The sequence below is a fragment of the Lampetra fluviatilis genome, chromosome 12, assembly GCF_964198595.1.
Source record: "Lampetra fluviatilis chromosome 12, kcLamFluv1.1, whole genome shotgun sequence".
Lineage (NCBI taxonomy): Eukaryota > Metazoa > Chordata > Hyperoartia > Petromyzontiformes > Petromyzontidae > Lampetra > Lampetra fluviatilis.
In genome coordinates this window covers 7,683,324-7,755,412 of record NC_136286.1, presented here as the reverse complement: position 1 = coordinate 7,755,412, position 72,089 = coordinate 7,683,324, and positions in this window count along the sequence as shown.

Here is a 72,089-nt window from a genome sequence, read left to right as displayed (position 1 = left end):
TAAGCGGCCTGTGAAGGGGAGTGGGGGACTCTGTGCGGGTGGCGTGCCGGAAACCGCTCTCCGTGATGGCTTGTTGATGTGGAGGGAAGGGATGCAGGAACGCTGGCGTCTTGTTTTACCGGCATCATTGCGGTATGAATTGATTAGGACTCTGCATTGTGACGCGCTTTTACATCTGGGGGTGCAGAAGACGCTATTGACGCTGCAGCGAGACTACTATTGGCACGGCATGATGACGGATGTCGTCGGGCACGTTCGCGCGTGTCCCGATTGTGCCCGCTGTAAGCCACCTAAACATCCATATGTGCCGCCGATACAATCTATTCAGGTGTCTCGAGTTAATGAGTTGGTGGCGTTAGATATTTTGGGACCCTTTCCGCCATCCGCTAGGGGAAATACATATTTGCTGGTAGGGGTGGAGTACCTCTCCCGCTGGCCGATGGCCTGGCCTTTGCCTGACCAGTCAGCGCGTCTATCACAGACACCTTTCTATTTGGGTATGTTATGGACAAAGGGGCGCCGGAGAGGCTCCTTACAGACCAAGGCCGGAATTTTTCGTCTAAATTGTTGGGGGAGGTATGTGCGGCTCTGGGAACAAAAAAAATACGGACATCTCCCTACCACCCACAAACGGATGGTATGGTGGAACGGCTTAATCGGACCCTGTCCGCCATGTTGTGCCACACGGTTAGTGAAAAACAATCGGATTGGGATTTGCATATCCCTGAGGTGCTTTCAGCATACCGGATGACGCCGCACGCGGCTACAGGATATTCGCCGTTTTTTCTAATGTACGGTCGTGAAAACGTGCCGCCGATCAATGAACAGTTGGGAACCGGAGCGAGGGGACCTGCTAAGCCTCTTTCTGATTATATTCAGGACACCGTTTGCCGAGTCACTGAGGCGCGGGAAGGGGCCCACATGGCTACGGCCAGAGCCCAGGCTCGGAATGAGCGGTGTGCGCGACGTTCAAAGGGGGAATGCCCCTGGAAAACGGGGACCTGGCCTGGCTCCATTGCCTACAGGTGCGGCCAGGTACCTTTCCTAAGTTACATAAACCATGGCACGGGCCGGTTCGCCTCATCGATGTTCCCAACCCACAGTCGGCGCGTGTTCGGTTTGGTTCTCGGCGTTGGTTCGTCCACACATCTCGGTTGAAACCATACGTGGCCCCTCGACCGGATGCGTCATCTCCTGAGGTTGCCTTGCCGCGGTCTGTTGCTGCCGACTCGCCCTTGCCTGTGCCTGCTGACCTTGCAAGAGCGCCTGTCGTGCCTTTCACAGACGAGCCGGCCGTGACGCGGCAAGGGGAAGAAGAAGGCTCAGCTCGGGGGTGCGCCTGCCACGGCTGCGGAACCTTTGAGGCCCGCAGCCCTCCCAACCCCGCCGCGGATGCGATTGCGGGACGCCTCTGATGCTGCGCCTTCGAGAGTAGGGGACCGGGACGTTGCCAGGCCTCCATTTGCGACAGACGAACTTCAGCCTGTCGCTCTTAAAACCCTGCCACGTTCCCGCTCGGCGGGAGGGCCACCGACCGTCCGGGACGGCTCGGCGACCCGCACCCGCTCGAAATCCCTCACATTTCGTTAATTATTGTGTTGTGTTCTTGTTCTTTCGGTATATTATCGTGTGTTCTGTGTCCTTTTTCGTATTCGGTCATGTTCGCTCGCATTGCTTGTTGGAGTTGTGTTCAGCCGAGGTCGGCTGGATTTTCTCTACGGGGGAGGGTGGTGTAATGCGGGCGTAAACGACCTCCTGGAAGTGACGTCATGGGGGGAGGAGTTACGTCACGTGGGGGAGAGGGTTCAGGTCTATAAAGGGGGGAACCGGAAGCAGTAGGGGAGTGATCGGAGACTGGGAAAGTGTGAGGCCACGCAGGGCGAAGGGTGAGAGAGGGAGTGGCGAGATCGCCACACACACGGGCCACGAGGATCGGCACCGTCGGCCAACGGTGACCGACCCCGGGGCAGCAGGAGCAGCGAGGAGGCTGCAGAGAGAGCAGCGGGTCTGCAAGAGAGGAGTTGGGCAGCGGGGGTCTGCGCGACGAGACAGCAGCGGTTCTGCTAGGAGGGAGTTGGGCTACGTGAGCGACAGCAGCCTGGGGCTGCAGAGCGAAGAGTATATAGGGGAGTGCCGTGAGGGAAAAGAGATCGAACCCAAATAAGGGACACAGGACAGAGAGAAGCGTCCGAGTCTTTTATTACATTATAAATACGGCCATTTGTCAATCCAGTTATGAATTTGATGAAGGCCTCTCCCATGTTGTGGGGTTCTTTATCCATTCTTAACCATGCCGGACTCTGTGGAAGAGTGGGCATGGGGGAGGGGGGGCTCAGGCAGGAGCAGGTCATGTGTCACTAACCACTGATGTTAGATATGACTGGGAATTGAACTCAAGTGACCGGCTGAAGAGCACAGTACGATAACCACTGCACCTCAACTCCACTCCTCTATCACGTAACGCAACTGATGATGAAGAATGGTGAATGTTAGCCCCATGACCAGGATGTGACTCAGGAAGGCCACACACAGGCTGATGATTTCAAACAGCCACAGCATCCCTTGGCGGTAGATAGAATGATTGCAACCAGATGAGATCTACTTATTGGGACATCAATAAGGCTGTGCTGTGGAAAGACCGACTCAGCCAATTTAAATCCAACACTTTCCATAAGTTATGAGAAAATTCATAAAACAGGAAAATGTGTGCGGGCTAGAAACAAATAGAAATGCACACAAGACATAATGTGAGCTATGCCCTCCTGCTGTTTGTGAGCATCTCTTTGCGTGGCGTTGTTATTCCTACCGACTCAGCCATAGGAATGCGGAATATCCACCACTGGCTCCGAATCATTAGTGAAGACAATGATTTACTAACACTCATGAGCAACGTGGAGAGATCAACCAGAACATTGCGTGTGTAGAGGCCTTCGTTGATTTATTTTAACCCAGACGTGTTACCGTCTACAGTGGGTATGGAAAACCCACGTCCTTCAGGTCAAACGAGGCCTACCACTTCATCATTGATCTATCACTGCAAGCGTCTAATTTCGATTTAAAGATTTCGTGACTGCAGGGATTCATCTTCTTGGTTCTTTCGGTAAAGTCACGTAAAAGGGAAGTAATAAAATAATAAAAATAAAACATAATAAAATAATTCTCACGACGTTTCGGCCACAACGCAAGCAGCCGTCCTCAGGTGAAAACCAGGTCTGTCGAGGCGACAGCGTCTGAAAAAAAAAACGCTGTTGCCTCGACAGACCTGGTTTTCACCTGAGGACGGCTGCTTGCGTTGTGGCCGAAACGTCGTGAGAATTATATTATTATGTTTTATTTTTATTATTTCATTACTTCCCTTCTACGTGACTTTACCGATAGAACCAAGAAGAAGCGTCTAATTGTCTACTAGAGGGGAATATTTGTCCGATCTGGCACCACTGTTTATAATTTCATAGTGTGCCAGGCCACACGTTGCCTTTCCGCTGGTTCTGTGCACACAGTCATTGCGAGCAGTCCTCGCGTGATCGTAGTTTAGTAACAACGAATGTGTGGCTCGCCAAAATTAATGCGACTGTCTGATTTAACACGTAGGCTTTCGCGACCAATATCATCGATAATAGAGTGTGTTGGGTTAGATCGCGATCTAACCCAACAACCTCTATTATAGATCAATGTCTTATATTGCCTTTAGAGAGGAAAAGGGTGCCCCACTGATTGGCCCTACAGACGAGATGGGCTGTCGATGTCGGGCTTCCACTTGCCAATCAGGATGTCCTCTTTTTTGAGATACCTGTTCTGATAAATCTTTCAGTCATCCTGGGACGTTAACATTACCAGTTTTTGTGAGTTGTGCAATAATAATACATCACTTAAGACAATGCATTTACGTGTAGTCATCTCCTCTTATGGTATTGTGAGATATTCTTCTGCCCAGGATATGTGCCAATTTTTTAATCCTTTATATTAAGTTCACTTGCTTGTTTGCTTGTGCGCTTACGACCGTGCAAATCTTTCGGTCGTTTTTTAACCCACTTCCCGTGATCCAATCGAGCTGACATTTTGCACACAGACTCGTTGTGCGTGACAATTTATTTTCGTGAAAATGTTTCCCAAATGTTTACACTTTTTAGGAAAAACAAATTATATTTAATTACCAATTGCTTAATGGTGGCAGGCAATCATCTGACCCATAGGTGGCAGCCATCTCAAGCCAGAGGACGAGAGGACTCTAGCCGCCACGCATATAAAGGATTTATAGTGAAAAACTTTGTTTTTACGGGTTAATTATTTTTGCATTCATATCGGAGGTGGCAACCCCCGCTGTAGATGTACACGCAGCATTTCCTGGTAAAGGAAACGAGATAAGCCTTGCTTGAATATCGAGAAAAATATGTGCTTGAGTATGTCGCCAATTCAAAGTCTGCCCTCACCGTGGGATAAGGAAGCCACGTGCCACACAAGCGAGGAGGCGTGGGTCATGAGCAACGCCGCTCGGCACAGGCTGCTGGCACGATGGACGCGGCACATCAGGGGTGGCGTGAGTACGCGCAGCTAAACATAGCGACGTGCAAGTGCGGTGCGCAAGACCGACTGTTGCTACCCCACGTTAAGACTCCAGATAGTTTTTTTTTTAACACGAACTTTAACCTTCTTGGTTCTTGCGGTAAAGTCATGTAGAATGGAAATTCTACGGCCACAACGCAAGCAGCTGTCCTCAGGTTCTCCACCTGAGGACGGCTGCTTGAGTTGTGGCCGAAACGTCGTGAGAATTATTTCATTATGTTTTATTTTTATTATTTTATTATTTCCATTCTACGTGACTTTACCGAAAGAACCGAGAAGACGGCTGCTTGCGTTGTGGCCGAAACGTCGTGAGAATTATTTAATTACGTTTTATTTTTATTATTTTATTATTTCCATTCTACGTGACTTTACCGAAAGAACCAAGAAGATGAATCCCTGCAGTCACAAAAGCTTTAAATCGAAACGAACTTTAATATTGCACAGGTGTTGAGAATAAGCTATGAAATAAGGAATTGGGTTACAAAGCCGTGACGAATACGGGTAGTTCATACTCATCAATGTTTAAATTCCATTCAATTCATGTACATGAAGTGATATATAAACTCATCCTGCACATTCTATCTCACCAACTCATACTGACCATCGTGGTGAAGTATGGTTAAACAATTCCCATGATAACTAAATATTGCATGTGGAGGTGCTTCTTTCATCCGGCAGTAGGATTTTTATTGAAACAAACATTTAATAACTAGACTGAGAAGCTTTTAAACACTTTAAAACCTGGAAAATATAAGGCATGCATTTTCGCAAGTTGAGTTTATGCATATTGTACTGTCATGTCAAGCAGTCATAAAGGGAAGTTAGAGTACCATTTGTAGCAGCCCGTAATGTCAGTTACTAAATTATTAAAGTCGGTGTCATTGCCGTGAGCTTGCAAGCAATTGTGAGCAACGTTGGATTCATTGCCCTGGGAGGCATACTAAGAAAACACTCCATATCAACGTGACTTAGTCGAGTATTAAAAAATGCTTCTTCCTCGAGCTCGGATATACACAGATGATTTAATGTGGATGTATGCTAGCAACGTGCTCGTAAGAGCCGTCTTTTTTTTCTACCAAAAGGTACCTGCACAAACCTGATGCACACGTGCTGAATTTCCCTGCCAGCTGGCCAAGAGGGGCTGAAAAACCAGTTTTGGGAGTTATCTGGAACAAAGGGTATTTTACCTACAAGCGATTGGCCCAAGTGCAGTGGGGTGTGGTGGCAGTGAAAACGTTTTGCAATTGTTCACTTTGCTTTTGTATTTCTATTTGCCTTCGTCTATCATCATCATCATCGGCAGCAGCCGTAGCATCGTCTTCCGTCAACATCACGTTGCTTTTGTAATTGCCGTTAGCCTTTGTGACGCTGCGAAAATAAAATTTCCAGCTTCACTGTCAACATGAACACGGTGCGTTTGGGACTATTTATTTAACAAGCCTGACTTCTTCAAAGCCGCTCATGAATTCCCAGAAGGTGGACACCGCCCCAGAGGTTCTTCTTTAAACAAATGCTGCCGGATAACATTTGTCTGGGAAGCCAATAGGCTGGTGGACTGAACCATATTTCAAATCGTATTTGTGAAGTCACGACGGAATTCTGCCTGCACGTGCTTTCACTGCAACGGATCTCACTCCTCATCCCAAGTGACCCATGCTGGCATTTCCGCGAGCGAGCCGCAGACGCCCCGAAGAAGCGGCACTCTCACTTCGAACCGTTCAACTCCCACTCGTTGCTCTCCGCTGGGTCCAGAATGCCTCCACTGTTTTCAGACTCTGCGGGTCCAGAATGGGACCGACCACACAGTCACGTGAGAACCAACATTACAAGAAAAGAAACAAGCCCCCCCGCATGGACTACATCTGGCTCTTACACCCTCAACACAACAAGATCTCGATGCAGAGGGAGCACGTGGAGGCCTGACATTGTCCATTACGATGAACTGTCATCACCGTCATCAGCAGCACTTCTGTGAATTATGCTATTAAATCGCTCACGTAGTATTGTGTTGTATAGTATAGTGTTGTACTGCATTGTACCATGTAGTATTACATGGTATTGTGTAGTATTGCATCATATTGTGAAGTATTGCATCATATTGTGAAGTATTGTGTGGTATTGTGTTGTATTATGCAGTATTATTGTATTGTGTAGTATTGTGTTGTTGTATTGTGTAGTGGTTTTTTTATGGTCAATGGCGAATTTAGCTACAGCCAGGACCATCGGTGCTGCCAAAATGCACATTTCCTTCTTTACCCACGTGAGGCTAATTTTAAGAAGTTTAAGTGATGTGATCTGTGGACTGCCAACACGGCCCCCTCCCTTGTGTTCGTGAGAAAATGCAGACATTGTCAATGATCCAAAGGAACCTTGCCGGCAGCTGGGGGCTAAAATACTTCATTTCCCAGCGTCGTTACGGCGTCTTGCTGTCTCGATGGAATTTGTCCGTGCCGTCTTGCGTCAATATCACACGTTTGACAAAGGGAAAATAACATAGGTTCAGGAATGAAATCCATCAAGATATCAATTTATTCACGATCTAAAGGAAATATGTTTTGCAAACTACAGCAATCCTTTCATGTACAGCTGCACGTACTTTGTGTTTCACATCTGTAATTACTTAGCTGCAAATTTGAGCGGCTTGACAAAATGACAGCCCACTTTGATGAAAGTTAATTATTTAAAACTTGTATCTGCATGACCTATATTTTGGGAGTATTTTATTCATTGAAACTCTAAAGTAATTTTTTTTCACGTCATCTAACCTCTATAATCATTTACATTCAGAAGGAAGATGTCAACTGCAATGTAATTTGTGTTGTAAAGAAATCGTTACCCTATTACAACAAAAGATATACTGCATCAAATGTAAATAACATAGAGCACACGCTACTGCGATGGGTCAGGACACTGGCATTGCAATGCAGAAGTGGCCGTTTTGAGCTCCCAGTGTGGCCGATGAAACAATACTGCTGGTTTCTTAAATGCCTCCCCCACCCCCACCGTTGTCCACCAGCAGGATAAATGAGTTAGTCCATCGGCAGGTCGTGTGTGGAGGGGTAAAGCGTGCTTACTCCCACCTCTTGCAAAGGCGTCTGGCCAGCGTGAAAATTAGGCCAAAAAGCCCTCTAGAGCTCCTTCGAGTGGAGGCCCCTTCCCTCAGCAGTGGCGTGAGCAAGCAGTTGCAGGGCTGCCCCTCTACCTATTGCATAACGCCAAAGTGTGTGCGAATGCGTGGTCGACCAGGGGCATCAGAAAGCCCTATTCGACTCTCAGAAAGGAAATAAGGTCACCCGACCCTTGCGTAAAAGACAATAACGCAAAACAGAAGATAAACTATAATTGTACGGCCAGATTTTATTTAGCACACGAGTGCACAAAATGTGTGCTGGCCTGCATTGGTTCACACCCACCATGAAACAAAACCCATTGCGAGGCCGCGTGTATTTTCGCTCGCTAAAAATTATCCCGTAAAAACAAAGTTTTTCACTATAAATCCTTTATATGCGTGGCGGCTAGAGTCCTCTCGTCCTCTGGCTTGAGATGGCTGCCACCTATGGGTCAGATGATTGCCTGCCACCATTAAGCAATTGGTAATTAAATAAAAACAAAAAATTCCTAAAAAGTGTAAAGTTATGGAAAAAAAATTTCACGAAAATAAATTGTCACGCACAACGAGTCTGTGTGCAAAATGTCAGCTCGATTGGATCACGGGAAGTGGGTTAAAAAACGACCGAAGGATTTGCACGGTCGTAAGCGCGCAAGCAAGCAAGCAAGTGCACTTAATATAAAGGATTTAAAAAGGTCACCCGCCCTTGCGTAAAAGACAATAACGCAAAACAGAAGATAAACTATACTTGTACGGCAAAGATTTTATTTAGCACATGAGTGCACAAAATGTGTGCTGACCGCATTGGTTCACACCCACCATGAAACAAACCCATTGCGAGGCCACGTGTATTTTCGCTCGCAAAATCTCGCGGCTCGGCGCTGAGGCAACGGCGACTTGAGCCACGCCGCGTGCGCTTACACATCTCCCACAGGCCGACCTCTCGAATTTTCAATTTGTTTTCCTCCTCGACCAACCACAACCTAACCTTATTAGACGGCGGCCACGAATCGCCTACACAGCTAAATTGCCTGCATTCGGGATATGGGTTCCGGCTGAATGCGCCTCATGGAATATCTAATGTTGCCTCGATATTTTTCAATGGACACAACATCCTTGACGTGTTTATTATACTCCATGCGTTTCTATATGGATTCTGGTTAAATTATTTGTTTATTCGCAACACAGCGCCGGTTGACGAGCTGTGCCGCGTATATTGCACGGGCAGCATTGGCGTCAGCGACGCTGTTATTGCGATTCCTATGAATTTTTGAAACATTTCACGTGGTTTTACGTCATCGCACACACAGGCATGGTTCAGTACCCTGTATTGTACTGTCGTAGAACAACATCTGTGAGCAGCCTGTTTACTGCAGGGCTTAGTAAACAGGGGGACATTATTTTGTTCATGCTTTGGTGAAATTCTGTACAAGTCATTTTAATGAGCATGTTTAAGTGCGCCACGACACTGACACACAATGTCCCGTCATTGTAAATGTAATTTCAACACAAACAACCTGAGAATGTAAGAACGTGGGAATGCATTGTGATTCGTTATGAGGCATCTCTGAAGTGTGTGATGTGGTTAGATAACATTTAAACCATTATAGATGTATCTGCATCAAATTAATTAGCAGCAAGTGTTTTTTTACAAGTTTGCAACACATACAAAAAACTAATTACCCAAAATACACCTCATTGCAAGATTTTTAGAGGCAAAGCATATTTAAGCATCTGTTGTTGTAACTTGCTTATCCGTCCCTACTGGACATGTGTGGAAAAGAGCTTCACAGCTGATGGGATTCCTCCAGGCTAAATAAACGGATTCTGATTCTGGATGGGAGACTGACTGGGGAAACAGATGTTGTAGGCTTGGGCTGAGAATTTAATCGGTGGAAGAACAGAAATGCATTTCTGAATTTATCTGTGTGGAACTTTGAGTGCTACCCACCAATAGCTGTATTTTTTTTGCTGGGAAGAGTACTCCAATTTTCTCCTATATGAAGTCAAACAATCATCAGTGAAAACGGTCAAACATCCCAAAACAGGAACCTCCTGAAAATAGTTTTACGAGTCTGTGAGGCTTCCCTGGGTAAATAAAAGGTCCCGTTACTCTTGTCTTTCCTATTTTAAGTGGTTTATTTATGTATTTTGTACACACAATCATATTGGGTTAATTTATTTGTCCAATTTGCTTTTAATTACGTTCCCATGTATTTTAATTACGCATTATATATCAAATTATTTTTTGGCGTATAAATTATGCATAATCTTTTAAAGGGGCATTTTCAATTTGCTGCATGTCAACAACAAGGTTCTGTTTGCTTCAGAGGTAGCTTTTGCTATCACGTTTGTTTTCATCTGTCACATTTACACACGCTGTCTTAAGAACCACTCCGGTTTTGTAAAGCACTATTGAACCAATTCCGCTGGTAATCTGAATGCAGCAGTGGCAGGATGCTACAGAAGTAAAACACATTCCTACGGAGGGAGCTGGTAGGAACGTTGGGTTGCTCGGTCAATGGCCAGGGTCAACGGCGGCGTGGTCTATTCCGCAAATATGGCCGACTGTGATGGCGGGCACAAGCCGGCGTGAGTAGGTTAAACGTTGAGTTTTATAAGGGCACCACGGGGTGACCAGCCCCTCCCCACCCAGCCCCACCCAGCCCCACCCAGCCCCACCCCTCCCATTTTTGGATGCACGATGGACTTACGGACGGACACAATAATCCCCTGTGGGCTGGTGTAACCAGGAGGTTCCTACCAGTATAACACGTGTGTATCACAGCAAGCAGGTTACAAAGATCGGCGCTTGACTTGATCACCTTTCTTTGTACGGAATGTGTGTTCTCCCCCTGTCCTGAATGGGGTTCCTTTCCACAGCTCAAACATTGTAAAATCGTGATGGCTAAACATTCCAATACTTGTGGACCCTTCTAAAAGAGTTTTCAGACTTAGTGTGGGTAAATAAGAGTACTTCTCCAATGTAAACAAAAAACACTTTGTATAGCGTCATCATCATCATCATCACCCATCGTGTATCCGCTGCCGGATGGTCACTGCTGCGCATGAATGCATCTCCATCATATATGGCGCTTCATATAAAATGTAACTTTATTTGTAATTGGGCCGGGGGGTGGTGGTTAGCGCATTGTGCTACAAATCAGGTTACTCCAATTTGATGCCCAGCCACGGCTGACATCAGTGGTGATGAGCTATATCTGAACAGGGGCTGGAGCTCCCAACCCGTACTGCACATCTTGGTGAAGTATGGTCAAACAATTCTCGTGACAGACATGGCAAGGGGAGGCTTTCATCCAGCAGTGGATTGAGGGGGCACTAAATATTTTATACCATGCCTCCGATGCAATGCATTACATCTCTGGGGGGTTCGAACGTAAGGGGAATTCGAGATAACACGAGATTCATGCAGAATGGAAGCAATCTCAGGCCAAATGCGATGTGGGCAGACAATGTAGTGCAAACTTAATATTTAAAAAAATTAACCACGAAATTAAAAAGCTAAACGGTGCTGGAGACTACGTTCTTTTATGCCCACTTAATTGGAGTTATTTATATATTATTGAAAATAATGTCCTTTAATTCAGTCCAAAATGTATTAATTGTGGGTGCATACATAATAATTCAGGGTCAGCTACCCATTTGGTAGGTTTCAATTTCGGCTGCTGTTCTTTTAATAGATACACTCTATCGATGGAGCGTAATTCGCAATAATTCTGCCGAATATCGCGAGTGACCCTGTGTTGTTGTAGCAGCGTAAAAGCGGCGATCATCGAAATTAAAATCTGTTCTTCTCATAACCAGCAGCGGCAAATGCAGGTCACATAGTAGTAGAGGAGTTACACGATCCAATTTGTTTTTAAACATCGCAAGAACAGTCTTGGTGTAAGAAATTGGAACACATTGTGACCACTCTTAGTCCCTACTTTGGAATGCCGGCACACAAGACAGAGTACAGTCTTGATACTTAACAGACTGAACAAGTCTATTCATAATAAAGGTTTTTGGGTTAGATGGCGTTATTTATAAATGTGTCGTAACCCTCCACCACCCGACACGGCCAATCAGCAAAAAAGTGTCACGTTAACAAAAGACAAATAGTTCACTACTTTAGCCCACCGGTGTGTTGAAGAGTGAAACCACAACATTTAACTCTTCAACACACAACGGGACACTTTTTTGCTGATTGGCCGTGTCGGGTGGTGGAGGGTTACGACACATTTATAAATAACGCCATCTAACCCAAACACGTTTATTATGAATAATATTGGTCGCGAAAGCCTGCCACGTGTTAACGTGAACAAGTCTATGCAGAAGCAAATGAGTAAGCAGCTTGAAAACCTTAGCTATTCCAGGGAGGTGAAAAGATGTCCGACCTTATGACCCTACCTACGTGTGTTTCACATCGTAAGACTCGAGTCAAACCATACTCCGCGCGTTTTGAAAACCAAGGAAATTGGAAAGAGTAGGATGCAGCAATCTCCCTCGTCTCAACATTTACTTCTGCTAACCTCATACCTGTGTGCAAACAGAGAACGTCTACACTGACATGCTCAGATATCGATTCTGAGACTAAAACCGGGTCATGATTTGAGATAAACAGTTTTGAAGAATGAGCCTCTGTGTTGACTTCTGGAACCTGATAGATATGATTATGATCTATAAACATTCGAAATTTAACCCCAGGTACCATTATAGATCACTGGACGGGATCATATGAATATAAATAAATACTGGCCCAAGAACAGAGCGTTCAGTTATCACCAGAAATTATATAACCAAGTATCAAATTGTTAGTAAAAAAATGCACAAAATTAGGATGCCAATTGCTGACGTATTTCTCAAACCAACTTTACAGTTGGTCCAGAGAGCCCCACCTGGGAACTTGATGTTTCTCGCGGTATGGCATGATCAACGGCGTCAAAATCAGATGAAAGTAATGCTTTCCCGTACCTCCGATTGGTGCGGTTTTTCTACGTACGGTGCGAAAGAAGTTCAACATACATACGCATATACAGTGCTGGAGCAAGAGCAAGGGCAAGGGTGGGTGGGTGGGTGGGAGCGAATGCACCGGGCACCTCTCCCGAGAGAAGGTTGTCGTGTGAATGTGTGGCCGTTCTGTCGGTGGGGCCACTGGCGGCTCAAATTGGTTGTGGGGAGGTGGGAAGGGTGGGCGGTGGTAGGTGATGGTGGGAAGGGTGGGCGGTGGTGGGTGATGGTGGGAAGGGTGGGCGGTGGTGGGTGATGATGGGAAGGGTGGGCGGTGGTGGGTGATGGTGGAGGAGGGTGGGGGTGGCACAAGGATGGCATCTTGCAACGGGCACCGAAATGCCTACCTCACGGCTCTGGCTGAAAGAGCTAAAAATAAGAATGGAGTTATTTTCCCCTTCATCCATGGTGAGTCGGAGAGAATTTGCACACGTTCAGCAGCGCTAATCTCTGCAAGGGGTATTTTCTCAAATTCTTGATAGAAACGTAATAAATTATGCGAGTGCGAAGTGATGAGTTAATATGACTTTGACCAATACATTATGAGCATTTTTTTTAAAGAATAATTCAATTTCGTATTTTATAACGAAAGAGTTGATACACCTGGGGCTAAACGTTGAATACGTGCTTCTTCTTATTATTTTCAGGAAATTTTCAATTACATCCACTCATTACTTGCGGCTCTTGGTCAAATTAGGATAAATAAAAAAACGTTCTAAAAACAAAACAATGCAGTATATACACACCTCCAACAACAACAAACATTTCATCCTCTGAATAAGTAAAGGTGAAATGTGCATCCCTTAAATTACTGGTTCATGCCACTGCTTGCTGGAGGGCCTTCCATCAAAACGAGCTCGAGAGAGCCCCTCGAGAGCATTGGTTCTTAACCTTTACTGCAGCCTTGCACCCCTTTGGTTCTCAATCATTAAAATTGCATGTTTATAAATGCATAGGGGTTTGATGAAACTAAGTAGTTGTCCATACGTGCCCGTGCTTAATTTGTGTTTCGATTATTTATCTTCTAAAAAAATAATCTGTCCATGTTTCGCACCTCCCAAAAAGGGCATCTCGCATCCCCAGAGGGTGCGTGCAGCTCAGGTTAAGCACCACAGCTCTAGAGGGTATTTGGCCTACTCTTCCACGCCGGCCAGACGTCTTGGAAGAGGTGGGAGTGCCAAGGATTTACCCTCCCACGTGTGAGTTTATGATCGACAAATTGTGGTGTACACATTTACACTGCTGGTGTACATGGTGGGATTTAAAAGCTTGCCCAATGTTTCAAACTTCCATGGTGGGAGAATGAATCTGCGACTTCTGGATTTGCAAGTCCAGTCAGACTTAACACACTCCGAGCAATTAACTCGGTGTGTGTTAATCCAGTGTGAAACCAGGACCTTTAGAATGGCAGCATTCCACCAACTCACTGAATGCTTGCTACCATACAAAGCAACACATTAATTGAACAAATTACGTGTAATTAAACAAAACATTGATCTTCCTCAGGCCGAGAACACAAACGTGAATGACGCTATAAACGTCAGATACTCATCGTTGCATTGAGCAGAAGTGATCGTATTAAATGCTGCATAAAGACACCACATTTGAATTCTGGGCCATATGGCCTGGATATGACCGTGGTTGGGGGTGGGGGGTGTAATTGTAGGGAGATGGAAATTTGTTATTGTGCTTCAAAGCGTGAAATACATTCGCACTCCATTTTTTCATCGTATGTTTAGTGCCGGGAGTGTACGGAAACAAGTGAAATAATATATCGGCAATTTATGTTTTGTTTCTAAATGTGATGTTAACAAATAACGCAATCAGAGAGGATAGTAACACTTATGCTATTTTCTTCATAACAACGACTAATAACACTCCCGCCCCCTCTCTTTACAGATACTCTACACACGATCGCCAGCCCCGCGATGGCGGGGTGATGGATCCAACTTTCCCTTATAGGTCGCATGTCCGAAAAACGTGATACTTTAGTTCGCCGTGTGTTTACTTTTCATGCCTGCCTCGCGAAGGACCGTACGGTTGGGTTCTTAAGAAATAACATGAAAAATAAAAACAAAATCAATGGTATTTTGACGGTGCCTTTCTTACAACGCCACCGAGCTGGTAAGTGCATTTGGTGAAGTGGAGGCAGTGGGGTTTGTGGGTAGCAAAGTGCACTGATCATTGCACTGCTACACCACTTATCCTCTCCATTATCACAATCACATTTTTGTTTATCTTGGAGAAATCTGATGAGCTATGAACCTCTTTTGCACAGATGTTACGCTGCCATAGCAACTGTTCACACACGTGACTGCCATCTCCCCGAGTGGCAGTTGAAATGACGGTGCAATTTTCTTCAATTCTTACATCGTCCGCCGAGCAGCATCGATGAGTAACGCCACAACAGTGAGTCGCTCAGCAGGTCGTGTGTGGTGGGGTAAATTGTGAGTACTCCCACTTCTGACAAGACGTCTGGCCGGCATGAAAAAATAGCCCTAAAAAAGCCCTCTAGAGGGGATCTCTAGACCTCCCGCGAGTGGAAGCCCCTTCCCTCAGCAGTGGCGCGAGCAATCAATTGCAGAGCTGCACCTATACCTCTTGCGTAACGCCAAAGTGCGTATTGAAGCGTGATCCAACCAAAGGCATCATAAAGCCCAGTTCGGCTCTCGGCAAAGAAAAAGTTTACCACCCCTGCCTAAAAAGACAATAACGAAATATAATCTACAAATACACTGTCATTGTACGACCAGACGTATTTATTCAGAGCATAAGTGGACAAGACTGTGCTGAGCTGGAAGAGTTTGCCAGACGCCATATGAGAGGGGGGTGGGGTGGCTCTCTCGATCTGCCTCGAGTGGAGGCCCTTCATCTGCAGTGACGGCAGCAGGCGACTGCGGGGCTACGCCATTACCACTTGAACATTCTAGCAATTTATGACAATTACATCCACCGCACACATTTGCATTCGATGTTGCACAAACAGCAACATCTGTGAGTCATGGTACTTCAACAAAAAGAGCACGTAAAAATATATTCATGATGATAATCAATTTCCGAAAACTTTTACGCATTTCCTCTTCGGCTGTCTGCTGGACAGGATACTAATTGGCTTGAATTCAGTGTTTGTAGCTTTGACACTTCTATTTAATAGATTAATTGCAATGGTGCATGTGGGCAATGCAAATGAATGCTGAAACATTGTAAATCATGCCTTCGTTATCAGTATACACATGATCCAATTAAAGATTGTACCTAGCTGCAGACATATACCGGCATAATTCTCGACACAATGTTAATGCAAAGCAGTCCCGTATGTTGAACTTCGTTCGCACAGCACGTAGCCAACTGTGCTAATCGGAGGTGCAGGGGAAAGACAACAAACTAAACACACAAAGCAGTTCTAAAGAAACGAGGTTATGCTTTATACACCTGGGGTACGTGAACGGAAATTATCAAAGCAAAATAAATCCATGAGCGAGAGTGCAATTTACCCTGACTGACAAGGGGCACCCAAACAAAACTGTTCAATTATTATATCCAGATGAGATCTGAACGGAAGATTGTTTTCTCAGACAATAAAGCGAAAGGGAAACTAAACAAAAATTATTCCAGCTGCACGCGCTAGACTATATACAGTGAACTTGGACGTGTTTGGTTTCTTGCACGAGCGTGCAGAGGTCAAATTATAGGGTAAATGTTCTCGCTGCAACCATCTGTTATTTTTATTTACCCAATCTAAATGCAATGCACCTGGCCTATTTGGTATCACTATTCTTAAAACATTGCTCTGAATTTAGAATGGGGAATTGTATCTATGCCTTCCATAATTTTTACCCTTTGGCAGGCATGCTTAATAGGCTACAGAGTAACATGTGTAGAAAGGATGATATATATATATTTTTGTTTTACTCACATCCCTTCATAAATCAACTCCTGGATGAATGAATTCCCACGCCGCGTTGGTCACGACCATACTTCACCGAACTGGTAAGTGCAGGTTAGCGAACGGGAGGCCCAAGACCGGTTTTAATTTTACTCGCCACTGACTTTACCTCTGGCCGGAAGTTGAACTCAGGTGGTGGCACAGTGCGCTAATCACTGTGCCACCACTCCAATTACTTTTTACACCACGACTTGCAGAAGGGCCTCCACTAGAGATGAGCCCTCGTATTTCAGGTTAATAAAAGTTCACGACTATACGTTCACACATTTTTTTTTATCAATGGGTAACACATGTGCAGGCAATGAGTCGTAACTTTTAATGTTCAATTTAATGTCAGTGTAATGGTGTATGGTAGACCAGTACGGCATTCCAACGTATGGCCCATTTGTCAGTTTATATATAAAACTGTGGCTAATTCCAGTTTACACTAGGATCCCTGCCAAAACCATGTGTTCTCAATCAAGATGAGTTAATGGCTAGATTTGTAAAAGATAAAGATAGCCCACCCAAATCCAATGCATTCCAATAACTATTTGCTTACATAAAGAAAACAGATATTTGTGGGTTCTTATACCTAAAATAAATAATGCATTTAAATGTTCTAAATAAAGGTTGAAAATCATAATCAACATTACCCCACAAACAACGGCATTTAAAGTTAATGTGAATCGTTGTTAAATGGAACTGTTCCAATAAATACAATTACAAAAGTAATTGTTTCAGGGGACGCTTGTTATAATCATCGTGATAAACAGACTCCACAACGCCGCTCTCTACTAAAGAACACTTCTCCCAACTGCCCGCAAATATCCTAACGCTGATGGGCACAGGAACCCTGTGGTCGGTCCTGAAGCCATGACTTCACCGCCGTCTTCACAGCCTTGTTCCTGTCAAATCGCATTTCTGCATGGAGCTTCTCTCAGAGGTCCAAACTCTGGGGTGATTCCAAATGGGCTCGGTCTAGGCTGTTCCAGATTATCCAGTCGTGGATCCTCAAGGGCTTTACTGGGCCTCGAGACCGGCTCACGGACATTCCTGAAGCTCTCATCATCGCCACGGTGGCCAGATGTTAACTACCTCGCCCGCTATACAGGAGGTCGCGGGGTTGATCCCGAGCCTGACGCCTGTATGTTTGGAGTTTGCATGCTCTCCCCGTGGATTTTTCTCCGTATCCTCCGGGGTTCCTCTCCACGTTTAGCAACATACGTTTAGAGTAGTTTGCTGCTATACACTTCCACATGATAAGCCATATCGTTGAGCTATCGTTTGTGGCCATGTCACTTTTGAAAAAGAGCTATATAGTTCATTGGGCCTTACCTGGTAAAATAAAAAATAAAATGTTTATAGTTTGTAACTGGTATCTTTGTCACAGGACTTGCTTAGAGGCACCAGCCTTGTCGCTGGCCTTAGCCCAGAGGAACCCGCCTTGATTGACCACTGACCTCAACCGAACAAGCTCCTGGCCTCGGCCATAGCCTTTGCTTCATGGGTCCCGGCCCTAAAATCACGACCGAGAGCATCATATCCAAAGTTTCCCGCCAGTTCTGTCGCTGCACGAGCAGGAATGTGAGAGTGCTGTATCGTGCCGCAACAGAAACCATTTCTGACAAATGTCGTGCTTCGATTTGCTCTCTTACAAAAGCCGCAATATGCGAAGCGCCGGCAACAGTCTGTCAAATTTTTGTCCCCTGGAAGGGGAACGTTATCGGATGTTGCATGTTCCACAAAAAAAAAAAACATTAATTTGCCGGTAGCAGGTTGAGCGTACCCTCGCGCAAGTCTTCGCTGTTCTGCTGTGCGAGCCCCTCTGGTTTGTGTTTTATTTGCGCCGTGGCGCTATTCGGGCACCATGTCCCAGATTTTGCTCGCATGCTGGGAACAATACGCCGGCTTCAATCCCCGAAAATACATCGGAGAGAGGTTGGGACCAGAGTTTCTCTTTGTCGCGATGTACGTGCTGAGGATCTTGGCGTTTCCATTCAGTGCGCTGACCCTCACTCTGTGGCTTGTAATGATGGATCTAAACCTCATTTGTGGCGATGATGTGTGACAACAACACGCATTGCCTTCACGTAGACATCTGGCCACAAAGGTATAATAAACTCAAACCCGTTGGTTTTATGGTGGCTTGTAATGATGGATCTAAACCTCATTTGTGGCGATGATGTGTGACAACAACACGCATTGCCTTCACGTAGACATCTGGTCACAAAGGTATAATAAACTCAAACCCGTTGGTTTTATGGTTTTTTTGTGTCTGTTTCTTGCGTGCAACAGGCACATTTTTTTCAAAAATGCAACCTGTTATATATGTATGAATTGTTTCCAGGCTTACCCCAGTCACCCATAATCCAGAATCAAACTTTCAACAGGAGTGAGGTTAGCTGGAGTTGAAGCATCAACTGACCTAATAACTTTTGTCATCATTGACGATAGACTGACGTCCTCAATGAAGACATCATTCTTATTATCATTTCATGTGGAAGATTAGGCCAATATATACTCTACAGGGGGCTCTCCAAAGCTCCTGCTTATCATGATTATTCCGCTTCTTTAAACGAAAAAGTCTCGCCGAGTCTCAAAATTATTTTTTCACGAGGCGCCTGTCAAGTTTTTGCATTAGAGCGGCGATGTTGCTCTATGTAATCCCAATCGAGCAATTTTCCGGTAACATTTCCAGCATTGGGATATTGGGGCAGTATCGGCTACATTGTAAGAGGTGTTTTTTTTGGTTGTTAGCGAAGAGATGAAACCGGAGAGCCCGGAGAAAACCCATGCAGAACAGGCGGGCTGGGGGGGGGGATATGGAACGTACACACTCCACACGCAGATAGGCCCCTGCATCTGGAACCGAAAGCAGTCCCTTGTTGCTGTGAGGCGCAAGCATCATTATTATTAACCATCTTCTTGGTTCTTTCGGTAAAGTCACGTAGAAGGGAAATAATAAAATCCCATATCTGCATTTCCCATAAATATGCTAAATTCCTCTTGATATGCAAATTATTTTGTCAAGGCGCTCTTCCCCCTCCAACCCAGCTTAAATAGACGCTCCAAGCCTGGGGCTGCTTGCGTTGTGGCCGAAATGTCGTGAGAATTATTTTATTATGTTTTATTTGTATTACTTTCTTATTTTCCTTCTACGTGACTTTACCGAAAGAACCAAGAAGATGAATCCCTGCAGTCACGAAAGCTATAAATCGAAATTTTATTAACCACTCGCACCAGCCTGCCGCCCTCGCCGTGCCTTTAAACGTCAACAGAAAGGCGCACGAACGTACAAATCAGAACACGAGGAATCGCACTTGACGCCACGTGCATTGAAATGTTTTATGTCCAGTAATTCCCGCACCCCCCTCCACCCCCTCATAGCGAAACACTGACTCACGGCTGTGGTCAAATGCAGCTTTACTCATCTTGTCAAGGCCGTACATTAACCATAACACAGATCCCTAAATTGTAAAAAAAAAAACACTTTAACCGATAACAAATATATCTATATATTAACACTACCTGATGCATGTGGCACACGCTTTAAACGAAGAAAGGTACTCGTCCTCGACGGAAGACGCAACAGAAACAACAACAAAGATAATCAAAATCAGTCATAAGCCATCGTCTGCCGGATGAGGGCCTTCCCAAGCCATTTGCTACCTCGCACAAGACTCCGATGCAACAACCAATCTGGCTCCTGCACGGCAGTTGATAACCTCGCTCCATCTCCACACCAAGCCCGTTCCCTCGCTTGGCTGCCATTTCGTTGTCACCCCCAGCACCACCCCACCAGCATCACCCCCCCCCCAGCACCACCACCCCCCCAGCACCGCTCCCCCCCCAGCACCACCCCCCAGCACCACCCCCCAGCACCACCCCCCCAGCACCACCCCCCCAGCACCACCCCCCAGCACCACCCCCCCAGCACCACCCCCCCAGCACCACTCCCCCCCCCAGCACCACCCCCCCAGCACCTCCCCCCAGCACCACCCCCCCAGCACCACCCCCCCAGCACCACCCCCCCAGCACCACCCCCCCAGCACCACTCCCCCCCCAGCACCACCCCCCCAGCACCACCCCCCCAGCACCACCCCCCAGCACCACCCCCCCAGCACCACCCCCCCAGCACCACCCCCCCAGCACCACCCCCCCAGCACCACCCCCCCAGCACCACCACCCAGCACCACCCCCCAGCACCACCCCCACAGCACCACCCCCCAGCACCACCCCCCAGCACCACCCCCCAGCACCCCCCCCCAGCACCACCCCCCCAGCACCCCCCCCCCCAGCACCCCCCCCCAGCACCACCCCCCCCCCAGCACCACCCCCCCAGCACCACCCCCCCAGCACCACCCCCCAGCACCACCCCCCCAGCACCACCCCCCAGTACCACCCCCCCAGCACCACCCCCCAGCACCACCCCCCCAGCACCCCCCCCCCAGCACCACCCCCCCAGCACCACCCCCCAGCACCACCCCCCCAGCACCACCCCCCCAGCACCACCCCCCCAGCACCCCCCCCCAGCACCACCACCCCAGCACCACCCCCCCAGCACCACCCCCCAGCACCACCCCCCCAGCACCCCCCCCCCAGCACCACCACCCCAGCACCACCCCCCCAGCACCACCCCCCAGCACCACCCCCCAGCACCACCCCCCCAGCACCCCCCCCCCAGCACCACCCCCCCAGCACCCCCCCCCCCAGCACCCCCCCCAGCACCACCTCCCCCAGCACCACCCCCCCAGCACCCCCCCCCAGCACCACCCCCCCCAGCACCACCCCCCCAGCACCCCCCCCCAGCACCACCCCCCCAGCACCCCCCCCCCAGCACCACCCCCCCAGCACCCCCCCCCCCAGCACCACCCCCCCAGCACCACCCCCCCAGCACCACCCCCCCAGCACCCCCCCCCCCAGCACCACCCCCCCAGCACCCCCCCAGCACCACCCCCCCAGCACCACCCCCCCAGCACCACCCCCCCAGCACCACCCCCCCCAGCACCACCCCCCCAGCACCACCCCCCCAGCACCACCCCCCAGCACCACCCCCCAGCACCACCCCCCCAGCACCCCCCCCCAGCACCACCCCCCCAGCACCACCCCCCCAGCACCACCCCCCCAGCACCACCCCCCAGCACCACCCCCCAGCACCACCCGCCCAGCACCACCCCCCAGCACCACCCCCCAGCACCACCCCCCCAGCACCCCCCCCCAGCACCACCCCCCCAGCACCCCCCCCCCCAGCACCCCCCCCAGCACCACCCCCCCCCAGCACCACCCCCCCAGCACCACCCCCCAGCACCACCCCCCCAGCACCACCCCCCAGCACCACCCCCCCAGCACCACCCCCCCAGCACCCCCCCCCAGCACCCCCCCCCCCAGCACCACCCCCCCCAGCACCCCCCCCCGAGCACCACCCCCCCAGCACCCCCCCCCCAGCACCACCCCCCCAGCACCCCCCCCCCCAGCACCACCCCCCCAGCACCCCCCCCCCAGCACCACCCCCCCAGCACCACCCCCCCAGCACCACCCCCCCAGCACCCCCCCAGCACCACCCCCCCAGCACCACCCCCCCAGCACCACCCCCCCCAGCACCACCCCCCCAGCACCACCCCCCCAGCACCACCCCCCAGCACCACCCCCCAGCACCACCCCCCAAGCACCCCCCCCCAGCACCACCCCCCCCAGCACCACCCCCCCAGCACCACCCCCCCAGCACCACCCCCCAGCACCACCCCCCAGCACCACCCGCCCAGCACCACCCCCCCAGCACCACCCCCCCAGCACCACCCCCCCAGCACCCCCCCCCCAGCACCACCCCCCCAGCACCCCCCCCCAGCACCACCCCCCCAGCACCACCCCCCCAGCACCACCCCCCCCAGCACCACCCCCCCAGCACCACCCCCCCCCAGCACCACCCCCCCAGCACCCCCCCCAGCACCCCCCCCCCAGCACCCCCCCCCCAGCACCCCCCCCCCCAGCACCCCCCCCCCAGCACCACCCCCCCCCCAGCACGCCCCCCCCAGCACCACCCCCCCCAGCACCACCCCCCAGCACCCCCCCCCCAGCACCACCCCCCCAGCACCCCCCCCCAGCACCACCCCCCCAGCACCACCCCCCCAGCACCACCCCCCAGCACCACCCCCCCCAGCACCCCCCCTCCCAGCACCCCTTTCCCCAGCACCACCCCCCCAGCACCACCCCCCAGCACCACCCCCCCAGCACGGTTTTAGTGGAGGCTTTCGCGCCAAACTGCTGTACAACTGCTCCACCATCACCGCGGTCATCTTCATTGCATTGAAATTCAAGGACACGCTTGTCCGCATGCCTCTTGCCTTAGATCCAAGTTATAATCCGGCGCCAATTAAAATATTTCCCGCTAAATGGCTCCCGTTCGGCAGATGATGGCGGCATTATTAAGTCATTAAGAGCGCTTTCCCCAGAGTTCTGGCATGGAAAGGGTTTCAAGTGCAATAGATCAAAGCCGTGCATGCGCCTCTTTTCGGCATATCGTGCTCCGTAAGTCAAATGAACACGCCTGGCTAACAACTGGGAGAAGAGAAATTGTTTATTCCGTTAAGAGCATCGAACTGGTGCTCAATTTGGCATTTAGCCTCCGTGTATAACTCCAGTCACTTTCATATCATCCCATTCGCTGCGTGATTGCATTTGCTCCTGACAATGGCTTAAAACCAAATAGAATTCAATTTTGCAGCAGCAAAAATAAATTTGTACGTCTTCCTCTAAATGTTAATTTAGTTCATTGATGAATAAATCATTGTTTCCCGGTAGTCAGGTCAATGCATAGACATCACTCAAATAGAGGTCAACATGATTCAACAATGCACATACATTGAGGCCGATTAAAAGGCAAATATTCCCCACCTTCGACCGAGCAGCGTTTCAATGGTTACCTTGGTCACTGCCGCGCACTTTCTAGAACTTTGATATAATGTCACATGCAATATTCACCGGTTCTATAATATGTGCTGTACTGAGGGAATTCCTTTTGAACTAATTGGCTAAAACATCCCAATGCTGAAATAGCACCTACATATTACTTAATCTGGATTGCATAAACCAGCAGCATTGCCTTATACGATGAAAACGTTGCAGCACCCTCGTGAAAAAGGCGTTGAGACTCAGTGAGGCTTTCCTGTGTAAACAAGCATCATCGTAAACAATAACACAATAATACACGATAAGCAGAAGGACAACAACACTTGTGTGCATAAATACGAAGCGCAAACAGAAGTATGCCAGACCATTGGGAGCCATAAAAAAAAACGAATTGGGTGCGTTACATAACTAAAAATAATGTATACGCTGCACAACCTACATATCTTAATGACATCACAATTATCATAAATACTTAATGTAATTTACTAATTACGAAAAATAATAATTTTAAGTAGTGATATTAGAATAATTAGCATTTTTTAACTTTTTATAAGGATCTGAACTCGAGCTGATATTTGCTGTGCCCTAATTGAGTTTTTTTTTATGTGAATCCGGGGAAACCCTGTACGACTTGGGACACTAAGCTGTTGCTCAGTTTGCTTATGCTTCGTACCACCAACAATGAGCATAGGCCTGGACAAACAGGCGAATATATTGTTTTGACATTTCGTTCGCTTTGCGCACTTATCCTCCGTCGCTTTATCCTCGATTTCCCCGGGGGGGGGGGGTTGGGGGGGCACTGCAAAGGTAGCACTGTGAAGCAAGGAGGTTGCGTGCAAAAAATATTTTCGACTTGGAATTTGTTCAACGCAAATGTCACCAGCGACTCGCCACTGGCAAGAGACACATCGCCATTTAAAGTGCGGGGTTACAAAAGAGAAAAAAGGACAAATATTCAAATGGCAAGGAAAATGAATGCGTTGCGCTCATATACGCATCGATTTGGTTTAGCAAAACGCACCACGGAATTTAATACGCTAAGTAGCGACATTCTACATTTAAACGCCTGACATTTGTCCATGTCTTCTTGGTTCTTTCGGTGACTTTACCGAAAGAACCAAGAAGATGAATCCCTGCAGTCACGAAAACTTTAAATCGAAAAATTGTCCATGTCCTGCCCAGTCCGACTGGATGTCTTAAGTTTACACCATATCGTTAACTTGCATATGTTCTCTAATCCATGGTGCGGAATAACGAGAGAATGACATACAAGGGATGAAACGCGTCCGCCCCGAAGGAAATGTTCGTGATGAAATCATCTCCTGTGCAGGAAAGAACCAAGAAGTAACGAAAGCTTTAAATCGAAATCGGACATCACGCCGAAGAACAACACCGTGACACCCAGAGACACGAGGCACGGACCAAGAATGTTGTGGCTTGGCTCTCCAACACACCGGCGTGCTGTACTAGTGACGAATTGGCCACGTCTTGTTTACGTGACAACCCTTACTAGTTGGCTGTGTCGGGTGGTGGCGGATTTTAACGATACATTTATATATTTACGCGATGTAACACAAAAATTACACCTCTATTATGAATAATCTCCTGGCGAGATGACAGAAGAGATATAGACGATATCTAGAAAATACACCTTCGATGAGCACGGTTGGCTACTTACAGTATGGTGCGAAAGAAGTTCACCATACACACATACATGAGAAGTGTCGGCAAACATAGACGACATATATTGAGATGAGAAAAGATAGACGCGTACAAGAGAAAGGTACATTGCATTTTATGTTAATTAGCTAGCTGTGTTTAATACGATGTGAATTTAAGCTGATATCTTTCGTGAATCCGGTGCCCCTTGAGCTGCTATCCATCCCCAAGCTGTTGCTTGGTGTGACTGTGCCTCACATCGTTGCTGCATTACTAGGAGCTGGTTTTGCTCGTGGCTTTAGACCAGTGATTCTCAACCGTTATGTTATGGCAGTTCGCCCATTCAAGACCACTGCTATCCCCCCCCTCCCGAACCCTGCACCGTACGTGCCCCCCTCCCTTGCTAAGTCTATGATACAGAGCGATTACGTGTCCATGCCTCGAGTCACCGTGGTGCGCTTTTTTTGCCGCAACGCGACGCTGAAGTTTATAGTGGACAATTGAAATTCATCCTGCACGGTATCCGTGCGGCAGCCTGCCCCTCCCTCCCACCGAAAGGCTTCTCAACTGAACTCACCGCTGCTTCAGAGGAAGTGTTGGCAAGTGCCTGAAGACAAAAACTCACAAGCAATGGAGTTTTTCATAGGAAGTGGCAATCCAACACAGGCCACGGGTTTGTTTTGATGTTGCTTCCCTCGGAACCCTGTGGGAAAGGAAAGAGCGAGTGAATGCTACAGTTCGGATATTTCACAATAATTTTTGTTTTTGTTTAACAATAACAGAAAGAAGTGGGGCTTACATTGCAACAGCAACATACATTCGGGTCAGTGACATGGCCGAGTGCCAGAACATTTTCTACTTCCTCACTAATACTTGCTAAATATTTTTATTTCACCAAGTAAGGCCCACTGAGATAGTTAGCTCTTTATCGGAAGCGACCTGGTCATACAAATGATAGCTCGACGAAGTGGCTTGCCATGTGGGAATTTATAGCAGCCAAATACTTTAAACGCGTGTTTCTAAATGTGGAGGGGAAAACTGAAGAACCCTGAGAAAAATCCATGCGACCACGAGGAGAACATGCAAACTTCAAATATACAGGCGTCTGGGTCGGGATCGAACTCGTGACCTTTTGTATACCAGGCGAGGTAAATAACATCACGCTACTGCGTCATCCTTATTTTAGTGGCCATCCTGGTTAATACTGCAGGCGTAATTAATCCTCAATAGGCACCGTCTGCTTCACAGGCGATGTTAAAGATCCGGTGACATTATTTTAAGCAGAGTAGGCCATGTGTGCCAGTGTCACGGTCCAATATTTCCAGATTAAAAATATTTCCTGAAAATTGCTAAAAGGGCGTAAAACCACAAAGCAACGTTGCCCCCATTGGCAGACTATATCTGTCTATGACACGGCCCCCTCGGTGGTAGCTTTGGCTGATAAGAATGGCATGTGGATACTAACACTGTAATTATTCAATGCGTAAATGCTCCAATTATTCAGTTTAATAAGTGTCAGTCTTTGTCAATCCACTGCCAGATGAAGGGCTCCATGTGTCATATTGGTCCTAGGAGTTGTGTAACCATAAATCACCTCGATGGTCGTCGTGGTTCAACCAAGCAGGGACAGGAGGCCTGGACTAGTTCAGAAATCACTCACCATTGCTATCAGCTGTGCCCAGGAATCGAACTCAGGTTTCCTGAGTTCACAGTGCAATGAACTGTGCAATACTGTCCATCGTGACAAAAAGGCACTGACTGAAATAAACTGTGAGAAAGTCGAAAAAAAAGCACTGAAAAAAAACGATAATCGTGGACACGAACTGGAAATGTCGCGGTTTATGACTCCGTAAACACCACGAGAAACTGTGGGAAGATGGCGTCCATGAGTCTATTCCGAGGACACGTCAGGCCCTTTTTTTTTTACTGAGGATCGCTTTTATGCTCCGGCCATGTAGCCAAAAGCATTGCCAGATGCACACAGTAGACACGACTCGGTACTCACGTGTTTCTCATCACAGGGCCCATAGATAGATAGATAAGATAATAGGAACAGAGTTAAAGATCAAAAAGCAAAGCTTGATATCTTTTGACTTGTTACCAAATGTATTCCGACTAAGACATCGTGTGGTGTCACGATGCTCTTGCAGAGCGGTGCAATCCCTTGTGTTTCAGAATGGCCCGCAGAATGAGACATTATAGAACTACTGTGCGAAGATGTTCATGGTTGCACTGTATAACTGTCCGATGTGTTTTCGGGTTGTACAATCCACCGTTCCGGAAGAAGCTCCTGGCACGTGGAGCAAAACGTTGGACATGGTGCTGAACGACACGCGGTGCAACTCCCTCCAAGTGACCTATTTTGTTTCCACACACTCGGGGACACACTTTCGTACACGCCCAGCTATAGAGAAATGTTCATAGCTTGATAGTCAAACCAACGTACTGTATTTGTTATTATCAGAAGATGGGATTTCGCCAAATGAAGTCGTGGGGGGCAGTGGTGTAGCGGTTAGCACGCTTCTCTACGAACACGGCGATTCGAGTTAAATTCCCGCTCATGGCCAACACCAGTGACGATTATCTGCACCGGTCCTGGGCCTCCCGTAGGTCGACTCAGCCTCAAATGAGTACACGGTGTGGTATATAAACATTTCCACTGGGGAGACAAAAGCGGCTGGGCGTGGTGTTGGCCATCTACCTTATCGTGTGCCGTGCCCGGCCCTTATAGGTGTTCGTTAACAGCACTTGCCTCAACAGTCTGTTAAGGCTATACGGAGGATCTTTGTCTTTGCAGTCAATGGTGAATGACCCAAAAACATGAACTCTTGGCACTTGAGAACCTGGTTTTTAATCACTGAAAACCGAAACCCAGATTCAAATCTAATTCTCAGCAGTGGCAGCTCATTTCCCTGATCTCTGAGTCATCTGGAGACCTGTAAGATTTTGTATTATATTTACGATTACCGTGACCTTTAATTTTTCTAATATATAGTGTTAGAAAAAGAAAATAACGGTACTAGATTTGTAATTCAATCGAGTGAATATTCATGCTTGAAAACTGCTATCAATAATGATGTCTTACAACACAATGGGATCTACTGTACTGCAACTGAAGGACGAGACGTTTGCAGGGGTTTTGAAACGTGAGATACTTACATTCTCCTAACTGTTTTTAAGCAAATGTATGCATGTATGTTGAACGTCTTTCACACCGTTTGTTGCCAACCGCGCTATTCGGAGGTGCAAATGTCTTCACAATGACGTGCTGAGCGTTGAGCCACGAAGTAGAACAATTAATTAAACCTAACATAGTGAAATATCCTCTGTGTTACAAGTTCAAAATATTACGTGCCCAACTGTGTATTTTTTAGTTCATGGTTTTCTGCTGTTTCACATTGATACGATTTCGGGATTTACCCAGGATTGTAAGGATTTGAACAGTAATGTCGTTTCCATTGTCTGTTAGGTTAACGTTAATAAAGATGGGGATATAGAAGACAAAAGGCTTATGCAAGCTCCAGTGGGTTTTTTCATTTCATCGTGTTTCATGTATTTGGTTCAAAGGCCCCAAAAGAGAGGTTTTGCTTAGCACAAGTGTGCCTTGAAAGCAATGAATAAGTTTCGAATCCATGTCTCACACACCGTGCATATACTATGAGAACACACATCGGAAATGTAAACACTTCAATTCTCACAGCTGTTATATATAACGTTTTAATTACTGCTTACACAAATCATATACATAACCCTGAATAACAAAAACAACCGTGATATTCGAAAGTTTTAGATGCAACCTTTTCAAGCGAATATCGTTGGCAGCTCCTCGGACACGTTAAAAGGGCATTTTGAGAAATTATAAGATTACCTCTAATCCAACCCGTTGGTCTGAATATATAATTGCCAGCATTTATTACATAGAATGTTTATTTATAGCAAAAGAAAGGCAATCATTTAAAAAAAAATCACAAAAAAGTGTATTATAAATGATCACAGCTGGTAGCCAGAGAATATTCAAAGCAAACAGTTTGATGACTCCCTGGGGCATTAAGGGAAAAAGTGAAGTCTCCCAACATCTGCACTGTGTCACGGGAGTCACGGGGCGCAGAATCCCACCCGTGACACGTGTACCAAATGCGGCGTGACCTCTGACACGCAAGCCCTGCCCACTAAACGCGGGCAAACATTGAGAATAATAGCTCTCACGCAGAACCAATATTCCCATTTAAGGGCAAATTAGGCTCTAGTCCAGCACACGCGTCACCACTTCAAATAAAGAAACTATTGCTGGTAAGTAAGGCTGCTAAATAACAACGCAGCAATGTTATACAAGTGTATACACCAACTGATTGCCGTGTGTAGAGAATACCCAGCAGTTAAAACAAAAAAATGACTGCATGAGAATCCCCAGAATTATATATTTTTAAGGACACATTAAACGCGAACCCTAATTAAAAAATGCCACTTGCGTTGTCATGGAAGTGTGCAAACAATGCACAACACTGAACTCTACAGGCCAAACACGAGCGTGTAAAATCGAATTCGTTGTGGGGCAGAGGCTCGTGAAGTCCTTGTTGTGGTTGCGTGGGCACCACTGGCCCAGCGAGACTGGCATGGGCCCTGCTGCCCTAGTTCAGAGAATGAATGGTGCCCTGCCGCCGTCCAATTTCCCCCCCCCCACCCTCTTTGTAGCTCAGTGCCTGGGTCCCTCCGGCTCATGGACTCCGGCAGTTGCACCACCTATGCCACTGGTAGCACGATGAGCACGATTGGCTACGTACGGTGCGAAAGAGGTTCAAAATACATGCACGGTGGGCACAATCTCTCTACAACCTTACGCGTTACACCTAATATATCTGCTGATTGATCTGCACTCATTGTCCCGATGGCACGCATGCACATAGGAACGGATGACACCATGGATGCGTGCAATGCAGACATTGAGACAGATTATACTGGTAAGAACCTCCTGGTTACACCAGCCCACAGGGAATATTGTGTCCGTCCGTCCGTCGTGCATCCGACAATGGGAGGGGTGGGGCTGGGTGGAGAGGGGAGGGTGGGGAGGGGCTGGGTGGGGAGAGTGGAGCAGGGTAGGGGGTGGGAGGGGTGGGGCTGGGTGTGGAGGGGCTGGTCACCCCGTGGTGCCCTTATAAAACTCAACGTTTAACCTACTCACGCCGGCTTGTGCCCGCCCTCACAGTCGGCCATATTTGCGGAATACACCACGCCGCCGTTGACCCTGGCAATTGACCGAGCAACCCAACATTCCTACCAGCTCCCTCCGCAGGAATGTGTTATTACAGCTGGTGAGGCCCCATTGAGCTCACCAGCCCCTTTACAAGGACGGACACAGCACAAGACCGTCGACAGTGGTGGCAGTCACAGGTCATTGCAAGGTGGTGGGGTGTGTACATTAACAAGGGCAAAATGAAAGTTACAACCAAATGAATGGATTAATAATAATTCGCAGCCCTTTGTCAATCCACCACCTTATAAAGGCTTACCCTATGCCTTGCCAGTCATCATGGTTGTTTGACTGTACCTCGAAATTGGTTCTAGATATCACTAGCCACTGATGTTTGCCGGGGCTGGACATCGAACTCAACTTGTCAGCGATATAATGCAATGAATGAACCATTATGCCACTGGTCTCCCAGCAGCTACTATATAGGCCAATTTAAAAAGAGTACACTTGGAAATTGTGGAGAGCTGTAGCATTATGGAAAGTCTCCATGAACGAAAATAATAATTATTATTTTTGTAATAATGTAATATACAAAGCTGACACGATGAAGCTGCACTTATTTAAACCACAATACTCCAACCATTTTTGCCACTGCGGGTTTAAACCAGAGTTCATTTCGCAGCCACGGCTAACATCACTGGCGAGTGATTTATCCGAACACATTTCTAAAAGCACTGTACAACAGCTTAGAGTGAATGGTAAATCCAATTCGCCCAGTAAACATGTTTATAGAGTCTAGCCATTACCTATCCGTCCTCAGGTGATGTTCGCACGATGATAATTAATCCCCTCTATACACAAGCAGCACTCGTCCTTCCTCTCGAAGCCCAGGCGATCGCTTAGGGTAAATCGAATGCGCTCCGTGTGTATTCGGTCAACAACTCTTGGCTGCATTTGCGGTGAAAGAGAAACATCCGGTTTATGTAGGCTTCCTGTGGGACAGGTGCAGCACGGAGAGTGAAATGATAAAAAAATGAAGATTGCCCCACAAATTCATGCGAGCAAGAACATGGATTTTCGAAACTTACAGCGCCACATTTTGGCTAAAGTGCGAGCGTTTTAATGCCGCAAATGCACTTGTTGTTTTTGTTAACTGACATGTTTGCTTTCAAACTGTTGTGCTCATTGTAGGTCAACGTAAAGCAGCTTTGATTGGAACTGAACTTGGAAACAGAAAGAGGACCACATGGATCAAAGACACTGGATTGACTCATAAGGAAAGCAAGGTGGCTTCTGAAGGATACATTGCTAGAAAGGTTGATGGACATTGAACGAGACCGGTGATGGCAGTCAAAGGAGAGAACGCAGCTGAGTGGGCAACCCGAGCACAGAGATGGAGCGATGGAATCGGCCCATGTGTAGGCCCACGTGGGAGGGCAACCGTGTAGAGAGACCTCCATACAGCAGTGGATGGGCATGGGCTGACGATGCTTGATGCGACGTAACATTGCGACCAATTGCTCAATTAAAATGCTCCCCAAGTATTTGTTTCGGTCAGAACGTCTGAAATAATAATTTGAAAATAATTCCCACGGAAGAGACAGTGGGCATCTAATAAAAGGGGAATGGATAAGTGTCAAAACAAACTACTCATTAAAATCCCACACAAGACAGTTTTGAGAATAAGAAACGAGAACTTAAAAAAAAGAACTGCGTGACATCGTGATCTCACGTAATTTTGTACATGGGGCATGCCAGGTGTGGCAAATAGACGTAATTGAGGGGTGATTGTATTGAGATTGTTTTGACAAATGCACAGGATCGTGCTTCGGCTATTGCCATTAGTGGCACCTGGCACGGGTAATTTGAAAATTGCTTACGGGTCCACGGTCTGCGAGGAACCTGCAGTCCTTGTACTGATGCTCACTCTTTCGTTGCTTGCACCTTTATAGGGTCTTAGCAGGCAGCAATGCCCACATTGATGTAAACAAGGAATCATCATTCATCATCAGTCGTTGTCCATCCGCTGCTGGATGTCGGCCTGGCATCTCTCGCGAACTCTGTTTGTTCACCAAGGGACAGCATTAATACATTCTCTTTTGGGAAACATTCATCAACCAAACCTGATGGAAACATGGGTTTTGTTAAAACAGCGATATAACCAATAGAGTGAAATGTGAGATTTTAAGTCTCCATTAATCTCCCACGTGTTGTTCCCAGATTTTTCGTAAATTTTGCAAAACTCTTCCCCAGCTCTCAACACAAAAACTGAAGGAATGGGATGAGATTGTAGACATTTCTAAAACATCATGAGGTCTTAATGATTACAAATCAAATAATTTCGTAAGATTGTGACAGTGAAAAGATTCAAGTATAGTTTTTTTTACCTAGGTCAAAGGTCATAGGTTGTACTTAGCTCATTATCAATGTCATAGGACCCTGGTTCATTCTTGTCAGTGTCTGTTGTATGGAATTAACATAACTGAAATAATTGCTATGGCTGAAACACTAACTCACTGATTGACAAATTGCATTTATTACGGAGACATACAGTATAGACCAGATGTGCATGTTGGTGGCTTCACTTTAAATAATAGTTGATCAATAGATCTCCCCATTTGATGGCGGTGTCTGTGAGCTTGTGACTGCCCGTTCTCATCAAACTATCGCACACGAAGGCATCTGGTACTAGTTAGCCGCACCAGTACATTGGTTGTTTTGCAAACATGATAATAAATGTCTGCCTTAAATTGCACAATGTCATACAAGATGTTTGCCAGAGAAAAGGATGGAAGGGGGTCTCTGCAGAGCCCAAAAACGTCCTAGACCCAGGCCGGGTGATGCATCATTATTCATGGCAATAGAGAACGTTCAGATTAAGTACCAAACTTGTGCTATCCTGTTACTCAGTGTCTATTGCATGACCGTATCCTTTTTTACATTTTCGTAACTTATGCGCGAACGAATGGAGAAAATGCAAACGGTGAGATCCCACTGCAAGGAGTGGTTCTTAACCTTTGTGTTACGGTGCCCCCCTTCCCACCCCCCAATCAAGATTACTGGTCCCAAGAGCCCCTGTCACCCCCCCAGCCCCTGTGCACCTCCCTCCAGGTTATGGTTTAGAGTTCACGTGTCCATGCCTCTAGTCAATGCGTTGTTAGTAAGGGTTTTCTTACATTTTTGCAAAACTCTTCCCCCAGATCTCAACACAAAAAAATATATATATACGAGGAATGGGAAGAGATTGCAGACATTTCTAAACCCTATGAGATCTTAATGATTTAACATAAAACATTTTCTTAATCCCCGTAAGATTATTACAGTGAGAATTTTCAAGTATAGTTTTTTGCGTAGGTCAAAGGTCATAGGTTAGCTCATTATCAATGCCATATGTTCCTGGTTCCCTCCTATCCGAGTTTGTTGTATGGAATTAACATAACTGAAATACGTGCTATGACTGAAACACTGACTTACAGAGATACAAATTACGTGCATTGCGTAGATAGACAGTATAGACCAGACGTACATGTTGGTGGCTTCACGTTAAGTCATAGTTGTACAAGCGTGCTTTTGTCGCTTCAACGTGGCGTTGACTTTGACCTTGCACATTCACAATTTCTCCTGCACGGGATCCATGCCGCCGCCTGCACCCCCCCCACCCACTCATCCCCCCCACCCACCCCTCCCCCCCACCCACCCACCCGAAAGGATTTCAGGGGGGTGCAACCCACGGGTTCAGAACTTCCACTTTACAGATAAGTAGCAGTCGTATTGCGAAACAAATATTTATGGATTCTTTTAAAAATCTTGCATATTTTAATAATAATGATTGTGATTTAAAGCTTTCGTGACTGCAGGAATTCATACTCTTTGGGTCTTTCGGTAAAGTCACGTAGATAGAAAAATAATAGATCACGACGTTTTGATCGCAACACAGGCAATCGTCTTCAGGTGAGGACGATTGCCTGTGCTGCGATCGAAACGTCGTGATCTATTATTTTTCTATCTACGTGACTTTACCGAAAGACCCAAAGAGTAACAATAATCGTGATAATGCATTCAGAGTATTCCACATATATCCTCAGAGATTACGAACAAAAACATCTTTGTTTGTTGAACACGTGCTGATGACAGACACCATTTAAGAAAAATAAGAAACAAGGCATCGCACAATCGAAGCCTTGAGGGATAACGTTGGAAGCCGTTCCATTCCCCTCCCACCGTGCACAGTGCTGTGTGCTCACACACACGCTAACCAAATAAATACACGTGCTTACAAAATGTTCCATGCGATTTCTGGGAGATGCACACACATAATCCTGGATGTCATCGGCAATGAATAAAACATCAACTTGGTAAAGGCGCTTAAGCACAAAGTAAAATACAAATGTGTAATGTATAACATGAAATGTGTAGCTATATGCCGTATTATAGTCGAAAAAAAGGCGCTTAAGCTGTGTTTAGGATTTGCCTTTGTACCTGGCATCACGAGTTTAATCTCCCAGTCCGTCTCCGGATTTCAGTTTGCTGTTCAGTTCTTCCTTGGAGGCTTCAAGTTCCTCCTGTCCCCCAAATCCTGGGAGGTGGATATTTCTCGGTGAGCCATCCTGATGCAGGATGTATTTTAAACATTTATTTTGTTAAACATGAAATGAAACGAACTTCTTTTTGCGGCTTTCGTTCCAAAACAATACATTCCATGTCATTATTGTTAATGTACAAAAACATAAATAAACAGAGCACATCTAAGAAACAATAGCGCCAGTAAAAAACATTGACAATTTATTAATATTTTCCAGCGCAACCTTGAGTGCGGGCTGCCAAGAGGCACCACATGATCCTACTATCGATACTTTACCCTTCATCGTTTCAGCGGGTTCACAATTTAGGATCAAAGATGAGCGCACACAGACACAAACACCATTTGGCTTTCAAGCCCAGTGAACATGACCTTGACGCGAGGAGGTCCGTTCAATTTGTTGCTGGCAAGTTAGGGAGTATGGTTATCGCATCCTGACAAAATGTGGATGTCGTAAAATACTTTATAAACATTTGACAAAAACAAGGAACTCATATTTTTTTAAATGTTTACTACAAATGTTTTTTTCAATTATCTTGAGACGACAGAAACTTGTAATTCATCGCAAAGAATGCGTGGGCAGAATAATGTATTAATTTACACCACATTGTATCACGGTATTCAGATATGCAGAGAGACTTTTTAGAAAGTTTGAATTGCAGGCTTTAGCAAAGCAGGTAAAGGTGCAGCCCTGAAATTTCTTGTTCACGTCACTGCTGGCAGAAAGGGCCTCCACTAGAGCGACCTTTACAGAGGCACTTTAGAGGTTTTTTGGCCTACTCTTGATGACCAGACGTCTTGGAAGAGACGGGAATGCCCACACTTTAACCCACCACACGTAACTTTGCAGAGCAGACTTTCTTTTGTCCGAGAATCGTTAAAACGGTTATAAAAAAGGACCATGAATTGTAGAATCTAAAAAATAACCCTCGAGCTAAATGCATGAATAATTCGCCAGCGTGACGAGGTGCGTCAGACTTGCCCCATCCCCAACAGATTTGTGCAGTCGGGTGTTTGAATGGCAGGGGAGGTCAGACACGCACTCACAATTTAATTTGAATGACACCGTTGTGAATTCTGCAGTGGGAATATGAACCTAAGTTTGCCAGAGTAATTGGCATTGCCCCACTTGGCTGCCGACTGAATAAAGTGAGGATGTCATGCTGCGGCCATTTTTAATGTACGCTTTTTGTATGTAAGTTGGAGACTTGCAATAAATTCATCATTTTATTTATGTAAGAATACGTTTCTATAATATACCACTATCATCATCATCTGCCATGATTTATCAACTGTTGGATAAAGACCTTTACCGAAAGAACCAAGAATATGAGTTCCTGCAGTCGCGAAAGTTTTAAGTCAAAATTTTACCGCCTCTACGGGGAGGGTTTCCACATAACCATAATAAGCCCTTATAAGTAGTTTCATTTGGAGGCTTGCCCCCTCTTTTCTCTCCACCCAATGAAGACTGCTTGTGTTGCGGTCAAAACGTCGTTTTTTTTGTTGCTTTAATTTTAATTTATTTTTTACATTTAATGAAAAAAAAACATTTTTATTTTCTATCTACGTGACTTTACCAAAAGAACCATGAATAACACTACTGATTATCCCGGTTGGCCACGTACGTTGTGAAATAAGTTCTACATACACATGTAGTGTAACAGCGCCGGCTGGTGGACAGCAGTGGCAACTGTGGTTGACAGACAGCACACGCCGGTGAGGGCGTGAGCACGGTGTGTGGGCAGAGGGAGGAACTGGGGTAAGGGTCACAGAGGACCCTGTCTGGAGGCCCCTGGAGACTGCTAGCAGGTTCGAGAAGGGAGGCGCGGTCAGGCAAGAGCCAGGCGGCGCTGGGAGCATAAAAGGAGCTGAGAGCGGGAGCTCGAGGCTGCCGGTTCTGGGAGTGGACTCGTCTTGTCGTTGCTGTCATCTCATCGCTGTCGTCGCTTATGTCCCCGCTAGATATTACGCTATAGTAGTTGGCTATGTCAGTCAGCGCCGTTAGTGTTAGACGGCTAGTGTTGTGTACAGGCTGGGCTGAGCTACTGTGGAGAGTGTGTGGATGAGACCGTGAAAGTTGTTAATAAAGAAAGTGCCTCCTAGAAACTCTGTCTCTGAATGGTTGACACTACACATACATCCACACACGTTCTGCCCAAGTCTCCTTATCTTTCTCAACAATTAAATCGACGTCTATAATACATGATCTGGACAATCTCTACCTACCTGGGCATGTTGAAAATTAAGTTAAATTCTTTGGGGGCCACGTTGGAACCAGACGCATACATATGTGTGTGTTTTAAAACCTCATAATAAATGTAAGGCATTCATAAATAAAAAAAATAGTGATGGTAATTCACACTGAAAATTCCAACCGTTATGTTCTGGTACCCTCTGCAACTGGAAAACATATAGTCAAGGAGTTGATCACATCGTAATTGATGCTACATAAATTAAACATCAACATTCATGTTATATCATAATTTCCTAAAATCACATGAAATGTGCCTGACCATGTCAGATCTCATAAGTTAAGCAGGGGTCAGTCTAAATAACGTTGGGATGGGTAAAAACCACGTGCTATGAACCTGGCTAATAGAGTTCAATTCCTGGCCATGGCCAATATTAGTGGTGATATCTGAACTGGTCCTGGGTCACCTCTCCTCGAACTGTCACTTACCAGCGTGGTCAAGTAAGGGACAACATAAACCACCACCATTATCATCATCAATATCATCTTAGTTATCTTCGAGTATATTATTCATCATCAGCTAGGGTCAATCCCACTTCGGGATGAAGGCCTCCTCAAATTGCTGCAGTCGATTAAACATGTTCCTTCGGAGTGGGCAGGTAGGAACTTGGTTGGATAGCGCATTCGTGCACGACAGACAGACAAATAATCCCTGGTGGGGAGTGTGGAACCTGTTGTTCCTACCTGTGTACAAGATAACTTGACTTGAGGTAGCCAGGCAGACAGCCAGGTAGCCAGCCCCCTTAACTATCGGCCCCTCCCCCTTGCTTAGGCACCTCCCCTTACCCCCCCCCCCCTCCCTTAGGCCCCTCCCCTGACCACCCCCCATATCCTTAGGCCCCTCCCTTGACCCTCCTCCCTTAGGCACCTCCCTTCTCCGTACCCGGCAGTAGGTCTCCACCAATCAAAGAGCTGTGAGTATTATATATTTATGCACGACAGACAGACAGACAGCTAAATAATCCCTGGTGGGCAGTGTGGAACATTGTTCCTCCCTGTATGATTTCATTCATTGCCATCGTCATTGTTTTAGAGTTTCACACGGCCCTGATTGGTTGTGATATCGATTTACACAAATGGGGCTTCACCCATTCTGAGTCACAAATCAGGCTAAAAACCGCTTCATGGAATTTGATGGAATAGTTTTTTTACGGATATTTGGGACGTCGGAATTCTGCAAAAGTGTATAAACAAATTATATGTGACTTAGGCCGATTGCATCAAAATGGGAATGTGTATGCTGTAATAAATGACATCACTCAATTAATCTTTCTATTCAAATCCCTGCTGGGAATTTATCTTAATGGCTCTAAAATGCATGCAGAATTGAAATATATTTTAATATTTAATTATCCATAATTAGCTGGATATGATTACTGGCAGAAGTTTATTCTTTCCAGAGGGACGTAACAACAATATTGCCTGACTTTTCCTTTTCCCGTGACTGCGGTACATTTCAGGCTTTCGTAAAAAAAGCAAGGCCTTATTTTATGGATGGCCAACAACGGCCTGCAGACAAACACAGAATAAAGCTGGGATTCCAAACTTTTATACGTGCTCCACGCTAAATTATCCACCGCAGTGGGTATTTTTTGACACAGAGCTCATCTCTCTCGGGCTACCAGCAGAAGAGCTTCAATACTTCCCCGCTGCTCGCCGTGACCACGATGAACCCAGGGCCAGACAGACGCTCTGGTGGAGAATACAGAGTGAGAGTTCAAGCAGAACGCGCAAGAGACAAAAAGCAGGACGTTCAAATTATCATTTTGCCTAATATGCCTCACCAACCAACACCATTCACCTGATTTATTTTCATGCCCACGCCCCCCTTTTTAGACAATGTCACGTGACAGGGCAGCATCAGGGTTTGATTAATCCGGTATCTAGAATGAGCTCTTGGCTATGGGGACCTCTGTTGACTTTAGAGAGCAGGCGGGGGGTGTGAGTCGGACCATACCCCCCTGCGCTGCTACGTTTTTCAAAGTAAAAAGTTAAAATTACATTGGGAAGAAAATGTACCCGTCACCCTATTACAATCTGGCACTTGACATTTGGTAAAGCGTGCAGGAAGTTTTTTTAAATGCAATGTTTCTCCTGATTAAAACAAATGTAACAATGATGTTGTAAGATTAATTGCGTTGCAATGTTGCAGAAGTTTTTTGTTGTTGTTGTTGTATGCTGAGGTTTATGAACTCAACGTTGTTTTCATTTCAGAAAGCAAGAAAGAAACAACTTTCACACGCTATTATCCTAAGCTCCAACGTCTGTGCTCCTCGCCTGCACTAACCCACACTGGAGGACGGGCAAATAACCGACGCAATCAGCAACGCGTCGGGATGCCTTCGCCCAGCAGTGGATTGACACAACGACATTTCGAGGTGGATCCTGTCATCCGCGGAATCGGTGAATTCTGTGGGAATGCAATATTATTTTTCTGCCCCCCCCCCTCCACCGTGTGCCAACAGACGATTGACAGGTTGTGTAGATAATCTTAATTGGCATTCACGGGTGCCGGCGAAGGCAATTAATCCCACTCACGGCGAATCAAGCCAGCAGTGGTGAGACACTGATCAGCCCACTTAGAAGACGTCGTCTGGAAAGGGATCGCGCGGCGCGTGGCCGCACACAGATCACGAGCATTACGTAACGACGGTAAAAGCGAATGTCGCGCAGTGGCACATCGCAGGGCCATCTGTTCCACCCACACCCCTGCATGGCGTTAGACGGGACTAAAGTCAAAGGCGATACGTGCGCTTGCAATCAACGCATTTAAAGGTGTTTTTTTTTTTTGCGGACGCATTAAAAACGTTAATTTCCTTTAGCCGTTCTTCACAAAAACATTTTTTTTCTCAAATTGTGCCGCTTACGTAATTGGGAGTTGTTTGCGGTGTATTGCTAAGCGGCCACCCTCGTGCACGTCCCAACTCGAGCTGCAAACGCGGACATCGTTGGGCGGTGAAGGCGTCCTGGGCGATCTGATTCGCGACGCACGCGAGAGAGAGGGCCCAGCGAGTCACTTTTTTAATCAAGTCTTAAAAAAATCAAACTCAGCTAATTCTACAGGCTTTCCCCCCCCCCCCGCAACTTAAGAGTTAAAAACAATGTTGTTGTCTAATTGGATTACTCTGTAATTTTTTAAATTATTATTGTTCGCTTTTATCATATTTCTTCACTTTATCGGGATTTTAAAGTGGTCGTTAATATTCTTATTATCACCTTTTAATTTCGCGAAGATTGTATCGTCACTTGTGAATGTAATTTTTATTTTTTATGCACAGCGCTTTGAGATACTTCAATATGAAATGCGCTTTGTAGAATAGAGGTTATTATTCTAATATTGTTTTACAATACACACATTCGTGGAGCTTCACTCTATGCACACGCTACCTACTTACGTTTGTTGTTTATTCCACCCGTGTACATGGGAGCGGTGGCCGTTCATGCCTCCGCGTTGAAGAGGCAACAAAAGTCCGCCTCGGGTTTTCACAGGCGACAGGGAAAGCACTGGAAAACGGAATCATCACTCGCGCTGAAAACCCCATAAACGCACATATAGACCCATAGACACACATACATCCATAGACTCGCATAGAGTAATTCACCACCATCATTGGCCGTGAGTGGGGATTTCAGGCTTGGAGCATCGTGTGCTAACCACTACACCACCGCTCTCCATAAACACAACGATTTCACCGATAGCTTTAATAGACTGTTGGGGAAATGCTGTTAGCAAGCACCTATGAAGGCTGGCACGGTAGACGAGGGGATTGGTGCCCAGCACCACGCCCGACTTCCTTTGTCTCCCTTGAACTGATGTTTACACACCGCACCAGATACTCATTTGAGGCTGAGTTATGCTAGGGGAGGCCCATGACCATTTCAGATAATCATCACTGGTGTTGACCGTGCGTGGGCATCGAACTTGGGTCGCTGGGTTTGTAGCGCATTGCGCAAACTGCTATGAGTGTTTATTCTCATACATGAGTGTGTTTTCATAGATGCACACATATTTTACCCCCTTAAAACCGATCTATAGTGTAGTAAGTGGGGTTTGATGGCCATTGCGTGAGACTGTGAGTGTAACACATGTAACACCTGTCTTGAATATTTCAAACATGTGTGCGAAAGCTGATTTAGAGCCTTGCTATTGCTTAAAATGGAATGCAGCTCAAGCCTGGCATTGATCTCTAACTGATGCAACACCGCACTTTTGTTGAAAACAGGTGCGCGCTTTTGCAAGGGTAGCGTGACGGCGAAGGTGCCAGTCATTAACATCAGAATATTTATCAAAATAAATGACGCATTGGAACACCAACAATATGCATGAGAAGTCATTCCAGCCGCTGAAGTGTCTTCTGCATTTCGTTGCTGACAATGGCGGAGCCAGGATTTTCAGGTAGGGGGTGGCAACCCCTCCAGCAATGAAAAATGATAGAGGAGTTGTTAGTAAGTAAGGACTTGTCCCTTGCTTTTTATTCGACGCGTGTGCGGCGATGGCGCAGCCATCGATCGAGGGTTGAATTCGAACGGCGTTGTGCGATCGGCATCGCGCTCGCTGAAGGTGAATGCCTTCAGGGAAGTCGTGTACTGTAGACGCAACTGCGCACAATTCTGCGAGTCACTCATAACTGCTTTGCCGTTACTTATTGCCAATTATGGACTCAAACTAGTGTCCTATCATCTCATAGAGTCCCTGACACGTAATAATATGCGACACAGTGGCAGTGGGGGTCGCAAAATGGCGATTTATTACTAATAAACCCCAATGATCCGATAGAAATTAGGGATTTCGATCGGATCATTGGGGGGGCACGTGCCACCCCCCCCCCCCAACTGACTCCGTCAATGGCTGCTGAGACCCGGTAGCAACTGACGCAGAGAATAGTTGCAAAGACCGAAGCATTATTTTAAAGTCAACAAGTTGGGAAACAAGGAATGCGTACGCACCGCTGATTAGGACGATTGGCTAAAGAAGTACACACGCGATTGGGTAACGCTCTACAACAAGTGGTTGTTAACTTGGGGTGCACGCCATATTTTTTTTAGAAGGTAAATAATCGAAACACAAATTAAGCACGGGCATGTACGCACAACTACTTTGTTTCATCAAACCGATGAATTTGTTAACATTTTACTTGTTTTACGATTGAGAACCGAGGGGGGTGCAGGGCTGCAGTAAATGTTAACCACGACTGCTCTACAACTTGCGTTTGTCTTCGGTAGAATTTAATTCGCGGTTATGGAAGTCAATGGACAGCTGTCAGTGCATAACTACAAACTCCTTTTCGCGCTTGCCCTTTGATCAAATTCTTCAATTTTCTCTCTGATAAGTCGCTAATACTACAGGTACGATCACAAACGTTGTCGTGTGCTACCCCCCTCCGCCCATTACAGACAGAAGGTACGGACGGATTGCCAGAGCGTACTAATGCATAAGCGCTTCCGACATGAGCTGAAAAGCATCACAAATGTCGCTGAAAAGACAGAAACAACGCTGACAACAACAATAACAACCACCACCACCACTACCACGCATTGGTCGTTCCTAGCAGCGACACCCATTCAAAAGGCATAGACGAACGAAAATACACGACATTGCACTAACTCGCTGTTTCAAATGTTTGCCAATGTATCTCTGTGTCGTAACAAAAGCCGTTGCTGTAGAAGTCAGCTCAGTGTCCCCAGACCCTCAGGGCCCTCCCCAGGCAAATTGCCTCCCCCCCTCCCCGTCCCCTACCCTATGCCCAAAACCTCCATTATATGTTCCACCAGGAGACAATGCGCAGGGAAAGACGTGCTGGGGATATGTTGGGTAACAATGACGTGACCCACATTGGCCCGCGAATAGCGCTGGGTTTTATGAAGCGGCCCTTCGGGACTGAGTGGGAAGCAAAAACAAACAATAAAGCGGGAACACTACTTACTGGCGTTGGCGGATGGGCAAAAGCAGGAAGAAGGAAAGCGCCTCTATGGCAAGGCGAACTTTTGGCAGGAGCATGCGAAACAATCACAGCGCCACCGGCAACGCACTGTAGGGATGGCTGCGCGTGTCGTTTTTGTTGTAAAATGCCCATTTGATTTAAAATGCCCATGGTGTGTGTTGTCCACCCTCCTCCACCCGACGGAGCCAAGCAAACGACGTTGTCACGTGATGAACAAACGTGCCGTTTTTGTTGTGGTTGTGCAATTGCTTTAGCACACTGCGACGATGGAGAGCCACCCACACACTTGTAACATGGAGGTACGACATTTCTCTGGCGGTTGCAATGAACATCGTCAGAATTCCAGCAGTCAAATGCTGGCAACCATCGATCAACCACCCCTCCTAATGACGATTCCATTACTGTTTAGTGTTTATTAAGTTTTATAATTACAATGCTAATTAAACCATTGCAGCCATTCTCAATCCACCAATGTATTGTTCCACTGACCATCCAATGTCAGTCAGCTCACCATGCTGGTCAGTGCAGTTTAGTGAAGGGAAGGTGTAGGGGGAGGATGGGAGGGGTGGGAAGGTCCTGGGCCAGGTAATATACCATTCATCATTGAAGTTTACAATTGATAAGCATTATAACCCCCCCCCCCCCATACCTATGCATCGTGGTCGTGTAACCCACTCCCATATTTCATATCTCATTCTCAGAAGCTGCATTAAATTCTAGATTTGAAGCTTTCGTGACTGCAAGGATTCATTTCTTAGGTTTTTTCGGTAAAGTCACGTAGGTAAAAAATTACAATTAATAAAAGTAAAATAAAAATAAAATAAAAATCACGACGTTTCGGAAGCAACACAAGCCTCCGTCTTCAGGTGGAACCGTCACAGCACTTGATACAGCTATCACTTGAAACAGCTCTCACTTGATACAGCTATCACTTAATACAGCTATCACTTGATACAGCTATCACTTGATACAGCTATCGTGCTGTGACTGTTCCATCTGAAGACGGAGGCTTGTGTTGCTTCCGAAACGTCGTGATTTTTATTTTATTTTTTATTTTACTTTTATTAATTAAAATTTTTTACCTACGTGACTTTACCGAAAAAACCCAAGAATAAGCTGCATTAAAGTTCGTGTTACAAACTCTCTGAGGTCGAACGCGCAGGGATCGAGCAACAGTTGGTCTTTCGCTCCGCACTTGCACGTCGCTATGTTTAGCTGCGCGTACCCACGCCACCCCTGGCGTGCCGCGTCCATCGTGCCATCAGCCCGTGCCGAGTAGCGGTGCTCATGACCCACGCCTCCTCGCTTGTGTGGCACGTGAATTCTTCATCCCACTCTGGGGACATACACTGACTGCACTGGTGGCAAATATGTGGAGGGAGTTGGGACGGAGAGGGGGGGGGGGATGGCAAATACCGGTTTAGAAATCAATCGCCATGGAATATTAGCCGTAGCTGGGAATCAAACTCTGGTTGCATGGTTCATATGCGCAGTGCAGTAGTCACTGTAAACACTTTCCTCCCAAATATCACATTTGTAAAAAAAAAATAAAGGCCGAAGTCACCACTAAAAACATAGCACTTGATCTATATGCATTGGCCAAAAGGCCTCCTTATATAATGATAATATTAATGAAAATAGAACTCAAATAAAACATAAAAAGCCCATGTTTTTTCAAGTGGCAATGCCAGGATAAAATCACCCTTATTGGCTGTGACATCGCATCTGTAAAGAGCTGTGACCAAAAGCCCTTTCAATGCTCAAGAGAGACCCCAAGCCAGTAATCAGGCTTGTGCAGTGGTCTCTCCTCAGCCGCTCTTTGGAATAAACATGGCGATTCGACGTTTTTTTTTGCTTGCCACGTGACCCATTGGGACAATTCATCATCGTTTCTGGCGCGGCGACAACTTACAGAATCCAGCTGGCGTTTTGGGCACGAGGGGAGCAATCTGGCAGTGGCCCTGGGAAGGAATGCAGAGGTTGCTTCTCAGCCACGAGCGCAGACATCAAACGCCTTTCGTAACCTTGATCGACAATGAAGTAAGGAAAACACGCGCGCGCGCGCATACAGCGCCAACGCGAGCGCCAACGCTAGTGCCAGCACCAGCTGTAGGTTTAGTAAATTCACCGCGCAAGGTGAGATCAAAGAGCGCCAGTGTGAACGATGGTGCAATGCACTTTCCACCAGGGCTGCCACGGATGGGGAAATACCGCAGCTGCCCTCGGACTTGGCCTCCTTCGTTGACCAGACGATGGAGAATGGTGGCTTTAATGTACTTCATGGTCCACGGTTCCACCGCGGAGATGGAGTGATGAGATCCACTCGTGTGTAGGAGCTGGATGGATGTCGAATTGTGAAATTCTGAGAGATGCCAACAGCTTGGAGAGGCCTTCGTCCAGCAGATGATAGATCTTGGCTGATGGTGATGATGAGGGCAGAGGTAACAAAGGGCTGAACGAAATTTGCCTGGGATTCAATTCCAGATCAAGTACAACACTGTCAACACAATTCCTTGTTTTTAAGGGAGTTGGCCACTATTCAATTGAGTGACTGTAAACCGTGCAAAATACTCCCTTAAACTATTTTATTCCATATATTTGTTGATTTGAGAAGTGGTGGAGTGGTTAGCTCACTCAACTTGGAACCGGTGACCTGGGTTTCCCAGCCATGGATAACAACAGTGGTAAGCATATATCTGAACTCGTCCTGGCCTCTCCTCCAACTTTACCAAACTGTACTGACCATCATGTTGAAGTATCGTCAAGCAACTCCAATGAATTACATTGCATTACTTTCGCGGTGGACTAACAAAGAACAGTCAATAATTTGTATTACGTCAAAAAAATCTCATTAAACTTTATGATGCGTATTCTGGGATCCTACAAATGTGGAAATGTGTCCCTTTAGAAAAATCGGTAGGGTTTTTTCTGCTTTATTTGGAAACTTGTTTGTTGCACAGGAGGCCCAACTGATAGGGTGTACTTTAAAAAGTGATTTATCTGCTGCACTGTTTGTACGACTTTATTTAGGAGTGACTCAGAGAAACTGAGCTTGGGGATATTTTAGAAAAGAATGGTATGTTCACATTAAAAAGCCGCATACGAATGTAAACAAAGATATAACACTGCTTTGAATCGTAGAGCCTCTACTTTAGAAATATTTTCTTGACATCAGCCACCGTGTGCCTCCTGAAAACCCAATGAAGGCGTTTTAGTGGACAACGAGCTTCTTTCTTTTGTCCCTGCAAAGCTTTTCACGAGTGCTCATCTCCGTTGTCGAGACACGACTGGTGCACTCAAGCCGTCTGCAAAAGCGAATTTGATGTCAGCTTTCAACTTCAACTTCGTAATCAGCCGAGTAATCACGTGGGCCACCTTCCGAACGCGTGCCCCGTCTCGGTCGCGCGTTTGCTGCTGCCAAGTAGGGCGCAGCCATCCTCCGAGGTTCGTTTTAAGCTTTGGCATCAGCTGCTGTTTGTGAATTCATTTTCTGCTCGCCGGTTTGTGCGCTGCGCTGTGAACCCGGCGGCCCAAGATTCATTCTCTCGGACATGGCAAACGCGAAAGGTGAGTGATGTCTCAACGGGTTCTGCCCCCCACCCCCATCGCCTGCACTAACATGCACAGCCCAGCGTCCTCGGGAAACCTTCATACAACATTGGATTAATGAAGGAAGGGGTGTAATTATTTGTATTCATGAACATCAGCAGCAGCGAGATGCTAACTACCTCGCCTGGTATACAAGAGGTCGTGGGTTCGATACAGACCCTGACGCCTGCCGTATATCTGGAGTTTGCATGTTCTCCCTGCGGTCACGTGGCTTTTTCTCCGGGTCCTCCGGGTTTCCCCCTCTACATTTATAAACATACGTTTAGAGTAGTTGGCTGCTATAAACTTCAACACGAGAAGCCACTTCAATGGGCTATCATTTGTGGCCAGGTCGGTCCTGACAAAGAGCTATTTAGCTCAGTGGGCCTTACCTGATAAAAGAAAAACAGTTATAGTTGAATCGTGTTTAGTTTATCTTATCTCGATTGATATAGTGCCTTATTCCAAGACTGGATGAATGCTTTCATCTCTCATGGTTTCACAATGCAACATTCCATCTGGCTTCTGAATAGGAGCTGATTTCATCACTCCAACTTGGTTCTGCTAAGGTTATGAGAGTGGTAGAGATGTGTTGTATACATACAAGTCGACCAGTCACAACAAATCCTTCCTCCTTCTAGGGAAAGATACAAAAATAAAACAGTTGTCTTCCCACAGTAAATTTGTCTAGTTATATCTTGCCTGGATCAGGTTACTTCTTGTATGGGATAATTACAGGGTCAAATGCTACACAGTCAGTGCTGCACACAAGAGGCTGGGAAATGTAAAGCAAATTGTGACATTCAAGAGTATGTTTGGCTCATTGGGAAGCTGTACGATCCTCGAGGTGGTAAGTGGTAGGTTAACACAACCCACTGAGATTTTATGCAACAATTACTTGAATTTGCGTGAAGTGCTTGTTTTTCACCAAGTACGCTCTCAACCACAGTTACGTAAAGTTGCATTGGCGATAGAGATTTCTGTTGAGCGTGCCAAAAATGACGAAGATGAAAGTGTACAAATGCCTTTCCTGTTGATAATAGCACTCGTACAAACAAAAGACTAATGTAAATATTAACGTAGATTTGTGTGTATGTGTCAAAGTGGTGGTGCAGCGGTTAGCGCGCTGCGCTAGGAATCCCTGGCGACCCGAGTTCGTTCAAGCTCATGGCCAACACCAGTGACGATTATCTGAGCCGGTCCTGGGCCTCCCCTAGGTTGTCTGAGCCTCGAATGAGTACCTCGTGTCGTGTATAAACATTAGCATGAGGGAGACAAAGGCAGCCGGGCGTGGTGCAGGCCACTCACTCTATTTCTGCCTTCATAGGTGCTCGCTAACAGCACTTGCCTCAACAGACCGTTAAGGCTGTACGGAGAATCATTTTCTTCCATCTGAATATGTATATTAGGAAAAGCCACATAAACCGCTATTTTATATTCACATACATTTCCTGGCTTTTATCTGGCCTTAATGCACAGTGTGTTGTCTTCTGCAACAGCACAACCGCGAAAACCGCCACAGGATAGTTCTTACTCGGCTGTTGCACAAAATAACGTTAAGCATGAAAAGTCGCCCTTAAAGATCCCACTGCTCATTTACAAGCCTCCCTCGCCCTGTGGAATTCCTTTGATTGCAACAGTCAGCCGAGCAGTGCTGCACCTTCCCCCTGTTTCTAACTCGCACGGTGTGGGCTGTATTCATGAACATCAGCTCGCCAGCCTTGTTGACGAGCAATTACATTTGAAAGGCTCGTTAATTTTGGTGCAGGGCCCCCGACTCTTAATTCACCGCACTGAAAAATGAGCTTCATGGGTTTCATAATAAAAACAAATATTTATTTTTTCAATGAACACTAGCGAGTCTGTTAAGCGTAAAATGTATGTGCAGGCACTTGGTAATTGCTAAGAGCGCGATGTTCAAGATGCGGAGTCAACACGAGTGTGAATGGAATGCCACCTCATGTTCATCAACAGGGATCCACGACTATATCAGCAAGAGCCCGCCTCACATTTGTCTCAGCCCCATTCATGTTTTACGACAATGAGATTCGGCTGTTTGAATTAATTGATGAGTTGTGTAACCACAAAATAAATTGATTTGAAGCTTTCGTGACTGCAGGAATAACTCTTTGTTTTTTTCGGTAAAGTCACGTGTGTCTATGGTGGTGTGTCTCTCTCTCTCTATGTGTCTCTGTGTTGTCTCTCTCTGCTTGTGTGTCTGTCTGTGTTTCCGTGTCTGTGTTCTGTGACTCTCAAATGTAGTTCTACCTGATGACGGTTGCTTGTGTTGCAATCGAAACGTCGTACTCATTATTTGATTTATTTTCTTTCTACGTGACTTTACCGAAAGAAAAAAAAGACTAAATAAGTTACCAACGTTCTGTCCAACAACGTCATTTGTATTTAATTTTCTGTAATTCCTATGCTGTTCGGTGTCGCTTTGGCGTCACGACAATATCTACCACGAGACTTGCGATCTAGAGGGGGGCCAGCTTGTCATCCTGGGGCACGTTTATTAAACGCCCCCACCCAGTGGCTCCACCATCGTTCGTGAATGCGCGAGTCGTCGATTACGTTGGGGTAAATTGTGGACAATTCCCTACCCTCTTCCAAGCCGTCTGGCCAGCGTGTAAGAATAGCTCAAAGTACACTCTAGAGGGGCTCGCTACAGCGCCCTCGAGCGGAGATCCTTGCGCTAGCAGGAGCGTGAGCGAGACATTGCAGGGCTGTACCTTTACCTTCACTAACATACCGGTCTCTTCTCAACAATGTGTTTTTTTTACATGCCTACTCTTCCCCCTGTGATACAGCGTGGATGCCTACATCCAAATCATGAATTTGTCTCTTGATTATTTATAATTTGCTTGTTGTTTTTGTTTGTTTTGGACATCCTCTCAGGCGCGTTCCTTCCTTTGCCTGCCACTCCGTCATTAGTCTTGGCCACCGGCCATCATTAAAATCCCTTCAAGGGATGTGCCCTGCCCACAACTCACTTATTTCCCCTGAAACGTCAATTTTGTGTCTTTGACTTGCGTACGTTCTCTGATCCATGTGTTTCTCTTCCTGCCTCTGCTAAGTGCACTAACGTCCACCACACTCAAAACATACGCTTGCACGTGCACACCCGACACGTACACTTACAGTAACCATGGCAACGCGTGTGTGTGTGTGTGTGTGTGTTTTACGATACGTATATTGAAACGTCAGTTAATTGCAAATAATTTTAATTACATTGACAATAAGTGGCCTCTATTAAACAGAATGCATAATGCATTTCATGCATACACATAATCAAACATAACTAGAATATGCAAAGTTATGTACCGGGCATTACCATATATTTTCAACTATCAATGGATTACATTTGCACTTTTGAACATAATCTAAATGCTAAATAATCTATAAATGATACATAGAGGAAGTCCGCTATTATAATGCTAAAGAGGATATTTTGTATGTATAATACAAGTGCAATTAATACTCAGCAGACAAAACACCACACTTACCAAACACAGCCTCTTACCTGCACCACTCCTCCGGGCATGATTTCCTGTAGCGATGGTTTAAACATTTTCAAAAGAGGTATTTTTTTTATTTTTTACACGCGGAAATAATACAAAAAAACATTCCAACAAGAATGAACGTTGTCCTTCAAAATTGTCACTTAAATCGGATTAATCATCATAATCCTCATCATCGTCTTCTACTCTACAATCTGCCAAATCATCTGCCATGTTCGATCTGCAGGTAGATGTAGTCGCCACCTCCCATGATTTTGCGATGTAATAATACACCTAGCACCTGCACATGAACCTGATTGCATCGCTCCATCTCCTAGATTTATGGCGTATGCTCAAGTGTTCAGTGTGTGCGGAAGCCCTGATTACCCATGTATTTATAACAAAAACATAACTTTACCAAGTCATCCAATAATTTTTTTTTGGAAATGCAAAATCATCATCAGTTCTTTCTGCTGCTGGGCGAAGGCTTCCCCATGCCATCACAAATCCATTACGGCCCTGTGATGATGCCACCTCACTCCAGCGAATTCGCTGAACTTATTGGCCCATCTCCACGGGGGGGCAGTTTGCCAGGCACATTCACTCCTTTAGCTGCCGTTCCACGAGCAGTCTCGTCCATCGGTCATCATCCATGCTGATCGACACGTCCTGCCAAAGCCCACTCACTCACAATCTCTTGATTATCTGTGATTAGTGTTTGCACTCTGATACATACATGCTTGTATCTTTATCTCTCTCAGTGCAATTCCAAGTTTGCATTCCTCCACATTTCTTTGCGCACTTTCAGGTTCTAAAGAAATTAGCTTTCAATCTAGATTTAAAAGTGCATAGCTCCAGTGGCTTCCGAATATCGGAAGGAAGAGCGTTCCAGACGGCCACAGAAGTGCATCTGAAAGCGCGCGATACAGTGACCGTCTTTGTTCAATGGTTATAGGCTAAGGGGATATGTGGTGGGTAGCAAAAAGGCATTACAGAACAAACTATTGTATTCCTAAACTCCCACACTGTGCGCCACAGCCAACGCAGCAGCAGCAGCAGGAGCAGCAGCAGGAGCAGCAGCAGGGTCACCAACATTTTTTGCTCAGAAAATACGTGGGGCTTGGTCAGGGCATATCGCCGCGATCAGGGATGATGGCCGATGGTCAAACATAACAACAGAGTGGCAGCCAAGGAATGGAACGCGTCTGAGACGAAGTCCAACATGGAGACGCAGCGATGAAATCAGATCGCGTGCAGGCGCTCGGTTGATGATCACGTCACAGGATCATGAGCAGTAGCTGCAGTATGGGGGGAACTTTTCATCCAGCAGTCGATTGACCACAGCTGATCATGACAACGACGAAACGTCCTGTTGCGTTTTTCAACGGTGTCACTGCAGAATTTTTTGTTTTACTTTGTGTCGCCTTTGCAACAAGGTTCACCAATTTACAATGAAGCTCATATGACCCTCATTGGAAAGACATAAAAAATGTTTTGCAGAAGAGTCACTGCGATCACAACAAAGCTTAGTTAATACGCCCACTGGCAACTTGTACAATCGACGCTTAAAAGCCATTACTCAAACTGAGCTCGTGCATTTTTTATAAATGTTGTTTATCGCACTGTCAAGAGAATGGGCAACACACTTTCTAAACCTTTCCTGCAACAATAACAAGATCATGGAAAAACGTTCTTGTGTCCAGTGTGTGCACGGCACAAAAGAGATTGTGCATGTATCTGACAATGAACCATCTGGCAACAATAACATCTTACACAATCAAATGCATGTTATGTTTGCCAAGTGTTTGCTGTGGAGTGTCGGTATGATAAAAAATAACCCTTGTTGCAAAAGCATAACTTTACATAAAATGCCAGTGTTTAAATGTGGTGCAAAAGTGCACGTAGCTTTCCGAAAGAAAATTCTCTTTTCAATATTTAAAGTTTGAAAAAAAAGCTTATATTCCACAAAGAACGCAACAGTGTGCCTTAAAGTGATGACAATGCGAAATCCTAAATTTGATCCAAAATCTGATGAACTCGTTTTCACTTCAAACACAGTGTGTAACCAAACAACAATGTAATGTTTAGTGTATAAACAGCCAGCCAAGTTCATGTCAATTTACCACATGGGCTCTTATCATTAACAACATTTAATAGCTTTTGGACACCTCATTGATATTTCCTTGAATTAAAAATGCATGATATGAAATTGCATTCAATGGCAAATTAAAAATATAGAATAATTGTAATTAATAGATTTTTTTGTAATTCGGCAAATATACCTATGGCCAAGCTTAAACATTCGAGAGCTCATCGTTATCATCACCCCAACCAGCCACGGTCAATCCACTGCTCGGTGAAGCCATCTGCAATCACCCACCAACCACGTGCACACGAGCTGATTCTGTCCGTCCATATCCTCGGTGTACACACTGTTCGAAGCATTCCAATGCTTGGCTGCCACTCGGTAACTATTCTTGACCCTCGACCCTTTTAGCGACGTGTCCTGGCCAAAACCGCTTACTTTTTTTGTTTTTAAACAGTTTAAAGGACATTGTTAACCTGACCTCAGACAGCAGAATTGGTACCACCTAAGGTAGCAAAACTTTAGTCGTACCAATTTATTTGCATGGCAAACAAGAGTCAATTATTTGACGAGTCTACTCTTTTCAACACGCTAACTTCAAATGGATATCACAAAATTAACTCTTATTGGCCACGTAAAGAATGTAGAACCGCTCAAATTATGCCACCTCGGTTGGTACCAGGCAAGTAAAATATCTTGTCTCGGCTCATAGACTCCTCTTGATTATAATCAAGAGCTCAGCTGAACTAAATATTCTTAGAGGCATTGACAATTCCCACCTTTCCTTTCAAAGGAGAGGGACGCACTAACATTGACTACTGTACGATTCATCACATCATCATCATCAACCATGATCAGTCCACTCCTGGATGTAGGCCTTCCCCAAAGCGTTGCCATCTCTCAAGAGGTGCCGGCCAAACAGCCCTTCCACCGACACAAAAAGGAACGGATCGACGTTTCAGTTGACTGGCTTTCTTGAGGAAACACTGTATTGAGATTTTCAGCGAGTGTCTTACAGTATACGTGGACAGATGAACACCCTCCAAAAATCTAAAACTCTTTTCTGAAAAAGGCCAGTTGGCCGAAACCTCAATGTTGCTTTTCTCCCAATGGAATTAAGAAGAATATTTTTGGTAACCAATCTGCGTTATAACAATCCACCGGGCACTTGTGCAGTGTGGGTTTCATCGCTCCTCCTCCACCGTCATCATTCTTAACTGCCGGCCATCATCCCTGCCTAATATTAAAGTAAATTCATGAAATGTGTTATATTCTTTGGGTCTTTCGGTAAAGCCACGTAGATAGAAAAATAATTTTAAAAATCACGACGTTTCGATCGCAACACAAGCAACCGTCTTCAGGTGAAAAAATATAGCGAGAGGGCTGCTGAGGCAGGAAAAACTATAGCGGGCGAGCTGCTGAAGCAGTATGTTACTTAGGTTTGAGATGGGTGTAGCCCAAGGGTAAGTGGGCGTGGCTAGAGATGGAATTTGCATGTCAATGTAAGATCGGAGAGCTGATGTACCTCCACGACGACGAAGCTGTGGAGGTGGCCATTGTATTGTGAGAGATTAGCATGTCAATCTGTTAATGTAAGATTAGCATGTAAATGCAAGAAAACCGGGTGCCACCGCCACATTGAGGAAAACGATGCTTACATTAACAGGCGAAATGTCTCATTAACACAGCCACCATTGTGGTGGTTTTCTTACATTGACATGCTAATCTCTCACAATACAATGGCCACCTCCACAGCTTCGGTGGCACCCGGTTTTCTTACATTTACATGCTAATCTTACATTAACAGATTGACATGCTAATCTCTCTTACATTGACATGCTAATCTCTCACAATACAATGGCCACCTCCACAGCTTCGTAGTCGTGGAGGTACATCAGCTCTCTGATCTTACATTTACACGCAAATTCCATCTCTAGCCCCACCAACTTACCCTTGGGCTACACCCATCTCAAACCTATATAGCATCCTGCTTCAGCAGCTCTCTCGCTATATTTTTTCGCCTGATGACGATTGCTTGTGTTGCGATCGAAACGTCGTGATTGTTTCAAATTATTTTTCTATTTACGTGGCTTCACCGAAAGACCGACATAATATGAATTCCTGCAGTCACGAAAGCTTTAAGTCAAGCAATGCTTAATCTTATCCACGAGGAGTGAATTATATTGGTCTACAAGTCCAGCCCTATCCCCACATTTATGCTGTCAGTGTGTCGCAGGAATTGTAAATAGTTTAACTACGGGGAGATGCGTTGGACATTCATACTCCACTCGAGCAAGTGCTGATGGTTGATTGTTCAACTTCTGCAGCCATCCAGGAACAGCGTGGGCTCTCAGCACATTGTGTCACGTGCTGCTCAGTGAAGCCTAAAACAAAACCGTGGCATTTTTTTAAAGAGAAATAAACTGTAGCTGTTTTCGCCCGAGAAAATTTTACTATTTATAAAGTAATACTCTGATCCTGTGCGAATGGGACATCCCTAAAACGAGTAATATCACAATGGGCGTTATCATCATTATCAGAATGATCAGCCTTGATCTATTCACTGCTAGATGAAGGCCTCCACATACCGTCGTTATCCCTCACAGTCCTGCGATGCAGCAAGCCATCTCACTCCTGAACGTGATCTTATCTCAACACTCCATTTTAGATTCCAAAATGCATCTCTGTTCGTACTAATGGATTCTTTATTATTATCCCCTGCTATCTATAACTTTCCAGCTGACACCATCTCTGATGGATTGATAGCTGCTGGTGACAGGGGGTGGGGGGCTTATCAGGCTTGAGGATTGTTTTGACTATACTTCACCACACTGGTCATTGACTGTTGTCGAGGCAGCACATTTTGGCTTGTCTCTCGGCGAATATCTGGCTGCCGTGGGTGCCTCGTAGTGCCAAATAAAACAGGCCTAGAGGCACACGCAAGCTTCGGTTCTTTAAATCCGCGCTACGTCGTCGTGCGAACAACCGCGCCAGTGTTTATTGCTTCAAGCACACCAGTGCGTTGGAGAGCGATGCCTCGGCGGGGTTCCACAATCCAGTGGATATCTGAGCCAATCCCATGCCTGGATAAACAGGAGGAGGGTGCTGATACTTCGGCCGCGATTTATATAAAAAAAATATGACGAAAGGAATCCAATGCGCATGACGACCACAGAACAAATGATGAAATGTAAAGTGGACACCTACGGGTTTTCTGTCCATGGATCGTGATGATGATGAACAATGAGGCGTCGACGAGACACGCGATCGGGCCCTAATATCTACTTACGAATCGTAACATTGCGAGCGAAGATCCACGTGTTAAACGCATACCGCAGTTTATTGCGTAAATATTCATTCGCAACGGTTCCACGTCCGTGCCTGCTGGATTTTGTTGCGTTATTAGCTGCTCTGGTGACTCTGTCCAGGGGAGATTATCATCCTGATGGCTGCCGAGCGTCTTCGCCGCGTTTATGCATCGCCCCTCTGAAGATAGCCGCTGGGTAAACCCAACAAAAATAATAATAACATTGAAATCATAAACAAAAACACGTGTTGTCAAATCAGTGCTTGTGCGGCTGCAACATCTTGCATACGCCTCGCGTGGTGCGCATCACATCACGATGCGTTAAACAAAAAGTGTAATTCCGCGAAATAAAACGAAAGCACCTAATACTACACAATAATTAATTAACCGTGCAATTGTGTAAAGCAAACAAACGAATTCAAGATAATGTTTTTTTTGTCCCGTCCCCCCCCTTTGATGTCAAGGCTGCTGCATCTGCTGTCGGAGGTAAATGCATTAGCGCAGAGCCTAGTTTACTGTCGGTGCCATGAATACTAAATGAAAGATGTTACCAAATTCATATTTTATGATGCAAGTGCGCATTTGTCTATGCATTGGATATCGCTTAAAATGATGTGCCGACAGCGTAGCCACTCACTGCGTGGCGATTCCACATGCATCACACAGAGGGTTCACAAGCTGCGCTCATATCGAGTCCCGTGCGCTTTGATTTGTGTATCGCTTTAGGTGTACACACGCAAATGTAATTTCCTGCCCTTGGTCATTCAAATCACACGTGGCTTGGTATACAAGCACAGACACGCAGCTCGCTGGATCAAGCCACGTTAGGTCATGGGGGTTGTTTAACCATACGACGGTCAGTGGCGGGTTGGTTAAGGCAAGAAGCCTCAAAAGTGGGATATTAGAACTTGGGAACATAGAAGTACAGTACAATAGAATAATGAACTTGGCATTTATCACCTGCACAGCTGCCGTTCTCAGACACAAAGGGGTCTCACCGCTCTGCAAGATTTATGAATAGTTTCCTTGTCTTGGTACATACACGTAGCACGGAAGCGCACAGGTATGATGCAGTATTTTAATATATATTTCAAAATAAAGAACTAGTTAAATCTCTGGAAACGTGTGGCAAAGTAAGGGGGCCATTGGCAGCATGGAGTTCCAATGAAACAATTATACGTCTTGAAGGGAGGTATAGTGACCATGCGAAACCCATCATTACAGCTATACAACACAGTGTGTGGGTGGTGGGCATTGTCTAAACGTGAGCGCGTCCCCAGACACACTTACTCGGCAAACTCGCGTCGGCGGAGGCCTCGCTTGAGTGCGACCCTCTCCACCCGCACCGACCGTCTTTGCACAGGAAGGCAACCGCGCACCCACAGAGGCTCATCCCTGTCCTACTCTTGGTTCTAGAGTAAAAAATGTGGCATTATGGACGAAATCCGTTTGAACCTAGATCAGTGGTAGTACTATGATGATACCAAACAAACTTGTTTTAAATACATAATTAGTCGGGCAAACGGTCAAATTAAAGGTGCAGGACCCAACAATTGCTTGTTCTCGAGACTCCCTCTCGTGGATAGATTTTACTGCGTTTGACTTTTCCACATTGGTCAGATGTCTTGGAACAGGTGTGAATACCCACACCTTACCCGACCACACATAACCTGACGATCAACTGGCTGTGGTGCATCCATGTTTCCTGCGCGGTGGATAGAGAGAGGAAGGGAGTATATTCTTGGTTCTTTCGGTAAAGTCACGTAGAAGGGAAATAATAAAGGAATAAAAATTAAACATAATAAGAAAAAATTCTCACGACGTTTCGGCCACAACGCAAAGAACAGGCTGTCGGAAAGACAGCTGTCTTTCCGACAGCCCTGTTCTTCACCTGAGGACGGCTGCTTGCGTTGTGGCCGAAACGTCGTGAGAATTTTATCTTATTATGTTTTATTATTATTTTATTATTTCCCTTCTACGTGACTTTTACCGAAAGAACCAAGAATATGAATCCATGCAGTCACGAAAGCTTTAAATAGGAAGGGAGTATTTTAATAAACTTGGCCACTTTTTGAACTGCTGCGCCTTTGAGATCGAATCGAACCGGCGACCTTTGCATTGCAAGTTTGACAATCAACACGCAATGACAGCTCCCCCAAATAATTAATAGTATAATAATGATAATGTCTCTCAAACAAACAATTCACGTATTCAACCGTGTTTTGCGCATTCTCCAGGACAGGTAATTCCCTCTTTTAAAATAAAAAAATCTCTCTAAAAAGGGAGAAAAAAACTTTGGCGATTTTAGGTACATTGCTCATCCTGCTCGTGCTTCTGGTTTGTCGAGTTGCATAAATCCATAGTCGTACGATGACAGCTGAAATAGAGCATTCACTCAGGGAGCGTTTGCATACCACCAGAGTGCTGACGACATGAGCATTTCATGGGAAATATCTCAAACTGTCCCTGTGCCTGGCAGGCCAGTGTTATGTCACGGCGCCATACGGGTTTTTTTTGTTACTGATGGGATTCAAATTTAAACACGAGAATAACAAAAAGCATCCATTAAAACACTCGCGCAAGCATTACAAGGCAAACTAAAGAGAAAGACGCATAAGAACTGTTGCATTAGTAGTAGCACAGGACAGTAGAAGCAACATTCTCTAATGTATTCGACCGAGGGTGTTTGTTTTTTGGAATGCTTCCACGGTGCAACGGTGAGCACACTAGACTTGCATTACGGAGGTCACCGGTTCGATCGCCCGGCACGGCAATTGAAACAATTGGCAAGTTTCTTAATTCCCCACCTCCCAACCTCCGTCCCGGCATCTGATTTGACCAAGGTGAGTTGATAGGCAGGTCGAATGTTGTGTGGTAAAGTGTGGATACTGCAACCTCTTCCAAGACGTCTGGGCAACTTTGGAAGAGAAGGCCAAATACCCTCTGTGGAGGAACTCTCCAGAGTTGTTTCTCGTATAAGCCCTTTCGACAGCAGTGTCGTGAGCAAGATGTTGCAGGGCTGCACCTTGACCATTTTACTGAGCTTGTTTCCCCTCTGCAACAGCAAATCGTAACGAAATTGCAGTTCTCAGGAATGTATCTTCAGCATCGTTCTAGGACACAAGGTTAAGTCTTTTTTTTTACGAAAGCCCTATTACGAAGAAAAAACCTTCCACAAAAATGCTCTTGAGTGACACAGCACAAGAATGGCTTTACAATTCAAAGTGCAGACCGTCTCTTATTGTACATACATGAATGGGGGAAAACACAATGTAAATAAATGTACAATTGTCTTCCCAGTGTACACATAGGCTCACTCCATATATATATACTTTGTATATAATACGCATGTCCGGTGTGAGAAAGACCAGCTCCTGCAAAGACGCTGGACCCCGAGCTGAACGACAGCTGCCGACGCATTGCCGGATGCCTCGCAGCCAGGCGAGTGCTCGGCTGAGGAGTCGCCCCGACCGGACGTGAGGACGGCGAGCGGGTCGCGAGCGAAACAGAACAATCAGCAGCGGGGCCGAGGACACCACCAGACATCCGCCACGTGGCCGCAGCACAGCTGTTGGGCCACCTAGAGTCACGGAAGAGCACAGGAACAGCAGCGGACGGAACCGCTTTAAAAACGCGGCCCGGGATTGTGTCAAACAACGCGACCGCTGGCACGGTGGGAACACCGGTGGAGCCGGACGTGTACACATCGCCCTTCGGACGGCAGTGGGCAGGTCGCAAGTCAACGTGCGGAAGAGGGGTCGGACGCAGATCGTGGAGCACCGATTAATCTGTCGGCTCTTGGTGGAGCTATGCACCGTGGATGAGCGTGCCTGGGTGACAGACCGGGCCATATCATCATCGTGTGCCCAATATTGGATAAAAATATGACTTGTGGCAAGAATAATAACAAGACTATAACAACACCTTACGGAATTTTCATTTTATAAATGCTGTTTCATAACAGGTATGAACATGTCTATCCACACAAAGCAAACCAAACGGTACATTTACTACGACATTCATCGCAGCAATGTATTGTGCGGGAGCAAAACCAAAATAAAAGAAAAAAAACTCTCTGCACGTGGAGTGAAACGTCAAACATCGTTCCGAACAACACGCGGTTAAAACCCGACATCACGTGGGTGAGCCTTTACTGCGTCCGTGTCACGGTTTTTTCTCAGCCCCCCCCATTTCTCCACCCACCGCACGCGGCAAATGTGCACAGCAAATCGACCGTTGCGTAATTCCTCTATTTGTCACTATAGCTCGGAATGTCTGCCGTGGGTTTCAAAATGAATTAGTGCTAAATTAATGAACGGCATAACTCAGATGTAAAGACGCAGCGGGGGACAATCAAGCAGTGCCAACCAACATAGGCATGCTTCAAGGCCAGCTAATGAGTGTGCATTCATTCCGTGTGACCAAATATTGGACCATAATTGGAACGTCGCTCCTCACGAAGACGTTCACGTCTGCAAGAGGGCCTCCAGCCTGCTCTCTCGCCCGCCTCTTTATTTTAATCGTTTTGGCACGGAGCGATGGAATCAGCTCACGTGTAGGAGCTAGACGGGTGGTGGCATTGCGAGACCACGAAGGATCGGCATCGGCTTTTGGGAGGGCCTTCTTCCAGCAGTGGATAGATCATGGCTGATGATTGAAATTGATGAAAAATATAAAATTACATTTACAAACTAAGACTATGATTGAGGAGAGTGAATTAGAGATAATATTCAGAAAACATGGGAAATGTTGAAAAGCCTCCTTTTGGAGAACATTTCTGCCAAATACTTTCTATGATATACGATTTTAGTGAAGCATAAAATAACATGGCATGCTATTGGTCAGAGTTATTTGGCTGAGCACATTAAGGCTTACTTATTGAATGCTTACTTGTATGAGACCGTATTGTACCATAGCGATGCACACATCTAAGAGCCGACTGTTTGATTAAAGAGTGTACTCAGCATCTTGTTTCGTATTCAAAGATGTCCCATTGTTTGATTGGAGTGTGTTTATTTATTTCCATACGGCAATATACAGCAAGCATTTGTTTAGCAAGCCTGACTCTGCTGATCCAGGCCAAGAATGTCAACACCAGTCCAGAGTTTGCTTGATTTAACAATTCCTGCTTGGAGATATTGGTCTGGAAAGCCAATAGGCCGATTCTTCACGAAGTAACATCTTGTTTATATTAGGAGATACAGAACTATTGTCTTGTTTTACGAAACTATCCTAAAGTCTGCCTTCCATCGGCAACAACTCGTAAGTTATCTCTCAATGTCCTACATTGTCAACAGATGGTGGTGGCAAAATACTGATTAGTGGTCGGAGCCTCTGAGAAGGACATTTCAACACCGACCATCGGCTCTTCGTGTATTCATATAAATGTGCGGCAGAGTGTCACAGGATACAGAGCAACAGTTATAACCCCGACTTGATTGCAGCGAGACACTGGTATGGCAGCAAGAGAGCGGTTTATGCGAAAAGCTGTCGCAAGAGGCCACACGTTTGGCGCAACTGTCCTTCGCTGACCATGCGTTAATGAATGAATGATTTCAGCCGGGTCTGTTTGGGCCGTCGACACTGACAATGATTTAGCACCCAGCAATACCACATCGAGTGTCCCTGCCGCCGCTGGGTGTAGCGAATCTGAAATATTCATTGAGAAAATTAATCCCCCGTAACGACAGTTGCATAGTTGGAGACGTGACTATAGTCACCGATATTATATATTTTGTACTGGCGATATGTAGATTTAAGGACTGTGTAACCAAATTTGTGTTAACACTGACCAGATTCGATTGCCACTAACCATGACAATAGAGACTGGCAGTGATGGCACAGTCCAAGTAAATATTATATATAGAGAGAAAACATTAAACGAAAATAAATCCCAGTTCTTTAGTTTAACTATCCGCCATTTATCAATGTTTGATGAGCGAGTTTAATACACTCACAGACATTGTATTTGTGTGGGCATGCATACACACACATTGACGCCCATGTGTGTTGGAGGTGTGTTTGCTTAAAATGTCGAAGCAAAACTCACTATCGTATGGATGCCAGCTCACACATTCAATATCAAATTTGCAATGTCAAATAGATATCGTAACTCATTTAAGAATGTATGTATGTATCTCTATAATTACAACCAGGGGCTTAATTCCCCGCTCGATATGTAGTGGAACGCTGCTAGGCTGGCCGCGAGACTGGATTATCAGGGTAAGGTACTACCACCACGATAGCACTAAGTGCAAATACGCATAAGCCTACATTGCTGTACCCTATATTCCTCTAATCCTGAGTCTTAGGCTACACTAAGGTGAGATGGGTGTTTTGCTTGCAGACCAAAATAATTCCCGGGAACAGAATTCTGAGCTGTTGCGCTGTGATTAAGTACTGCTTATAAAAAGTACATTCATTTGAGAAACACGAGGAACGAGTGTTTAGTTCTAGGCGTGGCAGCTTAACGAGCGTCAAAGCGCGCAACAGAAGTGGAATTTGCCAAGCTCAGAATGTGGTTGTCTCAGTGCAACGTCTCACGGCTGCGGAAGCCGCACGCTGCACCAGTGACGCGTTCACAAGTGGACGACTCATGGGTTCCTCACATTGTACACGGCGACTTCCTAAACGCATCGGCGGCCAACCACTTTGTTTGAAATTAAGCTTGTACGTCTGTTTGGTTCTTTCGGTAAAGTCACGGAGAAGGGAAATAATAAAATAATAAGAATAAAACATAATAAAATATGTTTTATTATTTTATTATTTCCCTTCTACGTGACTTTACCGAAAGCACCAAGAAGACGAATCCCTGCAGTCACGAACGCTTTAAATCGAAATGTAAGCTTGTACGCTTTGATTTACACCGAGAGACAGAAGGAAAAACACGCAGATCAGCGAAGCTATGCGGACGAGGGAACGTCGCGTCGAATTGTTAAAATAAGTCGACTTGTTAAGATGAGTCGACTTGTTAAGATGAGTCGACTTGGCAGGACATTTCGCGAGAAGTTATGACGGCCGAAGGCTAACGATGGAATGTCATCTAATGGAGGAGGTAGCATGCCTCCTCCATTAGAGACGGCGCAATGAGACGGACTCGTGCACACCAGATAGATCTTCTTCTAGCTCACGGCAAGTCTGTGCAAATCGCACGTCCAAGTTTAAGTCAGTTTTTTTTTCAAGTTTCATTTATTAGGTATAGCCCTGTGAGCCATTCGGCTCTTGAATCGGGTGCAACCGCAACAAACAAAAAAACAAAAACATGAACAAGAAAACATCTTAAAGTGAATATGTGACTATGTGCAAACAGAAAATCCAAGAAAAGACAGCAAAATATTGCAGAAAAAGCACCGTACACCAACACTGTGTGCATAAATCCCAGTGGGATGCAAGTCAAACAACAACAACCACAAGACAACTTAGGTTTAGGCCATCAGTCTAACTCTGTACTACAACAAACAAACATGGCCAAACCGAAAAACTTTTCAAAAATCACCAAAATAAAGCCATGAAAGCAATGCAACAGTGATCATAGGAACTATGACCGAATTTTCACAATAAACAACGTGAACAACATGTACTACCAGTGTGCCATGCGATCGATTTCTTCTGGTGTATCCGCGACAAACACCGCCCAGCCGGCCGGAGAGCGGCCGCAGGGATGCAGTTTGATTCGCGACGTGGTTCCATTGTCCCGTTCGGGTGTCCGCAGTCACGCCGTGGGTTGTCTCTAATTCTCCACTGGTGGAAGAGGTGAGCGCAACGACCAGTTTCTGTTCCGAAGCGGTTGGTGGAGCACCACGAGATAGATGAGAGAGCGTGAGGCATGGTGATGGCTTGGGGAGGCATTCATCTCGCAGTGGATAGATCTTGGCTGACGATGGAATCACTCTCTTTTGATATCAGTTTGGCGTACGGCAAAAGTGAAACCAAGCTGCAATGCTACTGTGTGGAACATCCTGCAGCTGATGTGTTTGGCTGCAACGACCAAAGGCTGAGGCTGGAATTTTCCACTGCTTTGCATCCAAAAGCTTGTTCTACTTTTTGTGTATTCATTTCATAACTAAATTACGAACATTCTAAATAAGTACAAAGCGTTTTTAAAACGCCCCGTGTAAAATAAAAGTTTCACCAGATAGTGATTTACATTATCATCAGCTGCAGCCATGATCTATCCACTGCTGCACGAAGGTAAACCATCTGGTTCCTCCACACGAGCATATTTCACTGTTCCATCTCCATGATTGACGTCACTCAGACGTGTTCCATGAATAACATGAACTGCTATAAACACGTTTCAACACATGGCAAATAAGTATAAACTACTTTCCTGAATTATTGTTTTTCTCTCATTTATATTGAGTAGTATGAGAATATTATTATTATTATTACGTAACATATCAATGAGAGATACATCCCAATGGAAGCACAGACTCAAATGCAACTAATCAATGCTCCTCCTTAGACATTTCTGGGAATGTCACCGAAATAATTTGAAATAATATAGACGTGTTTCTCGCTCTCTCTTAAAGAGCAGTCATTTGTTATTTAAGTTAATTGTTTGTTGCTACTACATTGGCGGTGAAGCACACACAACAACAAACTCTGCACATTCGTCAATAACACTGTGTGTGGCATTAAAATGAAAATGCAGTATATTACAGGTGACATGTTGGGCAATGTCCCGTCAGCATGGCACATTCTGTATATGCGTGTGTTATGATGAAGGGCCATAGAATATATTTATTATTCAAATGACATTGGTATTACATTTTTCATCATTATGTTTAATTTACAAACCTTTAAACTAAGTCAAATTAAAAAGCCCTTTTGAATTATTAAGCACTTATACATAAAACTGAGTAAATGATGGAAAATTTGATTTTTTTAAAGTCCCATAATTAAATTTGTAATTGCTTAATCCATAATAAACTTTTATTCAAAGCTGTGAATTCACCAAAGGGTGGATATAATTTGATGTAATAGTATACTAACCGTGGCATGTTGCACCAGAGGAGATGCAGAGAATGCTCAAAAAACCATACAGCAAATCAATCGGACTTTTATTTCCATACAGCAGGAAGGGTTCAGAACGACATCACTGTATCAAAGTGCCATGCAGATGAAATGCCTTGGGAGATGCAACGCATGCCAAGGTGGATATGATCAAATATACCGGATGTCTTGTAAGTGTGTGCAAGGTGTTTTTGTTATTCTTTCAAGGTTATTTACTTTAGATTTTTTAATTAAATATAACACCTTTTTCCCCCTGTGCTCTACTTGTTTATATTGGATATCGAGTTTTTATGTTATTACTTTTGATGTTTGTTTCTAAAGCTTCGGTCATACTATAACGCCATTTATTTCGACTAACCTACAATGTAATGCACAGCCCTTTATCAATTCACTTCTGGGTGAAGACCTCCCCAAACCTATCAGGGGGGTTCTTGTCCATACTTCACCACTATGGTCCAGTGCGAGTTGGTGGAGTGAGTGACCAGCACTGCTTCGGATGTCACCTGCCACTGACGTTATCCAATCTCAGCTCGCGGGGTTCTTATATGCCCCCATAGCTATATACTCCCCGTCTTCACCATCACACACTGCAGAGCTTGGTGAAGTGCGGTGGAATAACCCCCACGACCCGCACGGCGTGGGGAGGCCCTCAACGACGAGTGGACTTACCAGGGGGCTGTACACGTGCCACATATATAGTGGCCGAAACGTCGTGAGAATTATTTTATTATGTTTTATTTTTATCATTTTATTATTTCCCTTCTATGTGACTTTACCGAAAGAACCAAGAAGACGACGCCACGAGTTCATTTCCACGGCGCAGGTGCCTCGAGGTAGAGGCGTGCGCGACGGGCAACTGGGACTCGAGCGCGACTTCCTCGGCCACTGTTCCCCTTGACCCGTGAACACGAAACCTCGACGACTCCGTCCAACCGCAGAGCGACGTCAAATGCGAATCTGCGCCGCTGCGCTCGGTTTTTGCACCCCGCTGGGACGCGTAAGAGCCGGGCTTCCGGCACTCTGGCGCTGATGTTGGCACGGATATGTTTTCCAAACACGAGCGCTCCGCTCCAAGTGGGAAGGGCGGAGAGAGAGAGCGTAATGATGCCCCAACGCGGCTCGTTTCCTCTCCTCCAGTCGCGCCCTTGAACTCGATGGGGTTTTTTATTATTATTTTAGCACCGTCGGATTTGTGACGCCGAGACGTGAAACGGTTCACGATCGTCAAACAATGATCGTCGACGACGATACTGGACGAAAGCCGCACTCCCCCAAGGTGTCACCCCTAAGCACGGTCGTGCGATGAAGCGATCCATCTGGCACCTGCACACGAGCCGATTGTAATCATCTCTCCACCTCGGCGGTGTTGCGTCCTCTCGGGCGCGTTTGTCCCGCCTTTGGCTGCCACTCCGCCGTTAGTCTCGACCATCGGCCACCGTCCCTTCTGACGACTGCTGCCGAAGCCCACTTTTCTTCAAAGTCAATGCGATGTCTCCATCTCGAGTACGTTCTCTGAATCCGTGTGCTCTTCCTTCTCTCTCTCTCTCTCTGTTTGATTTCAAGCGGGCACCTCACCATTACCCTTAGAGCACTTCTCAGCTCTTGTTCAATGTCAGTTACCTTATGTCCGTGTCATCGCTGGTATTATGCAAGCATTTTGTCAATGTAGATCACCCGCTATGATGTGAAATGTTAAGCGTTATAAAATGGTTATTTTCTAATTAAAAATGCATTCATGTTGTTGGGTCCGTTACTGATTAAATTGAAAAAAAACCCCATAAAGCAGTGTCTGACTCATATAATAATTACTAATTGGATGACGGGCAGTGTTGGTCACGTGTGCTGTTTGGCCATACTTCCCCGTGGTGGTCAGTGCGGATTTGTGAAAGAGAGGTCACTATCAATAATAACAAAAACAACAACAACACGAATGGCTATTGCTCCGTCACATGGCAATTGACCTTTACACAGCCGCCAATATCACTCGCCACCAGGAAGGTCAGCCTAGACCTCAGTGGGTCCCGAGTTCGATTCCTGGCCACAGACAACATCGATGGAGAGTAACATCTGAACCGGTCCCGCACCAACCGCCCCTTCTACAACACACACTGACCAGTGTGGTGAAGTATAGTCAAACAACCCTCGCCTCCATCCAGCAGTAACATCGATAACGGACTTTCGTTAAGTTCTGGACTGCGTTGAATGTGCATCGTGGTACACCAACCACTCTTCGGACATAAGGGGCCGTCCATAAATGACGTCACGCGATTTTGGACGATTTTTGATCCCCCCCCCCCGTCGTCACTCGGCGTCACAAAAAGTCAGACCCACCCTTAAATATGACGTCACAAAGCTCTGCCCCCCCCCCCCAAATAAAACATGCTTCAAATCGCTTTAAACTATTGTCATTGTAGTGCGTATTTAATGCGCCGCTGTACTCTGCTGTTGTAGGAAAAAACTTTTATTAAAAAGTCTATTTAATCAAGTAGAACGTGTTGTCTATATCTTCTTGGTTCTTTCGATAAAGTCACGTTGAAGGGAAATAATAAAATAATAAAAAGATAACATAATAAAATAATTCTGCGTTGTGGCCGAAACGTCGTGAGAATAATTTTAGTATGTTTTATTTTTATTATTTTATTATTTCCTTCTACGTGACTTTACCGAAAGAACCAAGAAGATGAATCCGTGCAGTCACGAAAGCTTTAAATCGAAAAGTGTTGCCTATATTTATTTAAAGTTGTGCATTTTGATGTCACGTCATATTTCTCACCCCCCCCCCTCGTCACAGATGTCTGACCCCACCCCTCCAGGTGCGTGACGTCATTTATGGACGGCCCCTACCACTTGCCGCCTCGTGCTCCGAGCTGGCGAGTCACGTCCTGTGACGTAGGGACGTGGTCGTGATGCGTTGGTTTTGCAGCCGGAATTTTTTCCCAGCAATCTGGCGGCGCCCTCTGTTGGTTCATAATGAGAACGTCTTATTCTTAGGTTTTTTCGGTAAAATCACGTAGGTAAAAAACATTAAAAAGTAAAATAAAATGAAATAAACTTTACCGAAAAAACCTAAGAATATGAATCCTTGCAGTCACAAAAGCTTCAAATCTAGAATAAATGAGAACGTCTTATCGACCACATCGCGGCAATGGGATCTTACTTTGCAAAAGCACATTTTTCATGACATTATCGTGATGTGAATAGTTACAATGAAAATGTCTGTTAAAAAATAACTTTTTTTAAACTGCTGCCTATATATTCTGGATGATCGCTACTTGAAACATGCCACAATGCTGATCAAGTACCTAATTACACGTGACACTTAATAGTCACGTCGTTGCACTTATACAGTACTGTATATCACTTGGTGTGTATCCACTGAACATTTTTAAAACACTCAGACAAATACTTTGGAATGCTACTATGTGACCACTAAGTCGACGTCTCCGCTCATGTTGTTCCCGCTTCTTTGATGATGTCCACAGAGTGATGCCATCTGGTCCCGGAGATGCCTCCCACCCCAGCCCCCTTGTCATGCTGTGAAGAGCAGTATTTGTCGCTGAGAGTGTGACATCTGGAACGCTCTCCTTTAAGTCTGAAACACGGTTCGATCGTGATGATGCGTAATTCTATTAAACACGAGACTTGTTTTTAAATCCTTTATATTAAGTTCGCTTGCTTGCTTGCTTGCGTGCTTGCGTGCTTGCTTGCTTACGACCGTGCAAATCTTTCGATCGTTTTTTGACCCACTTCCCGTGATCCAATCGAGCTGACATTTTGCACACAGACTCGTTGTGTGTGACAATTAATTTTCGTGCAAAATTTTTTTTCCAAAATTTTACACTGTTTAGGGATTTTTTTTTAAATATTTAATTACCAATTGCTTAATGCTGGCACACAATCATCTGACCCATAGGTGGCAGCCATCTCAAGCCAGAGGACGAGAGGACTCTAGCCGCCACGCATATAAAGGATTTATAGTGAAAAACTTTGTTTTTACGGGTTAATTTGTTTTATTCTCACGACCACAAGGTGGCGGTATTACCCAGTTCACACCCAATCCACTTGTCCAACCCTCGTTATTCACGAGGTCTGGATTCGCGAGTTTCGCATATTCGCGAGTTACTAAAGACTTGCAGATTCACTCCCGGCGTCGTGTTTCCGAGTGCATGTATGTATGTTGAACTTATTTCGCACCGTACGTAGCCAAACGTGATATTTGGAGGTGCGGAGGAAGGACAACAAACTAAAGACGAAGTTAGTTCTCGCGTCTTTTTAAAAGTCTTTGTTATCAAATTATCCAATTTAACTTTAATTATGCTAATAGGTCCATTATACCTTACCCCCATATATACTGTATGAATCTAGAAAATGTTCTTATATGCAATCCTTCGTACCATCAAAATAAATACAGATATAACCGCATCCTCCCCCCTCCCCCGCTCCCATGCCTCTCCACAAAATATGAATAAATGGTCCCAAAGATATTACATAATGGTTTACACATACCGTACATACCGCACAGCCTTCTGGGAGTGCAACGCTTCCACAATACGAGGCAGACTCTAAAACCAGTTCGGACATTCCTCGTCTCATCAGCAGTGTCAGCCAGGCCTCAGCCAATACTGGCAAACTGCCCACTTCTGAAAAATAAGAAGAGGTTTTACCCTTTCTGACAATAAAACAGATGTTAAGATGTTCAAACACCAAACAGAAACCTTCTCCAAGGAATCAAGCCTGCATTAACCACACGTACTTGTGGTGAACCTGTACAATTTTGATTTCCTTTGAGATTGTTTTTGCTGTCACTCGGTGACTTGCTCATCTTTGCAAAACAGGTGGGATCTACCCTGATAAAATCAGGGAATTTTACTGTGAAACTTTCTATTCCACCAGGTAAGGCCCACTGAGCTACACAGCTCTTTTTCAGAAGCGACCTGGCCACAAATGATAGCTCAACGAAGTGGCCCTATCGCGTGTAAATATAATGCAGCCAAATATTCTAAAGGCACGTTTCTAAATGTGGAGGGAAAAACCGGAAGACCCGTAAAAACATCCACGCGACCACTGGGAGAGAGACACGCGACCTTCAAATGTACAGAGGTCAGGCTCGGGACCGAACCCCATGCACTCCTCTATAACAGATGAGGTAGCCAACATCTCGCCACCGTGGCACCAAGGTAGCCTACTGACAAGCCATACGTGCAGCCACCGCTGGATCAAGGCCTCCTCCACACGCCGTACGGGTTGTGGACAGTACTTGACACATTCTTCACCACGCTGGTGTGCAGCTGGTCGCGTGCCGCTGGCATGTGCAAGCTTTTTCAGATGCCCTGTGCAGCTGGTTGTTTGCAGCTGGTGAAGATAAGGAGGACAAACTATGGCGCAGAGTAAACTAAAAAAAAACAATTCTGCACTGCGCTCTGCTGACAACGTAGGCACGTAGCAGCCTGCAACACCTGATTTCTGTATGTTGGTCACCCATCCAAGCACTACCCAGACTGCACTCTGCGTTGCTTTGCAAATCGGGCGCATTCATTTGATATCGGCCACAGGCCATATGCTGCGTGTGATCCCAAAGGCACGACTTACGCACAATAGACGACTGTGATTCACTTCCAATAATCAATCAACGACCTTTTTTTAAGCAGGAGAGAACCAAATTCGATTTCGTAGCCAATTACATTCCGATTGTGCTATCGGCGTCACTCCACGAGATGAAAGAACATGAAACATCAAACTCCGCAGCTATCATTGCATCACCATGCGTCAGAAAACGGTCCCGGGACAACGTTTAAAGGACGTTTGCCGCATGTCAATCAAGTCTCAAGAACTGGAATGACAACGGACTAAGGGAAAACGTAAATTGTAAATGTTTTATACATACGGCGAGAGAACCAGTTGCTCTACAACAATAAAATAAGAAACAATTGTTTTGTTCAATCTCTTCTCATCATCCTGCTGTAGTCAGAGCACTGCAAGAAATCTGTCTTTTTAGCGTAGTAATACAATGGCAAGATAATATGCAGCGTGATGTATTCTTTGTTTGTTACGATATTCTTTAGGATTTAAAAAAAAATATCTATTCTGGCGAAAGATGCACGTGAATAGGAGCACACGTTGAAAAGTGAGTGCAATCTTAATTTTGGAGCTTTCGTGACTGCAGGAATTATTCTTTGGTTCTTTCGGTAAAGTCATATATAAATAATGTATTATTTTATCTTTATACGTGACTTTACCGAAAGAACCAAAGAAGTGAGTGCAATTTTAAATGAACCGCATCAATCGTCTGTATCCGCTGTTCCCGCCTCTTCGCTGCCGCTACGACGGTAAAATATCTTGCCAACTTGTTCCGCAGTTTCAACTCAGTGTTTAATTGTCACACGGAAGATCCCATTTAGCCAGCTACCCGGCTAGTTTCGGTGGTCACTAACAATCGAGTTATTGTTTTAGGTGGGAGAGGCGAGCAGCCAACAGGAGGCGAGGAAAATCGAGGCATAGATAATGTTTTAATAGTACCGTATATAATATTGTATTGCCATTGGGTGACCGAGCTGAAAGTGTCCACTCGTTCAATGCAACCAACCCCATTATAATGAGTTCATTATGATTATCATCATCCGTGATCTATCCACTGCTGGATGAAGGCCTCCCTAGTCGCAAATTCTCTGCGTCTCACGATGCAAACACCCATCTAGCTCCTGCACGCGGGACGAACTGATCGCTCCATCTCCACCGTAGATGCCCTCTCGCGCATCTTTAACCTCCTTTGGCTACAACTCTGTCGTTCGTCTCGGCCATTGGCTATAATCACTTTTAGCGATGTGTCCCTTCCCAAGCACGCATGGTTGTATTACGATTCATTATGCTGCGTTTAATCTGCGTATGTTGTACAGGGTGGTCCAGATGTGTTGTTGCCCACATTTGATCCTCTTAAACTTACATCTTTTTTGTAAATCATTGGCCGTGTAATGTAACGTAAGCAATATAAAAGGAAAATGTTAGGGGGTAATTAATTGGGGGCAACAAGACATCTGGACCACCCTGTATAATGGTTGTGTGTGTGTGTGTTCATCGTCCTGTCTGGAATTCCCAGCACGCATCACCCAATCACGCTTCTTTGCGCACTTTTCAGCTTTTGTTCCCTTTCCCCCCCCCTTTGTCACCTCCTAATAATACATTACTTCTCAATGAATCACCCGTTTTCACCACGCCATGCACTCGGTGTAAATTAAAAAAGCCACACACACAGGGATGAAAGCAGCATCATCCACACTACACCTGCGACATGTCATTAGCGGGGCCACGAGAGCGTTACGCGCGGCCCATCATCAACATCCACTGCATCAGCGACGTCTCACAGGTGACTGAGCAACGCTGGGTGCCCCGAGGGCTGACACGTGCGTGTGGAGAGTCTGTGCTAAGGTGGGACTTTTTGGGCCCGGTATCAAAATGATGATG